Source organism: Numenius arquata, chromosome 2, assembly GCF_964106895.1.
Source record: "Numenius arquata chromosome 2, bNumArq3.hap1.1, whole genome shotgun sequence".
Lineage (NCBI taxonomy): Eukaryota > Metazoa > Chordata > Aves > Charadriiformes > Scolopacidae > Numenius > Numenius arquata.
In genome coordinates, this window is record NC_133577.1 from 120,312,436 (window position 1) to 120,384,524 (window position 72,089).

At 38.6% G+C, this 72,089-nt stretch overlaps 1 protein-coding gene across 2 annotated transcripts; it reads left to right on the forward strand.

Moving 5' to 3' along the window:
* The first annotated feature begins 8,515 nt into the window (after positions 1-8,515).
* Positions 8,516-45,704, forward strand: GNAI1 (G protein subunit alpha i1). 2 transcript variants are annotated; one of them, XM_074168788.1, is made up of 9 exons: positions 8,516-8,752; positions 29,458-29,500; positions 29,578-29,719; positions 34,323-34,480; positions 36,268-36,396; positions 41,481-41,610; positions 42,505-42,658; positions 43,574-43,789; positions 43,891-45,704. In XM_074168788.1, the coding sequence occupies exons 1-8, from the start codon at positions 8,635-8,637 to the stop codon at positions 43,762-43,764; spliced, it is 1,065 nt and encodes a 354-aa protein (XP_074024889.1). In that variant the 5' UTR covers positions 8,516-8,634; the 3' UTR covers positions 43,765-43,789; positions 43,891-45,704. The 2 variants fall into 2 exon arrangements, with proteins under 2 accessions (XP_074024889.1, XP_074024890.1); XM_074168789.1 differs by having other exon boundaries at positions 8,635-8,752; positions 43,574-45,704.
* Positions 45,705-72,089: the final 26,385 nt, after the last annotated feature.

Genomic DNA, 72,089 nt, shown 5'->3' on the forward strand with positions numbered 1-72,089 from the left:
GCCAAAGCTCAACATGATGGAATAAACTACGTAGAATAGTTTGCCAGATTATTCAATCAGGTGATTTTGTGACAGACGAGGAAGAATTATTTTTGCATACCGGAGAGGAGAAGAAATTATTTTGTTAAGCAAGATTTTTGTTTATTGATTCTTTCACCACTTTCTTCAACACTGTGTAATCCGAAGTTACAACCAAGTCTTATGGATACTGATGACAGCGTTCTTCTTTCCTTACAGTGGATCTGGGACTTGGTATTTATAATGTTGACAGTATTTCCCTAATGTATATTATTTCTATTGCTAACCATAATATTTTTAAAACAAAATATTACTGAAAATATTTTGTTGGTATTTTACAGATAGATTTTATGCCCATTTCAACAGTGCAATTTTATAAAAAATTGTTTGTGTTACTTGATTTTATTCTGTTCACACAACTGATTCTGCAAACTTTATTAATGAAAAAATCGTCTGTCAGAATCCTCCTCTGGTCCATGTGATATTTTTTTGGGTGAGATTTAAACAGATCAACAGAATGCTCCAAGGCAAAACTTCTTAGGTTTCAAAGGGAAAAATGTAATTTATAACACCAGGCACCATTAGACTTAATGTATTATTCAGTTAAACACCATAATGGCATTCAATTCACGCTGAAAATTAAAAATTAATAACTTTGCAACCATTGGTTTTCTGTATTCTGCACAGAAACTGAGAAAAGTGAACTAGTCTATTTTAAAAAAGTAGCATCTCATTATTACCACAAGCTTTAAGGACACTGAACATGCAAACAAACAATAGAATGAATAACATTACCCAGGCAACATGGACTAATTTGATTTTTACATAAAGTGAAGCAAATGCCAAGGCAAACAAAGGAGCACTGAAATATAACCAACTACGGGCTGGGTTTACTTGTCCTGTTAGGAAGATGAAGGAAGAAGCATTAGAAACTGCTATTTCCCCTAATGAGGCTAATATCTGTTTTGCTCTGAGTAATTATTCATTGCATATAAATCAACAAAATACAACCCGTCTTGCCACCGCATTAGAGAATATCCTGCATATTTATCCGCATCTCTGTAATTACAGGAAGCGTTCTGCTTTTTTTAGGCAATTTAAGGAGAAACTTAAATGAGAAAATTACTCAGTCCACAGAAACACAAAATTTTGAATGGAAATGGAAATGAACTCAGATGTTACGATTTCAAGGCCTAAACTATGACTATATCTTTCCTCCCAAATCATTTAGGATCCAGTTTTAGACAAAAAAGTTATAATTACTTTTTTCATTTACCCAGTGAAAACAATGGTTTTGCAACACAGTTAAGTGTCAGCATAATCTGTCTGACTACTTAAGGATTCTGGAAGATGCTGAGCACCCTGGCTGTAGGTCAGGAATGCACTTAAACACATGTATAACGAAGCACTCCAGCAGTTCCAAAAAAGAAGTTCTGGCTGTGCTGAGGTACAGTAACGGTAAAATAAGAGTAACAGTAACATTTCCATTGACTTCAGTGTACCCAGGATTTGAACCATGAACTTTGTTGTTTCTAATAAACTGCTTTAAACTAAGGTTTGTTGCTTTATTTAGATCAACCGGTGTAGCCAAGTTAAAAAAAGACAATCTTTAGGGCACACAAGCCCTTCTTCAGAAGTGGTAGAATTCAAAGCAAAGTAGAAGCCAGAAGTAAAAGGAAGTATAGACGTAAGTATAACTCTGGATTGAATCTGGGACCTTGTATGACTGAGAATGAACAGGAACATTTTGGAGATTCAGCACACATGTAGACATAAAACCACAGCAAAGGCCTTCCTTCAGACCTGCTTCATGTTGCTGCTCAGTAATAACCACTGAAAGGAGGTAGGCAATTTTACAACTTTGTTTCTTCTCCATTTGCTGTAATCAAGGGAATCCCATACACTCATACTAAGAGAATCCCAAGGTCTAGTATTAGGCTTTATGGTTTTTATGTATTTAGGGCTGGAGCATCTCTCCTTTGAAGAGAGGCTGAGAGAGTTGCAGTTGTTCAGCTTGGAGAAGAGAAGGCTCGGGGGAGATCTTATAGCCCTTTCCAGTAACTAAATGGTGCCTACAGGAGAGATGGGGAGGGACTCTTTATCAGGGAGTGGAGCAATAGGACAAGGTGTAATGGTTTTAAACTGAAAGAGGGGAGATTTAGATTAGATATTAGGGAGAAATTCTTTACTGTGAGGGTGGTGAGACACTGGAACAGGTTGCCCAGAGAAGCTGTGGCTGCCCCATCCCTGGAGGTGTTCAAGATCAGGCTGGATGGGGATTTGAATAACCTGGTCTGGTGGGAAGTGTCCCTGCCCATGGCAGGGGAGTTGGAACTCGATGATCTTTAAGGTCTCTTCCAACTCTAACCATTCTATGATTCTATGTCATCATGCCTGGGGAAGAGAAGGACAAACCCACTTTGATATATATACTTCAAAGTTATTTTACTTGATATTTATTGACCAGGACTCACAGTTATTCAGCACTTTAAAATGGAAAGACTACTGCCATAAGTCACACATTAATGTTTGCAAAAATAAAAAGGATCACTTATTAAAAAAATATTTTTCATTTACATGTAAATATCGTGTACCTTCCATTTGCAAGAAAACAAGTAATATTGATTGGATAACATGGTCATAATCTACTCCATTCAATCAATAGACTTTACCTAAAATTTATTTTAAATTTACAATTATTGAAAGAGTCTCTGAATCTCCAAAAGTAATCAGTTGATATGCTTTGTCACCAAAATGGTTGCCGGAGTTGTGGCATAACTAGGAATGAAAACCTTGTATTAATACATCATAGAATCTATTTATCACAATAAGTAATGCTCGTATGTAATTTTCAAATGCAGTAAAAGAAAACAGACTATTCAAGCTACCTACTCCTAAGAGCTGCCCTTCAGAACACGTGAAGACACTAGATATGACAGTAAAAAAGTTTTTATATTTTCTTATAGCTACGCTGTGCTTATGTGAGAGAAAAATGGAACATTCCTGCAGTAATTTTACTGAATGTCTTGTTTAGTATGACATCTTAGTTGCTTCACTCACTATACTTTTACAGATCTCAAATAAAGATGTTTATCTTAAACTAATATAAAGAGACACCAACTTATGATGACCCAGCGTTAAGTAAGAATAAACATTTTACTGATGGATATTTTTGCATAAACACTGATGTCTACTTCCTACAATTCAAAATTGAAACAGTCACTACAAAAAAGATTTACTAAGGTTTTATACAAGTAGAATGATAGCCACTCTATATTTTTTGCTGATGTGACAATTTCACATGAATATACATATTCATGTATATAACTTTTACTCATATATAATAACATGCACAAACACAACGCTTAGTGGTTCACAGTGCTGTTTCACACTTACTGTGAAAGAATTTCAATTTATCTATACCTACAAAGGAACAAAGAATAATATAACTGCCCAGACCACACCACAAAGAGGCATGTATTTCATAGTATTACATGTTTACCTGACTTTTTGTGGGTAATTTTACACATAATTCATTTCTGCTGAGCACAGTAAAGGCTTTATGTTCTGAAGCTTTACAGGATTTTGTGCTGGCTGCTTGGCACTATGGAAACAAATTTGTGTGTATCTGTGTCTCTGTCCCTCTCTTACAAACTAATATAATCTTTATTAATAACATGCTCAATTTTTCAATGAGTTCTTCTTTTGTTTATTTATATTATGAAGTCCATATCATGATTACTTCATTTGCAGCTCAGGGTTAGAATGGACAGTAGATTATACAGTTTCTTTTGCCATAACTATTCAGAATTAAGTTCTAACAAGATAATCTTTCAAAAACATGCAGACTGCACAAAAAGAAATTTGCTTTGCTGAACATTTGTTCCTGGATCTATCATATTCTAGTAAGGGACTTATCTACAGTATTTTGAACATTGAAATCATCGACTTACAGACTTGCACAACTTGTTGGAAACCTGATCTTTTGGAAAGGTTAACACAGCATGAATTAAATGTCAAATTTCCCTCTGCCCCATTGCTGAGCCTTCTCCTAGCAAAATACATGCAGTCCACCTTCAAGGACCTCTGGATCACACTGCATGCATACACAAAGCTGATTCTCCTTCCACACTAGTGTAATTAGCACTGCTTTCATTAAAATTAACAGAATCCTCATTGTATATTTCAGGGCAGCAGTGAGTACCGAGTACATGGCATTCACTGACTTACATGGCCTATGTCTCCTCTCCCTCCCAACAGCACCATTCTCACACAATATACACCTTGGAATTTCCTTGGAATCTTCCAAGACACTGACAATAATTACTTGCATCCATACCAACATGCATTGTTGGTGTTAGTATGCTGCTGAGTTACAGCTTTATCAATTCAATATTGTTCAGCTACAGCATCAAGAAACTTTAAAACTGAACTTGTTTTGTGGATCCAAGAAAAAAATCATTTTAAATTAAACATACAGAATCTCTTAGTCAAAAAGGCCCTTCACAGAGGTATTGCATGTGACACCTGAGGTCTGCTTTGCCATTGCTGACGGTGCTAAACAAGGACATTATCATAGCTAAATAACACCAAAAAGTATCCACTATTAATTAATCACACTAATGTGAGAGGAGAATCAGCTTTGTGTATCTACACAGTGTAATCCAGATGTCCTCGAAGGCGGACTGCACCTATTTTGCCAAAAGATTCAGCAACGGGGCAGAAGGGCATTTGACATTTAATTCATACTGTAGATTTGTGCTTGCTTTGATGTCTGTTTTACTGTTTTCTCATCTGATTAAATTTCAAATAGTGTAATACAGCTTTTTACCATTGGTAATGATTTAGATACGGTGCCACATGGGACCACAGCATCACATGGGAGGCCCCAGTTAATCAGGAAAAAAATGCGCGTTACTAGAACTGTAAAAAAGTCAAGAAGCTGGCTAAAGGCAAAACTGCAATATACACACTTTAAAAGTGAAGCAGTAGTACGGGACAGGATACCGTGCACTGAATCTTGGGAACATTTTGTTTTCTTAACACAAAAAGAAATTAAATAAATTAGATAAAATGTTATTTAGTTAAGGCATTGAGTTATAATTATGCACACAGTTACATGCTTTATTCAGAAAGTATTTTATTTTGGTCCATTCACATTTCCAAAGATAGAAATTCAAATTCTTGCCCATTTTCCTCTATTTCTTTCACAACAATTGTATTCAATTTCTCATATATGATTTTGTGTACTGTGTCTCCTTAAAGATGAGAGCAAATAAGGTGGCTGAATCACATAATTTAAATTAAAATCTGAAAAACAGAAAAATAGAAGGCAGAAGGCTGATCATCGTCCCCTCAAAACACTGTATATTCAATACCAAATACAAGAAGTTCTATCTATTAAGCCCATGCAGTAGCAGCTAAAGATAATCTCACAGAAAAATAAGGCCAAGAGCAGGTGATGGGGACACAAAAGGAGGTCACACCAAACAACAGCTTTTTGTTGCTAAAGCAAGCAAAACAATAAAATCTCTTCAAATAATCCTCTCTGAGGAACAAGGCTGCAAAACACACAGCTTCTGAGCGATCTCCCAGCTTGTCAGATGAAGGGTAAGGCTGTACAATTCTAACTACAGGAATCAAATACACTATAACCATACTGCTGTGAAGCAACTTTGATCAGTAAGTTAGAGCAAAAGTATATCTGACATTTTGGAATAAAACTGATCATGGTGTACCGGCTAAATACAGACTATATTTAACTATTTAACTATAGTTTCTTTTATCATGCAGTAGAATATTTTAGATTGTAAGAAAATACTTTAAGACATCATGTCCAGATCTATACTAGTCCCAGATATAGATTCAGGCCTCCACTGCCCTACAACGTAGCATCACATAAGACATTATCTGTTGTAAAGCACTCCACCGGCAAACTTTGCTCTGAATACTGGGAGTTTCCTGGCCACAAGTGAGTTAGCACAATTATTCTCCAGCCTTTTGCGGCACTGTAAAAAGGGTATATTATTCCATGATCCTGAGAGCTTCCACTGATGTGAAGTAACTCTATAGAATATAATAATTTATCACCTGGGCCATTATTCCAGTAGAACTAAACAACTGACATTGGTGAACACGGCTGAAAAGATCTTTCATTATTTCAAAGGAGACTGCATAAGGAAATAATATCAGTGAATCATATGTAACCTGCAAGGAGTATTTCTTCTACTCCTGTAAAATTAAAAATCAGTAAGAATTGGCTGCAAATTTCAACACAAGTAACATGCATGTCAGAGAAAAGATATGCAAGCAGATCTTCAGGAGAAGCCATTTTTGTTAATGTTATCCATGTACAAAACAGTACACCTTATCCTCAAGATTGTAATAGGAAAAAGGTAGTAGAAAAGTCCCTAATTATGAAATAAAGTGTTTTTAAGATAAATAGGACTAAAAGGATAATCTGTTTATATTTAAAATTAGCTAAATGTGTAAAAAGGCAGACACTATGCAGTTCTGTTTTCCTGCTACAGGGTGACAAAACCAGAAAGGAACATGGGCCTATTTCACCCTTTATATCTATGGGGGTAGTGACATTGTTAAAAGGACAAGAAAGGAAGAAACAGAACCGCAGTAGACATTCTTAGTCAAAAGTATAAAAATGGGTGTGCCAGGCACATGATTAAACGAAACAAGATCCATGCAAAGTTGGAATGTCCTACTTGTAGTATCTCCATCCTTATAACATCTCCCTCTCTCATTATCACATATTTCCATCAACCATACTCCTTTCTTATCCCTTAATCTGCCCACTTTCACTTGCCAATATCCAAACCACGTGTTACAATTTTCCATCAAGTATTACAGGAAAAACCTTTTAATTTACCAAGTAATAGCTGAATCTGACTTAAAAGTCTCTGTACTCTAATGCTAAAACACCTCCCGTACTGTAAAATTTTGAGCTTGTTCTGGGGGCAGAAATTCTTGAGATCCTTTAGAAACAAAAAATCCTAAGGACATCACTGGGGAAGATGAACCGTAGTTTAACAGATTTGCCTTGTAGACTCTGGTGTCTCATGAGATGTTTTGACTGAAACTTCTGAGATTCACAGTTTTATCTCATGTGCAGGCTCTTCTATCTAAGAAATTCTGCGAAATCGTCTGTGTTTCAAACTGGCTGTGTTCACAAGTTGGGGGGGGGGCAGGGGTGTTACAAAGTCACAGAGCTCAGCTGATCCAGCTGATCCTCCAGCTTTGAGGCTGGACCAGATGATCTCCTGAGATTCCTTCCAACCCGAATTCTTCCGTGATCCTATTATAAGGCAATAGGATCTTTCTTTTGCAATCCAAACGGCTCAACACATGCGTGGTGGGTAAAGAGCTGGAGACATCGCGTATAGTTTTCTTTGGGGTTTTGTATTAAAGAACAAAACAACCCATGGACAGGATGTGGATATGCAGTTAGTCCTACACTTGGGCTCTGAGAAAGCCAGCCGGGCACACACAGAAAAAGTTGGCTGAGCAGTTTTGAGCCGTGGGCTGGGATGGCTTGGGTTGGCTTCCTTCCCGCGAGGGAGAAAAGCTGCTGAGGGATGAACCTCCAGAGCAGAAAGCCGCGCCGCTGACCCAGGCCGCCATCCCGGCCTCCCACTCCTGAGGGGACGACAGCGCTGCGGCCCACAAGCCCCCAGCGCCGGCGGGGACCGAACCCCGAGGCTCTCTGACCGCATTTCGGCAGCGAAGGGTCGGGAAGCGAGCACAAGGCAGGCGGGGACGGCGACGGAAGGCGAGGCTGTGGCTGAAGGGGACTCCCCTGCCGGCTCCCGCTCCCCGTCGCCCCTCAGCCCGCCTCCGCCTGCGGGCGTTGGTACAGCCGTGCCCAGCGCCCCCCGCCCCACCGAGGAATGGAACGGCCCGCACAGGACCGTTTAAATTCGAGCCCGCAACGGTTTTCCCCGGGCGCCATGGCGTCCCGCGGACGCAAAGCGAGTTGGCGGCCGCCGCTCGCCTCCTCCCGCGCCCGTTTTTAAACCTCATTCACGTTTAACGGTTTTAACTCTTTTAACGTTTTGGTTCCGCTGCGTGTCCGTTCCACCGCCCCCCACCATTAACGGCTCGGTGATGCCGGGCGCACGCGCAGTCGCCCCGCCTTTCTTCGCTAACACCCCCCCACCCCCCTCCCGCCGCCGTGTGGGCGGTGCGCGCGCCTCCGGAGGGGCGGGGGCGGTGTCGCGGGAGCGCGCGGGCGGCGGCAGCGGCAGCAGCCCCGAGGCCGGCGGCGGCCCCCAGACCGCGCCCCCCCCCCCTCCCTCCATCCCGCCCTCCCTCAGTAGCTCGCCGCCTTCTCCCAGGGACGGCGTCTGGCGACCCTCTGTCCGCCCCCTCCCTCCCTCCCCGTTCTCTTCCTCGCCGCTTGCTTGCGTGTGAGGTAAACCCGGCGTGTGGCGCCTACGCCGCCGTTGCGTTTCAGGTGAGGGAGGGGGGGAAGGAGACGGAGAGCGGGGAGGCACTCGCTCCCCCCTCCCTCCTCAGCGCTTCCTCGGCGGCCCCAGGCGCGAAACCCCGCCGCTCCCTCGCTTCTCTTCTCCCGGCGAAGGCAAACGGCCCCCCCCTGCCAAGATGGGCTGCACGCTGAGCGCCGAGGACAAGGCGGCGGTGGAGAGGAGCAAGATGATCGACAGGAACCTGCGGGAGGATGGCGAGAAGGCGGCCAGGGAGGTGAAGCTGCTCCTCTTAGGTAAGGGCTGCCGTGGGGTGAAGGTCCGCCTGAGGTAATCCCCCCCAGAGCCCTGAGGGGAAGCGCTGCCCAGAGGGAAGGTGCCCCCTCGCCCCCTGCCCTGAGGTAGAGCTCCCCCCGTGTAGGCGAGGGCGGGCAGGTGCCCGCCGAGCCATCTCGCAGCCGTGGCACCCGGGGTGGCTGAGGAGAGGGCCCCGCTTCTCGGGCTTGAAGGCGATCGGGGGGGTGGGATGCCGTCCTCGGATAAAGTGGCAGAGGGACCGCTGCCCCGGCGTAGCGGGGTATGTGCTCCTGGCCCCTCAGTTTTCGGGGTGAGGGGAGGCGCAGCAGCCTGTGAAGGCAGGTGGGCGGCCTCGGCTTCTTCTGCCTCGTCTCGGGGTTAGAGGCAGGGCCCTTCTGGGGAAACGGCACGGCGCAGTTTGTCCTGGGGCCCTGGCTTTGTGCGGGCCCGAACTTACACATGAAAGGACAATATCTCAAACTTTGTACGTGGATTCTGTGTACCTCTGCTCAGAGGAAGGAAATTTTAGGCTGGAGGATGTCTGCTCTTAACGTTTCTTGTAGACCCGAACGTGTCCGAAACTGTTGCTGTGAGATTAAAGTGCAGAAAGCATCAAAGGAAGAGAAGGCAGAGCACCATTTAACTTCTTGTGGCATTTTATTTTTGTGGAAGTTACTTACGTTGCTGAAAGCTTAGAACGGGAAGTACAACCTGGATGGGGGTTCTAAATGTATAACATAGTGACTCACATAATACGCTGTCATGTGTTCTTGAGTCTCGCTCACAAGTACTTGAAAGCTAGTTTTTTGTGTATTTTAAGTGACATGTTTGTGTGTAAATATAAGTGACATAAGTACAAGGAAAAAGGACGTGTAGACTTTAATTAGAAATACGTTTGTGCAGGACAAAAACTGCTGTACAACTTGTAGACAGCTGAATGCTGCAAGATTTGCGTTATATTAATGTTGTAGGGAGTTTTGCAGTATACTCTGTATCGCTGAACCAGACTAGATACTAATCCGGAGTTAAAAAGCCTTTGATTTGCAGTTTTCCTCCTGCTGCTCCTTCCCCTCCCACAGCTACAGTTTCAGGCAAACTTTAAACGACTGCCCAATACCTCCCTCCTCTCGACATTGATTTTGCTAGGTTTTAGTGAATAGAGCACCGTAGACAAGCAAACGTTGTAGAACTCCTAAATAACTTGTATCTGTTGTTAAATCTAAAATAGCTCCAGAAAAGTAGAGGACAATGAAGAACTTTCATGTGTAGATGAAGAGATGAAACAAACCTAGTGTGGGAAAAACAAATGTCCTAAAATAATGTTTATAGATTGAAAATTTCACTTGTGAGAGAAACAGTTCTTTTTGCTCTGTTTTCCAGAAAGTGTTAGGCTTTTGGTTGGTACTGTGCCTAGTCCTGTACACCTTTGGAATCCTCAGATTGTTTCATGGAAGGGTTATCCTGTATGTGATCAATAGCAATATTGCAGAAGATGTTATCATCTCTTTCCTTGGTGGCATGGATAATGCTTTGTATGTCTTCTGGCAAGGCATTTAAAATGATTTTTCAGTATTTTGTTGTTCTGTATGGAACTTCTAGTAGATGTAGTTTGGTAGTCGTCTTCATATCTTTCATCATGTTCTGTGGATATGGATAAAGTCCAGATCTATAAGAAGATGCTTTGAACTTGAGAATAAATTTTGTCAATATTTTCAGTTGTTTAATGCTCTTATGTATAAAGTCCTATGTTGTGAGCTTTTATTTTTAAATTTCATAAATTCTGTGTTTTAAATACAGAAAAGCTTTTGAGGAAAGCATGGGGTTTTTTTCTGGAATCTCATGGAACCTTAGGATGTGGAACAAATGCTCAAATACATGTGTTTTCTCATAGTGTTCTGAGCAGTAGCTCAGCTGGTTTGATATTTCCTCCTCCCCTATTAAAAAGAGGTTTGAAAACTAGCTGGCTAGCTTCTTTTAGTACCGGTGTTTGAATCATTATTTAAACAAAAATTAGGTAATTTTTGTGTTTACTGAACTCAGAACGAGTTTTTGTATATACATTCATGGATGCATTTGTGTATTTCACATCTTAGAATTAAAGTTTTTCTGTTACTTTTCTTTGCAACTGTGTCAGATGTCTTAAATGTTATGTGAATGCTTTTCTGATGGCAAAACTATTTAAAGTTACTTCCACTAGAGTCACTTTCTTCTCACCGCTCACTTTCCCAATTGCTTGTTCAGCCCATATGTCATAGTTTATCATCTACTCAGTTGTACTCCTACATCTATTTATGGGCTTGTTCTGTTAAAAAGATACTGAAATAAAAGGAAAAGTACAAATTGTGGTTTGCTGCCAGGAAAACGCCATGTATGAGAGGCATCTAAAATACCTTGCTTATGTAGAAAAGGAGCATGTAGCTGTATACTTTTGACCCAATAAGACAGATAAATTCCAGCATCTATAAAAACTATATTTTTCTGTGGTGAAGCTTGAGCTAGAAAGCTCAACTGAGGGAAGCTGTGTTTATAAAATCAGTCATCAGTTTATTTCTAGCCTTTAAATTTAATTTATGCCATTGTGTGCTTTTCTGAAGTTTTTTTTTTTTTAACAGGAAATTGCAGTGATTTAATTGAGGGATAGATGTGACATTGCTGTACTTGAACCATGACTTTGTGAACAATATCACTGATCCACGTTAGGCTTATATTTTGTTGTCCTGTCTCTAGGAAGAAGCAGACATATTTAAGCTGTGCAAAATACTGTTGGTCTGGGTAATCTGACTTCTTTCATCATGTCTGTAAATTGGTGCATTATTTTGTACAAACCTGACTGCAGGTCACGCATCAGGTCTTGGAATAAAAATATTGAATTCTGAATGTTATCCATGTATAACAATATTATAACCCTGTAATTCTATGCAATTCAGTGTGCTATCCCAACAGCAGGAGAACCTTTTCTGGAAAATTTATGAGTGCCAGGTTACTTCTGAAAATAAGATGGATTTGAGCATGTAGTTTGTAAGCCAAATGGAAAATGCATGTTTATGCATGTAATTTGGTGATTTTATTTTTTAAAATCATTAAATGAACGGACTTCTTTCATTTAAAATTATTTTCAATGTGTGACAGAAATATTTACATTTCATGGGAACTCAACAAAAAATATAAGTTCAGTCTAGTATATTGTCCAACACTAAAAATTTGACATAGGAAAGTACATTTCCTTAAGCACTTTAATATTTGTGTCAAGTTGACAGTTCCTAAACTTCTGTTTCCTAGTCATTTGAAGGAATATTTTGTTTTATTGTATTTTTTGTTGTTGTTTCTTGTGGATAAGGTCACATACTTAGTGGGAGTGAGATTTTTGAAAGCAGTGTATATTTTGGCTGGCCTCCAAGTAGAGAAAGCAGTAGACCCAAGTTGTTTTCCTCTTCCATGGTTCTTCATCTTAACTTTTAAGGTTCAACAAATAAAAATTGCAGTGATGTTTGCAGAATGAGTGTAATTCTACTCATGTTGGGAGCTAGTGATTCTGTGTGACTGATCTCTGTGCCCCATTAATATACATGTGATCCAGATCAGGTGTGGATTTGCAAGTACACTTTTGTTGAATTAGCTAAAGAACATAAGGCTGAATTTATGCCAACTGCAGGAGAACAGGCAGTACCTCATTTAGTGGAAAGCCTTCTGGTATGAGGTTAACTCATCAGGTTTTATGAATACATTCTAACTGGCAGCATGAGTTTATAGGATTAGCGCTTTGTCTTGTGGATTATCACATTCTTCACCTAATATAGCAAATTCAGTGTTCAGGTTCTTAGTATCTTGAATGAAAAAGGCAATAGGTATGTCGTAAACATTCTTTAGGAGTGAATCCTGGGATCCAGGAGGTCACAGACCATATATCTGATAACTGTAGCTATCTGTCTTCCTTCTGGATAATCACGTTTGTAGATTTAAGTTCAATGGATAGCTTTATACTCAGGACCAACAGACCCACTTTGCCATTCCTGAATAGAACCTTGTGATTCATACTGGGACATTGGCATGCTGCGTTCTTAAAGATACCCATTTTTTCACTTAAGACAGAGTGCTGTTCTTAATCTTTTTCGTTGCAGTTCTTCATGTTCCTTAAGGCAGTAACTAGAACAATTCTATTCAGTTGTTCTTCTAAATCTTTACATCTTGGGCGTTTTTTTCTGGCTGTTTTTCTTTTGTTGCAGACCTGCATCTTTCTGTCTGCTCAGTCAACTGACTCCCACTGTATACTCATCTTCTCAACATGATCCTCATAGTCCTTGGCAACACCTGCCTTCCTCCAGACCTGACTGCGCATTGGACTAAAAAAATACATATATGTTGTTTGTACCATTACTTCTCTTGCCTTTCTCCACAATTGCAGACAAAAAAGACTTTAGAAGTCTGAACTTATGGGAGCTCTCAAAAAAGCTTTATTCTCACAAACAAGTATTGCACATTTCAGAGATGTTGACCTCATCTTTGTAAGTTATGCCAGCCTAGTCTAAAACATTTCTGACAAAATATTTCCTGTTTCACCTTCAAAGACAACTGTCTGTAGTTATTTACAAAGTTCATCTCTTATTTAAAAGCTGATTTGTGATACCTAAAAGAAGTGTTCATTGTTTGGGTTTTTTGTGTGTGTTTTTTTTTTTTTTTAAATTGTTGGTCCTGTCTGTCTGCCCCATCTCAATCCCCCATCACACGATTTTCTGCCTGTCTGCTTAGATTTAGCAGGAGTTCTGAACTAGGAGCTCTCTTGCATTTCAGTATGGTACAGTTGGACTCTGGCAAACAATGTTATTTATGTGGACTTTCATATCTTCATTTAAGTCAATGAAATCTTCAAGCCTTTGTACTAAATATAACAGTAATTTTAAAGAACAAAGTCAAAATTACTAGATTCCCACAGAGTAATAATCCCCCTTGCTTTTGTGAAAGGAGGCTCATGGATGTACAGAAAACACAGCCATTCAGTTATGGTTGTGTCTGTGTAATTGCAGTTTGGGTTCTTTTATGCTTGTCTGTTTTCTGTTTCAATGTTGGTGTAATAATTTACAACATCATAATGTTGATCTTTAATGTGTGTATAAACTTCACTACAAAACAAATGATCTTAGTGATTTTGGGCAATCTTTTGCCTTATTATTTTAAATCTTAAATCTTGGAAGTTTCTTTATAAGATCACCATTTATGATTGTGTCATGATTTTAATTCTTTAACATTCTTAGGAAAAAAATTACTTCAGTACATGTTGTTTTTAGAAGGGGCTAAAGAGAAACTGTGTATTTTGTACTATGCCATGGTACATAGTAATGGCGTCTTTGCTTTTTGTCTCGTGACTAAAAAGTTTGACTATGAAAATTACTTATCTTTTGCATCAGGCATTAAGTTTTTTTTTTTTTAATTTTGTATTTTTAGAATTAGACAGCAAACATTTTAACCTTAAAAGACAATTTTCCTTCAAGTTGTCTTTTAAAAACAATGTGCTGCCCGCCCCTCCCCTCCCCCCCCCGAATTGGAGACCAAAAAGCTCTGGTAAGGTACTTATTGGTTAACTGTTCACTCCCAGAATCAGTGGTACCTCAAGACTACATGTAAGTTCTGTAATATACTGACTTAAGTAGTTTCTTCCTACTTTTTCTGGCAGCGCAGTTTATTGTATCATCATTGTGCTGATATGACAGTTTACTTCGGTCCTATAGATGATACTACTGAAATGATTCTGTATTTAAGCTAACCTCCTTTTGTGAAGTTATTTTTAACTCACTTCAGAACTAAAGTTTACAGTATAGCTCCTTGCATAGTTGTGTTGGCACAACTTGAACTCGGGCTTTGTGCTATAAAGAGTTAGGCTGTGCTGATTTATGTAATTGTATGGCCAAAGTGGATTATTCTTGTGCTGCCACATTCTACCCTTTAGTTGCTTTGGTCCTCTGAGAAGAAAGATTTGAGTACTTGGCACATCCTAATGTCTGGCTAAATATTCTGAAACCAAGTCATGGGTCTGGCTTCAGAGGGCATGAAACTCTGAAGTCAGTATTGCTGCTGAGCTTGATGGACGTCTGCAGTGTTTCCTGTAATATGCAAATCTGGCAAATGTCAGGGTAGAAAACTGGAAGTATAAAAGAGATATTTAACATGTTCTATTAAGTGTGAAGTTTTTCTGCCATGGAAATGTTGAAATAAAGATCTAAATTAACTTGATAATTAGCCATTAAATTTTTTTTCCAATATGTGTGTAGGAGAACCTGTATTGATGAAAACTTGCTATTCTGAGGTTGAGTCTTAGTCATTGTCTGGCTTCACTGAGGTCAGCTGTTCTATTTACTGTGCTTGTTTGCTCAGTGTCCTACTGTTACCTCGGGCTTTGTGTAAATTACTGCTTTGTTACTCTGTAAATGGAACTTAGTTGGCTTCACCTGAGAAATTCTGTATCCAAAAAGTATTTAAGTTGGTAAGGCGTACATATAGAGCAGTTGGAAAAATCAGTATTCTGAACTTGTGAGAGCAAGAAGTTTTGAGTGTACTATTCAGATAAATGCAGTTTTTGAAATGGCTCAACTTAGTGATGTTTCTGAGTGGAAGGATAATTAAGATACTGAAATTTATTAGATGATTAAGGCAAAGATGAACTCTTCTTGCTTAGATGCTTTTGTGTACTAGGAATATATGCTTTTACAATAAAAGATTTGAACTGTTGGTCTCTCTTTAATGCTTAAACTTATTTTATTCTCCTTGTCCATTGAGTAGGTGCAGACAAGACAAAAATAAATGTGGCTGTAAGAAGTGTTAGAGTTTGGGGATTTGGAAGGCGTTGCCCATTACCATGCCTTTGCACTTGGTGTTTGCAAAGCTATGGAGCCGGCTTCAAAATCTCTCGAATTGTCTATGGCTTGAATATGTAACAGGAGGGACAGTATCATGTACCTGTTTATGCTGTCCCAGCAAAATGACCTAAAAATCACCTAGTGCTACAGATACCCATGTGCATTATTCTTTGATTTGAAAGTATGTTATCTGTTTGGATCAAATTTTGACTTTGTTTCTTTTTGGTTTAAGTGATGGCTAACCCCTTCCTTGGAAGCCATATTTCTGTGTAATTTTTAAAAATTTCTGTTGATATTCTTTCAGGATCTCAGCTCATGGGGGTAATTAACATAGAGCATTTAAGAACCAGTTAACATATGATAGGCATAGAAATTGCTTTCCTTTCCTAGCTTTGTTAATTGAACAGTCATTGGAGCTCTGAGTAACACAATTTCTTGTCTGTTTAGGTATCAATTTAATAAATCAAGTAGCTTTGTAGACGTATATCTGTATGTTTATAAGGGCGCTATGTGTTTATATTTAGAGATGCATGTGAACTGCAATACTATATATACCTATAGAAATTGATACTGAAATTAGAAAATACTTTTTGTAAAGCTACTTATTTAAAGGGATCAACACCATTTGAGTATACAATGCTTCAATTTATGAAATAAACTGTACCTCATTGCTTTTTCATATATGCTTTTTAGAAATGTAATATTGCATTGGAAATGCGTAATGTACTTAGCAAAGGTACCTGGTTAAATCTTTAGTGAAATATAACAGTATCTAGGCAACTGGAATGGACAGGAAGTCTTCACAATCATTGCTCTAAACAGATTGCTTTTAAAGAAGAAATCAATGTACTGTAATGAAAATTCTTGTTAAAGCTGTGAAGCAGGCTTATAATTCTTAATACCTTGTAGAATTTAATATGGTCTGTTTCTTGAAATGGGAATACTATTAGAGTTACATGGTTACCTGTATCCCACCTTCCCTTTGCAAAGCTGATAATTGCTTGCATACAGCTGTATGTTGTTTTTTACATGGATGAAGCTGTTGTAGCTGTTTGGCTCATAATACCTGTTGTTATCCATCACGATCATGAGGACATTCTGAATCTCTGGGTTTTTTTAGTAGTTTCCAGCAAAACTCAAGAGGTTCTTGCCTACTTCCTAAATCTGCATGAGAATGCTGGAAATAAGCAGTGCATGTTGTCTGATACTGTAGTGACATAAGCAGGTGCGCCATTCTAGAAGCTCTGTGTGGCTAAAAAGGAGAGTGCTCTCCCAGCATCTGGCTGAATGGTTTTGCCCTCTCCCTGGCACTTTTAAATGCTTAATTCAGTTTTTTGATGGTTTAATAGTCAGATTGGCTGTTCTGTTTGGACTTACTTTGCTGCTAGAGTGGTCATTTTAACTGGTATCTCATAATGGTCTGGTGAGGACCTGAACAAATCATGGTGACGAGCAGAGATACATGCCTTATGCAAATGGAGTACTGGAAATGCATAGCAGTGGGTGGAAGAGAACACTCGTGCAGAATAGGATTCTTCCTGCATTTCTGTGTCACAGTTTGTTGTGGAATCGGCTCAGGAATAATGTGAAATTGTGTTCACCTGCGAGGTCCAGTTGGTAGACACGTTAATCTATTCAAAACCCACTTATTTTAAAACCTCATTGCAGGAATAGGAGATAATGCCAGTCTTTCTCAAGGGCACTTTGATTAGGACACTTAATTGGAAAATCAAGGCAGGAGTTTGTTTTCATTCCAAGTCCAAGGAGTCTCAGACCTATGTTTCGTTATTTTTCTGAGTGGTGTTCTAACTTACAGGTCATAGGCTTGACTAGGAAGAATCTTCTTCTACCTAGTACTTTGTGAAGAATACAAGATGGTAGTGGGCAAGAAGCATAACTGCCAGCTTAGTGTCCAAACAATAGAGAGGAGAGTGGAGACAGTCTCCAGTTAAAACAGTAAATTTGTACCAAATTTATAAACAGAATACAGTGTGTGGTACTGGAATGTAATTTTAGAACTTGGCTATGACTGGAGAGGAATGTCTTGCCATAGCAAAATTTGGAGTAAACATGACAATTGTCTTGAGTATTTATAGATTTTATTTCATTAAATGTTGTTTTGAATGCTCATTGATTTCTGAATCTGCCAGTAATGTACTGCACAAGGATAGACTGAAAATAAACTGCGAAGTCTCATTTAAGTGTTGTCTGTATTCTTCATGCATTAAATACTTCTTGAAGTGTTTTGGAACTGGATTTCTCAGCTGCATGCAGGTTCAGTTACTGATCCTTAATAAATCCAGTAAACTCTTAGCAAAACCATTATATGCTTTCTAAAGCTCTTAAAGACATTGACAGGGATTCCTCTAATATGCTTTAGTGCCTCGGTGTTTGCTAGCAAAGGCTGTCATTTAATTCCTAGATGAGAGACCACTTAGGTTATTTTCTCTGTCTCCTGTTCTGGAATATAAGTCCTTTTGGAGTTAGATTAGATCGGGCTTTGACAACATGTTTAAGGCCTAACTAGCTGCTATTTCTATAGGTATCTATCTTACTCTTGCTTCTGGGCTTGCTAGGTGCAACTGCTGGTTTGAATGGGTTGAAATTTTCATATACTTCAAAGCTTTCTCTGTTTAATTTTAGACCAGTTAAATACAAAGTCTATTTAAACAACAAGAACAAAAAAGTCAGATTTTTGTTTTAGTACTGTTAACCACAAAAAATACTCTAGTTGTAGGTAGCTTTGTGTGGAAAAATGCATGTGTGTGTGACACGAATATGGTTGAGTATACACATGAATTTTCTTTCCTGATTCAAATACAAATAAGAGTTCTGAAAATGTTTGCTTTTGAAAAAGGTCAGTCTGGATAGATAGATCCTTTTCATTTAACATCTCAATCTGTATCACTTCATAAGTCCTTACAGTTTTTTGGTGGAGGTGGAGACCTTTTATAGTGAACTCTCAATGTGCTTATTCTCCTTATTTTTGTGCATCTTACTTCTCAAGCTACAAGATAAAAAAACACTCAAGTTAGGCATGGATGAAGACTGAGAGTTTATGTGAACTGAAGTTTATTGCACTACTTTTACAATAACAGGCTAACTTTTAGTATAACTATGTTTGCCCTGGTACAAACTTTGACAGTACCCATTTATCTCATTTGCAAATAATGCCTTGGTGTTACCTGTCAAGTAGAGCTTTGAATAAAATCAGTTGAGATATATACATGAGAGATCTTTTTCCTGGTTTGATATGAATGCATCCACCTTGCTTTCTGGTTTTCCCAACTCTTTTGTACAGTTACATAGTAATATGAGGTAGCAGGGAAAGTTGCATCTGTCACAATTGTAGATAATACAACAGCAGTGCTGGTCTGAATTGCAAGTGGAGCCTGAGATGAAAATACGATGTGAATTCTGAGTTCTTTTGTTGTATCTCTCCACCAGAATAACCTGCATAAAGTCTGCCTCCGTCGCAGTGGGTAATTTTTTGTAAAGCGTCTTTGATGGTGATTAATGATAGTCTGCTTAGTAGTAGATGTTCTCCCTGTATCTCGGTCACTGAACCTACCATCTTTGCATGCCATATTTATAGCTCAGTGAACAGTAAAAGGCCATGAAGGCCAACCACACTGTCAAGAAAAATGTCAGGGCACTGTGGGTTTCTAGAGGCTTATTAGATATATATTTGGAGGTCTGGATGAGGCAGGCTGTATTCTGTTGGCAGAAATTGACAGTAACTGTCTTGGTAAACTTAAGATCCAAGGTGGTGGTTGTTTTTGTTGGAGCACTCAGCATTTATCTCGTGCAGTGTGGTCATCTACCATATCTACTCAAACTCCTGTTAAGGTCTTTAATCATGTTTTTTCATACTTTGATTTCAAATTATGTAGTGATTGTTTCTGAACATATTACTATGTGTGGAAGAAGATAACCACTTCAAATTTTTTTTACGTAACAAATTTAAATCTTATTTTAATTTTGAAGAGAAGATCAGTTATTTGCTATTAGTGACGTTCCATTAGAAACATGAAGTTTCTGGACTTTGAGTTTTGAGGAGATTCACAAATCTTTTATAGGATAGTAGTGTGAAGGCTGGCCTTTGATACTTTTAAGTAATCAACTGATAATCTTATCAAATTACTGTCAACACTGACATTTTAGATAAACCTGGAGCCACAGATGTTTTACCCACTGTTGGTGTGGCATGTAGTTGCCAGGCAGCAAGCATGATTACTATGTGTTTTTCATCTCTAAGTGTGCATCCATTCCCTTATTGAATTTCTGGCATAAGAAAGAAGTTTATTTCCAAACCTTTGAGTTTCAGTTTGTCACGGTCCTGCTGGGTTTGGCACCTCATACAAAGGAAGCTACGGCTATGTCTTAATCGAAGAAACTGATTCAGATTTTAAAGTACAATGGCACTGTCCCTCTGTAAGACAACGATGCTGGTTTTTTAAAAAATCTCTTGTATGTTCTCAACAGATACGTCTCTTTAAAGTAGATTCAATTCCAAGGTACCATATTTACTTTTGAATGTTTCAGAGACTCTGTTTCTGAAATCTGACACTTGGGATTATACTGGTGCTCTCCCCTATAGTGGGACAATGAATCCACAATATGGTTATAGTATAAGTGATGCACATAATGATAAACGGATTCCTACTATATATCAGTAGCTCTACAGCCAGTAATTTTAAACAGTTGAAAGCTGTAAATATAAGAATGGTTTTGAAGAGCTAGATATAATTTGTATTCAAAAGCTGCATGCATTCAAGTGTGTTGTACATAAAATTGCACATAACAATTTCTGCTAAGGTGTCTGCTTACCACATGCATCAAATTCTATGCAAAATGAAGATTTCATAGAACCTTTGTCATAAAAAGATATTAAGCACTGATAGAAAATTTGAAATAGCTGGAACATCAATTCATACTTCTAAAGATAAAGATGTGAATAGAAGTTACCTTAAGGTTTGCAAAATGGAGAATGTGCTTGTTTCACCATAAACTTATTTTTTTTTTTAGAATTCATTGTGTTCCAGAGTTATATTGCATGTAAACCCAAACTTTCTTTGTTCAGTACTAAACTAATTAATAGTGTCTTTTTCACTTGCTTATGTGTTTACTATAGTAATAGTCTTGGTATTTAAGAAACTTAAAGCAATTTATTGGAGGTCTAGACCTGAATAAACACACACAATGCTAATGTGAGTTAGTATGCAATTGCTTCTTCAGGTAACATTTTATAATAACAACTGTTTTCTTAAATTATGTTTTATTGATTTCAAACATCTCCTAAGAGCAATGCTGAAGACCTAGGAAAGAAGTAACTAGTTGTAATTAATTCTTGATTTGTTAGGGAATTTACAAAAGTGACAGTGGCTTATAGGTTTTAATGGTGCTTCTTGTGTAGAACTAAGCCAGCGTGCAACTACTGAAACCTTGAGAATTATCTCAGATCTTTTATCTGAGTCAGTGTCATAATTTTAGAATCTGTCACTCCTGTGGTTTCAACCGGTGATGTAATTTGGGTTTCACACTCTATTACTACATGGCTCAGTTACTGAAATATTTTCTGCCAGATATTATTCACACAACTTCTTTCTTATCTCATTCAAGGTTTCCTGGCATGTTCAAATTCCAGTAGCTATGGAAATTCCAAGACGAATGCCACTTTATAAGTAATGAGTGCTGTCAACCTTTGGTTGACTAAATGAAAACAGTTGGGAAGGGAAAAAGGAACATAAACTGTCAGTGGCAGCAGCTGCCTCAGAATTAGAAGAGTACAAGATGGTGGATAAGAAGCATAGTTGCTAGGTGACTTCAGAAAGGGGGAGTGGGGGCACAAGACAAAAGTAAATTTTGCAGCTGTAGTGGTGTGGGTGCGGGTGTCAGCATGTTTCATTTAGTGGTCAACCTGTCTAGTGAATGTGTAGCAACAACTTTCCACTGTTTGTGGGTTTCTTGTACTAGCATTGATGTATTTTGAATATAGTAACAGTGATTAGCATCTTGAATTCTTATTTAAGTCTCATGTCTGGTAATGTGTCATGAGGTGATAAATTTAAGAGATTATATTTCTGAGCTGTCTGCTTGCCATGTGCTTTTCTAAGAGTTTACTGGCCCCATACAGACACAGTAATAATCGCTGGGCATTTAGCTTGTGCTATGACCAGTGGCACCTGAGGAACAGGCACCGTTCATCTTGTGCCTTCTCTTGTGAAATACTAGTATCTGACAGACTGGGTAGGAGGGTTGTGGGGAGAGGACTTCACAGTAGGTGAATGTGAATCCCAACAATCTACGAGTCAATGTGTTTTTATTTTAAATTTCATGGTGCAAGTCTCACGTTTTACAGTCTGAAAAGCTGACAAGCATCCACTGGAAGTTTTATATTAATTACTCTTGTCCATACTTGAACTCTTTTCTGGCAACATGCAAGACTGTTCTACTTGTTTGTGAGTTCTCTTCCTTTTTCTGATTTAGTTGGTGGTTCAAAGACAGCCCTGGTCTACTCTTCAGTTTTTATCTTACACTTCTCTTCATCTAGTTTTTTTTTTCTCCCAAAATTTAGTCTACAACTTTTTCTGTGTTAGTATTGCAAGGAGTATATTTGTGCTGTCAGGAATGACTGCATTTGTCAGTTGGTTTCCTCCAAGGAGGGATACTATGAACTTGAAGTTTGCGTTGCTTTTTATTTTCTTCAGATTAGTTTCTTCAGCAAGCAATTAGAAAATGCTTCAGCACTTAAAAACAGTTTCTGTGCTTGGGTGCACAAAACATTTGTTCCAGAAATTTGTAGTTCTGGAATGCTTGCTATGCAGCAGTGTGTGGGATAATAAATCATGAGACACTGAGTAGTTTACAGTAACATTTTTGCTGACCTGTTATTTTTAATTAATTTGTAAAATACTTGTTTAAATTCTTTGAACAGAAACCAGCTCATTTGGAAAGTAAAAGAATATTGAAACTATCTAAAGTGATGTTTGCTACAATTTCATAGTAGTGAGTCATAGAACCATAGAATCATTGAGTCTGTGTTTTTAATATTTTTTAATAAGTTCTTGTGTAACTGGCCAAATAGCAGCTCGGGGAATCAAATACTGCTTTATATGTTTTTTAAATCTATTTGAGTTTTGTTAGCCCTACTCAGTTCCTTCAGAGCACTATACATGAGGTAGAGCTGTTAAATTTTTTTTTTTTAATTAGGTTTTTTGTTTGGGTGTTTTGTTTTTTTGGTTTTTTTTTTTCCTTTTTAAGATGCTTGAACATGAAAGTTCTTTCATTTTTCTATTTCCAAAGTTGAAAGTTGGCTTTGAAAGAAAAATTATAATACAAATTTAGTCCCTCTTATTTAGCCGAGCTTCAGACTAACTGTGTGATGGATGGTGCAGTGGGGTTAGACATAGGCCTTGGTTTGGGTGCGAGTTATGAATTCACTGAGTGTTATCATAACTTATGCTCCAGGATCCAGGTAAATGACTGGTTTGGATAGCTGTGGAGGTATTGACAGGAGAAAGTAGACCCTGGTTACTAAACTTTGAGGCAGAAGACCCTTCAGATTATGGTAGAATCTATGTGGGAAAACGTGCTGTTTCCTGTGTTAAATTGTGCTGATTAAATTGGATATGCTTTGCCTTCACACTTTGTCAGTCTACATAATGAAGCATTCTGGCAAGCAGATGTAATAAGACTATTAGACCTAGTTGAACTTACCTTCCTACTGAACCACGTGAATGAATGTTTTAAGATTAAGATTCTGTGCTTTAAATAATTGGATTTTCATAGGATGTGTTGCCCCCCCTTTTTTTTTTTTTTTGAGGAGCACACAAAGAACACAAAATGTGCAAGAGAGGTGAAAATACTTGCATTATTAAAACTTTATTTTGTCAAAGTGACCTAACAGCATAGACTTTCATTTAAAACTAAGTAAACAAAAAGTCCTCACCAATCTTTCAAATTTGGAACTGATACACAGCTGTTTTTGTAGTCTGAGCAGAACTGTCATGTCTTTTTATTAATATTTTATGTTATACATAAATAGTAACTGAGCCAATAAAACTCTGTTCAAATTATTGGCAGTAGTGAAGCTGAAAACAAGTATCACGCTCAAGTAGTAGGCAATAAATAGCATCCTTGACTAGACGATTGAGGAATATGCAATCAAGTCTGTCTAAATTTGGGTAGGGTTTGGTTCTAACAGTACAACGATCTCTGACATTTTATATGCAGCTGTCACATGAAATATTTAATACTGCTTGCTCCTGTCTAAAACTTTCTAAAACAGAGTTCTCATTTTGCTGTATGGACAACTTACACTGAAATAGAGGAGGAAATTTTACAAATGCATCCATCAGAAAACCTGTCTGAGCTCTACTTCAGGAGTGCAAAAATAATGAATCTCCTTTCAGTATTGGACAGTGAGTAAGGTGTCATTTTCTTACATACTTCACAAAGATTATTAGGCAAGCTTCAGGCACTTTAGCATGCAGTTAAAAAGAAAAAAAAAAAAAAAACAAACAACAAATCAAACACAACTGTTTCTATTTTCCATTTAATAAAATAGGGGACTACATCTTCCAGGAATTCTCTGTTGATATTAGGTACTCTGTAATAAATGACTTTTTTAAAAAAATAGGTATTATGAGTGTCAGTGGTTATGTTACTGAGAGGACTTTTGTGAGAATTCTAGGTACTTGGTACATGTGAATTCTAACACCATAGAGAAACCTGCATATCTGACTCAGGAAAAACTGAGTAGAAACTGTATTACAAAATAACTAAATTTTGATACTGTGACTAGCCCTGACACTGACTTGCTCGTTAGTCAAATGTGGTGATTTTTTTTAACAGAGCACTTCACAAGATAATGCAAATTAAATGCTGTAGCAGTATTTCTTATTAAGTCCAAAATTGCTGTTGAATGCAGGGATATATACTTTTGTCACCTATTTGTGCATAAATGCATAATTCGGTATTTACAGATTGTTAATTTGGTTTATAAATGCTTCAGGTGTCACAGTAATAAATGACTTATGTACTGGTGTCTCTGTTTTCTGTTTATATTAATATACTAGTATTGAATTTCCATGGCAGCCCACAGTCTGAGAACTAGTGCTGCTCTAGAAAGAAATTTGCAGTTTTGTAAAAAGTTTTTTGCTTGGACATGAGCTAAAGATGGCATTAAGCAGCCTTAGGTTGATGTTGACAGGTCTGCTCTATTCCTTAACTACTGAATTCTGCAGCACGCTAGCTCCTGTTGGTGCTAACACTCGTTCTACTATGTGTTGGAGGAGGGTAAGTCTAGCCATATCAGTAGCAGTGCTGGGGAGGAGCTGGCACAACTTCTGGCAACCAGTCTTAAACTGCCTTGAGCCTATCATGAGGCTATGTATTAGGTTTAATGGAGGCGTAGCCCAAAGGCATCACTATCTAGTAGTCAAAGTATTAAAATATTCTGTTATACTGACATCAAATAATATTTTAAGTTTTTGAAGAAACCTCTAGAGGTCAACTAGCTCAACCCTTGGCTCAAAGCCAGGCTAACATGAAAATAGATAAGGTTGCTCAGAGCCTTGTCCAGTTGAATCTTGAAGACCTCCAAAGCTGAGTTTCTACTCTTCAAAGAACAATCTACTCTTTATTATTTTTTATATATTTATTTTTATATAATTTATTCTACTCTTTATGTGCAGTTGGTTCCAATTGGTGCTTAAGTTGGTACTCAGCTTTTTGCATGGGGTTCCTTGCCCCCTTTTATCTCTGTAAAACTGCCTGTGATGCAGCTTCTTGATTGCCTCGCATCTTTTTGTTGTGTACCTCTGAGAAGTTTGCTTTTGTCTTCAGCGCTCGTAAGTGGATTTTATGGAGAGGACAGCAATTGGACACACACCCCACCTCACCACCTTCCCCCGGTAGTCTTTCTAGGATTAAAAAGCCCAGTTTTGTGTAGCTTTTCCTTGTCTGCCATGATCACCAGCCCTTTAATCAACTACATGTCCTTCTACTATTTTTCCTCTAGTTTATCACTATCTCATTTACTGGGTGCTGAGGAGGGGAACAGTACACTGTACTCATACAACATCATGAACGCTGGCTGCTGGGGAATAACAGCTTCTTTTGACTTGACTGCAGTTTTGCCAGTGCAACAGTGGTAGCTGTTGGCTCTGGTCAACACAAACACCTATACAGCTGCTTGATCACTGTCCTCTCCCTCGGGATAAGGAGAGAATAGAAAAAAGGTTAGAAGACTCATGGATAAAGATAATGACGTTTTAATAGGGAAAGCAAAAGCTTGCACACATAAGCAAAGCAAAAATAATTAATTCCCTACTTCCCATTGGGAGGCAGATGTTCGGCCACTTTCTGGAAAGCAGGGTCTCAGCATGCATGATGGTTGTTTGGGAAGGCAAGCACATAACCACAGATGTCCACCCTTCCTCCTTCTTTCCCTGACCTTTTACTGCTGAGCATCATGTGTTATGGAATATCACTTTAGTCAACTTGGATTAGTTGTTGTGGCTATGTCCCTTCTCAACCTCTTGTCCACCCCCAACCTACTCATTCGGGGTGGGGACAGAGTGGAAAAGAGAAAAAGTCTTGATGCTGTGCATGCACTTTCCAGCAATAGCAAAACTACCAGTGTGTTATCAACACTGGTTTAGCCACAAATCCAAAGCACAGCACCGTACGGGATGCTGTGGAGAGAGTTAACTCCATCCCAGCCAGACCCAGTGCAGCAGCCTGGTATGTGGTTGACCTTCATTGCCATAGGGGCCCATTACTGACTCTTAGAATCATAGAATGGTTAGAGTTGGAAGGGACCATAAAGATCATCGAGTTCCAGCCCCCCTGCCATGGGCAGGGACACCTCCCACTAGACCAGGTTGCTCAAAGCCCCATCCAACCTAGCCTTAAACACTTCCAGGGATGGGGCATCCACAACTTCCCTGGGCAACCTGTTCCAGTGCTTCACTACCCTCACAGCAAAGAATTTCCTCCTAATACCTAGTCTAAATCTCCCCTCTTCCAATTTAAAACCATTACCCCTTGTCCGGTCACTACATCTCCTGACAAAGAGTCCCTCTCCGGCTCTCCTGTAGGCTCCCTTCAGATATTGGAAGGCTGCTATGAGGTCTCCCCAGAGTCTTCTCTTCTCCAGACTGAACAACCCCAGCTCTCTCAGCCTGTCTTCATAGGGGAGGTGCTCCATCCCTCTGATCATCTTCGTGGCCCTCCACTGGACCCGTTCCAACAGTTCCATGTCCTTCCTGTGTTGAGGACTCCAAAGCTGGACACAGTATTCCAGGTGGAGTCTCACGAGCACAGAGTAGAGGGGTAGAATCACCTCCCATGACCTGTTGGCCACGCTTCTCTTGATGCAGCCCAGGATGCAGTTGGCTTTCTGGGCTGCCAGTGCGCACTGCCGGCTCATGTTGAGCTTTTCATCCACCAACACCCCCAAGTCCTTCTCCTCAGGGCTGCTCTCCAGCCATTCTCCACCCAACCTGTATTTGTGCCTGGGATTGCCACTTCCGAGGTGCAGGACCCTGCACTTGGCTTAGTTGAACTTCATGCAATTTGCATGGGCCCATCTCTCAAGCCTGTCCAGGTCCCTCTGGATGGCATCCCTTCCCTCCAGCGTGTCGACCGTGCCACCGAGCTTGTGTCGTTGGCAAACTTGCTGAGGGTGCACTCTATCCCACGGTCCATGTCTCTGACAAAGATGTTGAACAGCACTGGTCCCAGTACCGACCCCTGAGGAGCTACACTCGTCACTGGCCGCCAATTGGACATTGAACTATTGATCACAACCCTTTGAGTGTGGCCATTCAGCCTGTTCCTTATCCACCGAGTGGTCCATCCATCGAACCCATGACTTTCCAATTTTGAGACCAGGATGTTGTGCGGGACAGTGTGAAATGCTTTGCATAAGTCCAGGTAGATGACGTCTGTTGCTCTGCCCTTGTCCACCAAGCCTGTGGCGGTATTGTAAAAGGCCACCAAATTTGTCAGGCACGATTTGCCCTTGGTGAAGCCATGCTGGCTGTCTCCAATCACCTCCTTATTTTCCATGTGCCTTAGCAGAGATTCCAAGAGGATCTGCTCCATGAATCATCCATGATTCATGCTCTTCAGGTTGTTGATCCTCACAGTTGTGTTCTGCAAGGCCTATCCTATCCTGTTAGTCACAAGTCTGTATTATTGCATGGGTTATTTTGTGCCACTTGCAGGACTTCACATTTATCTCTATTCGCTGTCGTGAGATTGCGGTCAGGTCAACCCTTTAGCTTGTTGAGGACACTCTGAATAGCACCTCTGTTCTCCAATGTTGTGACCACTTCCTGGCCTCCCAGACTGATGTCGCCTGCAAACTTGATGTGGATGTGTTCCATCTTGGCTTTCAGGTCATTGCTGAAGATGTTGAACTGTATTAACCTCGTGTCATCTCCTGAAGATTGCCTCTTCTGTCTGGTTTCCAGTTAGATTTTAAACTGTGACCACAAACCTTTAAGTCTGGCTGTGTAGGCAGTTTTTCAAACACCTTACCCAGTTTGGTACAAGGGTGCTATGGGAGGTGGCATCAGAAGCCTTATTAGAGTCAAAGTAAATGACATCAGTTGGTGTCCTTCATTCCCCAAACCAGCTGTTTCCTCACGAAAAGTTGCCAGATTAGGCACAGTTTGCACTTTGTAAATCCATGATGGCAAATTGTATTCACCTTCTTTTCGTTCGTGTGCCTGGAAATGAATTCCAGGAGTATTTTTTGTAGAGTTAGTGACAGGATCAGGGTGAAGCTGACTGATAATGCCTCAGATTCCCCTTTTTGCCCCTTTTTTGGAGATTAATACAGCCTTTATCGGTAGCTTCCCATGGTCACAGTGACCTCTAAAGAAGAGAGTTTTCTTTGGTTGTATTGGAATTGGGCAGCTGGTGATCTGTTTGTATGAGAAACACCTGTAGACTGTGTGAAGATTATACTTGCTTCTGCAAAATCATGTTGAGGAAGAGGAAATATGAGAATTCAGGGCAAGTCAGAGACAAAGCATGAGTGCCCTGTCTATAGGGGTTAGATCACAGCTTCAAGAGTTCCGTACATTTTTCAGAGAAAGAAGCAGACTAAAGAAAGTGGAGATAAAGTAAACTAAGGTTGTTGAGACAGAAAAAACGGCATTTTTTTCCCCTGTCTGCTGACAGACATACTAATTGTTTTTTGTAAACTTTGTATTTTAGCATAGCGTGCTTGCTTTTTTTTTTTTTTTTTTTTGAAAAAAAAAAAATTGTTAAGCATTGAGAATGCTGTCAGCATGTCTGGCAAACCTCATGCAATCTGTTCTGACAAAAAGTAGTCTGACTGCATTGGTTTATTCTTGCAAGGTCCAAAAGATGGTTACAAGGACTAGAACCCTGAAGAGTTTGAAGAGGTTCATTTTACAACACTGAAGACCATTAATACAGTGTGAAGAACTTACAAATGATGTTTTTGGTTAGATGTTGTTTAAAAAGGCCGTTAGAGGAATGGAGCTTCAGACCCCTTTGAAGTTGAGCAACTGATTATCTGTTTGTATTAGAAACACCAGCACACTGTGTAAAGGACTGTAAAGATGATGCTTGCTTCTGTAAAAAGAAAAGCAAAGATTTCTTAGAGCTGAATGATTTGTTCTTAAAATGTCTTGATTTTGAAACTTTCAGCTCAAGACACATTTTGGTATTAAAAATTAATTTGTAACAAATGTACTTGTAACTCTTGAAGGTTTTAATATTGGTTAAGTATTTGAAGCACAGAAACTAAATTTTTTTTCAAAGATCAATAAAAGTCTACTTTAATGAATTTTCACACATTTATTTTTCAGGAGCTGGTGAATCAGGGAAAAGCACTATTGTCAAACAAATGAAGTAAGTATGGTAAAATACTATGATAGAGAAATATATTTTTTATTTGAATAGAGAATTTACTTTTTTTCCTTCCGTAGGATTATCCACGAAGCTGGTTATTCAGAAGAAGAATGTAAACAGTACAAAGCTGTTGTCTACAGTAACACCATTCAGTCCATTATTGCTATCATTAGAGCAATGGGGAGGTTGAAGATAGACTTTGGTGATCCAACCAGGGCTGTGAGTATTGAAGTATACACACAGATATACATCTGAAATATTCATTCATTTTCAATTTTTGTCCATTACTATTTCCTGAAAAAAAATCTCTTGATATCCCAAAGTCGTCTTTGTCGGGTACAAAGTTTGACTGAAAACTAAATGCCATTGGTCCTTACATGGCAAGGTGACCTACAGAGCAATCAAGAGTGAGTTGATTCATGACAGCTATTTGGTTTAGACACAATTCTCCAAATTCCATCTAAATTTGGGGAACTAAACATCTGAGTCTTAGGAAGTTTTTGAAACACATTAAACTGTGCAGTCATGTCTCTATTTGTAGAGGCTTGTGGGCCGTTATGTTCTGTAAGTCATTTAAGCTAGACATCTTCATGTTCCGTAAAAAACATAGCTTAAATAGGTAGGCATCTAGCTACTGCCTGCACTTCTCAATTAGATCATAGGTACAGCGGTGCCTAAAACATTTCTGGCCCCTGACCTTGATCCTATTTCATACTGATTTCCAATGTGGAGGACTTTATTGTACTCAAAGCAGAGACACGGGCATAGCCCTGCTGCTGGTATCCCATTTTTTCATGATACCATACAGATTAAGGATTTTTCCCAAGAAATAGGAGACATGTCCTGCATACAAACCCTCTGATGGGTCTATTTGCCATTCCACCTATTGAAGCTACTCTACAGAATTGATTCTTTTGGCTTATTGTTTCTCCAGTCCTAACCCTATACTCTTACCTGTGGTGACCCTAATTAAGTCCACGTCTGGTCAGGAGGTTAGAGGCTCTGAATCTCTAAAATGGTTAGCTTAAGTGTTTTTGCTTGACCTCTGGTTACAGGAATCTGCTCTGTGCTGCAGTGTTGAAATTACTAAGTTGTTAGTCTGAATAGCATTGCAACTTAGTCTGGGATGTGTGCCTTTGTTTCTTTCCGTAGAAACCAATGTCAGAGTATGGAATGCTGAATAGTATGGTTTTTGAAGCAGGACCTAGCCACATTATCACTGTCTTGCAGGGAAGATGGAGGAAGGATTTTCTTTTTTGCTATTCATGTATTGAAATAAGTATGTAAGGTAGTCGGAGGGATATTTTGTCATAATTAAGTTCTTTCCATTATGTTAAGGTTGAATTACAGTTTGGAAGGAGAGGAGGGTCTTGAAAAATAAGAAATGGTATGTAAAGTCTTCATTCATGACAAAGTCCTGTGTTCAAGATCTTATTGATTGCTGCAAAAGCAATTTATAAATATTAGAGAATATACCTTCAGTGTCCTTGTGAAGTGCATTATGTATGGTTGTCATAAGGAAGGTAAGCATTCATAAGTTTACATAAAGTGGGTCATAAAGTTGTATCTGAAATCTATATCTGATTGGCAGTCATGAATTATTAGTTAATTTTCATTTTGCTCTTTGATAGACATTATTTTATGTACATATGGTAATTCTACCTGAAACCTCTTCAAATGTAAACATAATAAAAGCTTCATTTTCATTGGTTATTCCTCTCTACATTTGTTCTCATGTTTGCGGTTGTCTTCCTTTAAGACCAAGGTTTTCCAGGGCAGCAACAGTATCTTATCGCATGTTAGTTCAGTATTTGTGCAATGGAGTCCTCTCTGGAGTCTGGCAGTTAATGTTGGAAAGAGGCAGATGGTAGACTCATGTTACTAAATACATAGTAAGAGAAAACGGAGGAGGAGTAAATTTAGGTGTTAGCAGATAAAATGACTAACAAGATTTTGAGGGCTATTTTATGTATGATATCAGTGTGAAGTCATCTGAGTTTGTCGACTTCAGAGAGCTGTATAAATGATGAGGCAAATTTTTGTCAGGGATAATCTCAAAACAGCTGTCCATCCCTTTGCACTAATGCAGGTTTTTGTGGTCCAAGCTCTTTTTTCAGAGCAACACTGCTATGGAACGTCAGTACTAGATTTTTTCCAATCGTAAAGTCAGAAATGAAAAAAGGAATTCAGACTTTGTTATGCATCAGAGTCATGTTTAAAAAAAAATAATATGGTTACTCCTCAATTATTACAGTATAGCCTTTTAAATTTTATTCTGTTTTGTTGTAATTTTTTCATTTTTTGGAAAAAAAAAGCTCAAAATTGTAATTCCTGAGGAAAACTGTTACATTCAGACTTTTCCTTAAATTTCTGGGGGGAATTTTTCAGGGTTTTACTCTAAATAGAGTAAGTTTCTTTGGAAAAATCATATACTCTTATTTCTGTCATAAGACTAATGGTAAAGCAGCGAGTTGAACTTTATCTTTTTTAAAGCTATTGAATCAAGGGAGCACAGATTACACCAGCAGCTTCAGTAATGGTCAGTCTCAAGACTGGTGTATCTTCCTTTGTCCTACAGGACATTTCAGTACTAATGCAGAAAGTATGTTTTGAGAGACATGTAGTGAATGTGCTTTAAAAGACCATGGAACACTTTTTGAATATAAGATTTGCTCTAATTAGCTAGAGAGATGCTTAAATTAGTTTTTTTTATGTTATCTCATTTGTGAAATCTGGTATAAAAATAGTGACACCTAGAGAGGAAGCTGCCCCATTCCAGTATAATTAAAGGAAAGTATCTAACATTAGTTAATAATGAAAATAGGATTTGAACATCGCATACTACCTCACTTGTGGTATCTGTAGTACTTGCCATCCTTAGAAAAGGCAGTATGGGGGTAACAGAGATCCCTTTTTTATTTTGATGTTTGGGCTTTTAAAAAAGCTGAAATGGATTCTCTTGTTCTACCTCCCCTTTCCCATTCCCTCTGTCTTAGAGCTGTTTATTTTGTATGTTTGAAAGTCAGACCACGTTAGGTATAAAATGACTAATCATTCATGACAAAATTGACTGTCAGTTTCTAAGCTGTTTCCGTCATGTGTCTTAATATATTGGCTTTTCTTCAAGATCTGCTTTTATGAGTTGTAGGTCCTTGGCATTTGCATCTACAAACACTATTCAGCGTCAGAATTGTCATTCGGGTTTCTTTAATGCAGGCATGTTGCTCAAACTACAACCAGTGAGATCTAACTATCTAACTCTTTGATCTTTACTACTCTGTTTTTTTATGTAATTATTGGTGCAATAGATTGAATTTTCATTAGTTGTCCACAATTTGTCCTATGCATGTACAGTAATTGGTATTCCGTTAATTTGTTTGACAAATGTTCATTTTTAGATTTGTAGCTATTTTAGCTTTCAAAAGACTTTTTGGACTATATATCAGTTACCTGCCATTCATATGTATAACTGCATATTTACATACAGTTATAAGTAAATCTCTTCAAGTTTGCTTTGAGTTGACTGAACTGTAAGCTCTTTGTTTTCAGGCTGTGAATATCAGTATTACTCAATCCATCTGCAAACAATTTCCCTGTTAGCTGTCATAATCTTTGATTATTTAAGTCTACAGCAGACAATATCTTTGGAACAATCAGTACTTTCTGTGCTTATCCTGAAAATGTGGGGTTTTTTCACAGCTTATTGTTTGAATAGTAAAGGTGACAACTGGATTTTTCTACAGATTAGTATCTATATTTACACTTACTGTTCTGTGAGAATAACCTTATATGTTGATTGTTTTAGTCCTTTCTTGAAATACTTTCAGTTCACAGCTGATGTGCCTAAATCTCTGTTTTCTCGTCCTTCCTTTCTAGTATCATCTGTTTTCTTTCTTGTAATTATTGGGCAAACAGTACATGCTCTGGGTAGTAGTTACAAGCCACAAGTATGCTGATTTTTCTGGCTGACATACCTTGGCATTAGATCACATACGACTAATAACCAAGGTCAAGCAGCTACCACAGGAGAGTACTAATGTGGATCTCTTTCCTCTACACAGCTGCTATCCTCTTTTTCCAATGCCTTACAGGTCTAACATTTTTAAGTTTCTTTCCTCAATCAATGGATAAAGGTAGCCAGCTGGTCAAATTCTGCTACAGGACACTGGTGGATTGGCATCCTGTACTCCATTAGCCTCACTCTCAAAGGCAGTCATTATACATAGTCTTAAAATCCAGCATTTGCCATCTTAAAAATTTTGAAATTTGCATTACCAAAAAAACTTAGTCTCTGTAGAAAAGTTAAGGTAATGGATATTTGTAACTGTTTTATCTGAAGGGCTTTAAGAAGTAATCATTTGTCACTTTCAAAGAAAGTTGGTTTTTGAAGCGTAAGTGAATAATATGTTCTCTTCAGTCAGTCAAAATACATCCGCATTTCTGAAGGTTCTAGTATGCATTGTAACCTTTCTATTCGGTTTGTGATGTTTGATAAACAAATAAGGTTAACTTGAGACTTGTGCACAAAATGTGTTACTGGTTTGGTTTGTAGAAGCTTAATTCAAGTTATAAACGGATCAGAAGAAGCTTTATCAGCTAATGAGAAATTTGGTTAACTAGTCTTTCTGTTGAAAAATATGGGAATTTATACCCTATGCAGAACACTAAATCCAATTGTTTTCCTTCACATTTTTTGGTTTGGTTACATTCACATTTACCAGGTTAAGAAAGTAGCTCATTTGCTGAATATAGTTTTTAGATGATAATACTTAGGTTATATTTCTCAGTATTTGTCTCTCCACTTTCTGTTTACATCCTAAAGGATGATGCTCGGCAACTCTTTGTGTTAGCTGGAGCAGCAGAGGAAGGATTTATGACTGCAGAGCTTGCTGGAGTTATCAAGAGACTGTGGAAAGACAGTGGAGTTCAAGCTTGTTTCAACAGATCCAGAGAATACCAGCTTAATGACTCTGCTGCCTAGTAAGTACTATGTGACAAACAAGACCCTCTTTGTGTTGTAAGTAGTAGCTAAAGGAATAGAAATCTCATCTTTTTCAGCAACCCTGCTCCCATGTAGATGGAAAATATAGAAGTATCCAGACAAAGATACTGTCCTCTATCTTGGGTCAAAATGCTGCAACGAACCTTCGGGGTTGTAGAGGTTGAGGTGTGGTATAATTATGAATTTGAGTCATGTGCTGAGCTGTTGTTTCTTCCTCTTGAGGAAGACAAAAATTGCTTAAAAATGCTTTAATATGTTACGTAGCATTTTTATTACAAAAATATAACTCAATACCTGTTAGTATCTGGACATGTCCAGGAAACTTGAAACGTGATGTAAATCTGTGTTAACCAAGGATACTACTTTCATGTTCACAATAGAGTTTCTTCTGTTATTCAACAACGCTGCATTTTCTTTGTTAATTAATGGTCTCTGTTATAAATGGGTTGAGCAAAGGTAACAGTCAGGATGTGTCTTCCATGCTGGGGTGCTTATTAAAAAAATAAAATAGTAAGGAATCAAGGGTGTAAGAAATAAGATATGATGGCAGCAAGTAATGGTAAGGCAGCAAGGAAGAGTCCCTTGCGGGAGAGGTAAGATGGTAAAGAATGACACAGCAGTGATACTGGCCTTGTAGGGCAATTTTTTAAAGCTGAATTGATTTGTAGTGTTTGAAGTTGTTTTTCACTTTCCTTAACATAAGGTGCTTCTGTTCTTTAGAATAACTGTACATAAATAAACAACATGCAGGTAAGATTACTGAGAAGACTACAGCTGAAGTAGCGTAATTATAGGCATGTGAATGAATGGAAACATGGTCAGATTGTATTGAAATAATGCTGACACTTCAGCATGATTGATACTTGTTTGCTGAAGTTCTTTGAAGGGTACAGAATGTAGATGGCAATAAGCTGAGCTCACGATAACAGATCTCTTGACTTAGAAATAGCACTTGCATAAACTTTTCTTCAATATGGAGCACTTCATTTGGAGGATCACTGACTTACTTTCCTCTACTAACCTCCTCTGTTCTATTTTGTTGTTTTAGATAGATTTGCCTCCACTTTCATAGGAAAACCATTCTTCTAGCTGTACAATTGTATCCTTAAAATTGCTAACTTCTGGTTAGACTGAAAGAAGAACATAATGCCTTCCCTATTTACTGTGGGAAAAGCACAAATAAGATTTATAAGGTCTTTAGAAACATTGGGCTTTTTGACCTATGTCACAAGAATTTTGGCAATGAAAGTACATGATTGTAAAAAAAAAAAAAAGTGTGCAATTAGAAATTCTCAATAGAAAGTTAATTTTTTTGTTTTAAGAATTTTGTTAAACACATTAATTCTCACCACAACAACCTAGAAAAACCAAGTTCTGGGTTGTATCCAGGGTAAGTTGGAGCTTTGGTTATAGTTCAAAGTAACTTATAGTTTAGTAATTTACAAAGATGAAGGAGTTCTAGTTAGTGCAAATAACATCGGTGTGCATGGAACCATGTTTGCATTTTGGGATCTCAAAAGAAGAATTCTTTGTAGTGGAATCAATTGCATAACTTTTCTTTCTTCTAGGATGAAGTATCTTTTTGTCTCTACAGCTTATTTCAAAAAACCTTGTAAAATTGAGGGAAATAAATGTGTCTTAGAGAAAGCTATTCTATGGAAGTCAAGCATGGTATAATGAATGGACCTAGGACTTCTGTAATTATTTGTAGTTACTGTGTTACTGTTTTATGATAACTGAAAGCAGTATTTATTTTTACCTTCAGCTACTTGAATGACTTGGACAGGATAGCACAAACCAGCTACATTCCAACCCAGCAGGATGTTCTCAGGACTAGAGTGAAAACCACAGGAATAGTGGAAACTCACTTTACTTTCAAAGATCTTCATTTTAAGTATGTAAATCATGCTGCATGTTCATCTGTCTGTTCCGGTTTCTGTAAGGTTCTAGAGGATAGACTTTCAATGATAAAATGTAACAAATTTGTCTAACCACAACTTTGATACCCCCCTCTCATTTTTTTTGGAAAAAAAATTCCTCATGCTCTGCTTAATTTTCTGAAGGGTTGTGGGAGTTGTTGGAACTCCTGTCATAACTCAGAATAAATATGCAGATATTAAGTAATAAATGCTTTGGTTTTATTGAAAGCTTTTTGTAAAAATATTTTATATGTAAATTAAATCTCATTTTCTGCCACGTTAAATAGCTGTTTTTCTATTAAGATCCTTCCCTTTAAATTCAGTTGGAGAACAGGAGGCTTGTAACTGTTTGCTGGTGTTGTTTGAAAGAGTAAATTCATTTTCCTGAAGAACTGAATTCAAATATATATTGTACTTTAAGGTAGTACTTTTAGTGATGAAAGAATGTGACTTATGCTTCCTGTAATGTGAGATTTACAAAATAATCTTAAAATGTTCAGAACATTCATCATTAATGTCTTTGGAGTTAAAGCGTAGGATAGTATCAATGTAATAATCTACCTATGACTGACCTGGAAGAATGAAAAGAAAACTCATTAAAACTAATGTTGCACCTGCATTTTGATTCTGTAGAGGTTGTTGTCGGCATGTCTTTACAATATATTTGTTTAGTATCTTAATGAAAAATATTTTTTTCTGTGTAAATGCATAGCAAGTACTGTAATATGGATGCTTCAGGGCCATCAGTACTGTGGAAATACATTTTTTTTTTTACCTTGTTTTATGGTTTAAGTATACAAAATACTGGTAAATCTTGCAATCTCCTGCAAACCTAAGGAGAGTAGTTGTTAGCCAAGCCTCAAGAGAGGTCTTCAGTGTGCTGAGGAGCTATCCATTTTCTCACTTTCTAATGTTTCTTGTTGAGTTCCCTATTATAGATGGGTTTAAATTCTTCTACATTCTCAATGAATTTGTAGGCAGGTAGCTACATCCAGTCTCTTCTGATTATTAGGACTGTTATAAGGACCATATGATTACACTTCTATAAGATGTGTAACTTTAAGACAGGCCTTTGGAAGTATTTAGCTGTAACGTCTGTTTAAACACCTGTACCACAGGTGTTTGAATTTTAGGTACCTTAGAAAATAGGCTTAATGAGTTACTGGAAGGACTTGAAGAAGTATACTCTTATATAACATTGAAAAGAACTTTTAAGATGAACTAAAAGCATAAAAGGCTTGATTATACCAAGGTGAGGGTACATAAACATGACTAGCTGTGCAATATTGTGTACTTCAATTATTTTTTTCATTATCTTTTCTTTCCTGTTTTGCTGTTTGTGTTCAGGCTCTTTGAGGTTGAGCCTCATTTCAGCCTTCTCTATAAAGCGCTTAGCATAGCTTTGATTATTGATTCAATCTAAAATGCAAATAGCAAGTCATCTTCATCCTGTTTCTATAGACTATTTTAGAAGTTGAATCTGATTGCTTACTACTTTTGTCTTCAAAGAACACCTTATTTTGTAGAAATGTTCTGATAATTTAAGAAATTCTTATGGAAATTTAGTCTTAGTACAAAATTATAAAACATTAGCATTAGAATTGACAGAAGTATGAAATATCTTCCTATGGGTGCAGCCATCACTAATTATTTGAGAACTAAGTAGGTGGCGGACTTATGTTTATATAAGGTGATATCCAGTGATTTCCCCTCAATCTCTGAAGGTAAGGAACACTTCTAAGGAGCCCTTTTTTCACCTTAAAATTCTAACAAGAGTAATCTTTAAAATGTTTTTAAGATGGCATTATTCCATTGTAGAACATTAAATGGGGAATGAGCATTGTCACTTGCACGACAGTATACCCAAGTAGACCTCATTAGAGGTTATGATGTTTCTGACAGTTTTTGATCAGAAAGCCATGGGTCTTTGTTTTTCTTCTCATTTGTTTCCTTCTTTACTTATTTTTGCTGTTTTTTTTGAAATAAAAATCTAGCAACTCAGAACACTTGAAGATTTCTAAAAGTAACAACTGTAATTGAATCCTTTCTAATGCAATTTACCTAGTCATGTAGTATGCTAATATCAATTTGGCAGGTTTTTTTTTATCTTCCTGCCCCCCCTGCAATCTTGCAGCCCGGGGAAAACAGGAAAGGGGGAAAATAAAAAATACAGGTCAGTTTTAATAACTGAGTAGTATGTGAGACTTTCCAGGTATGTATCTATCCTGGTTTGATCTAAAACAGAACCGTTTTTCTTTTCAGTAATTTTACTTTTCAGTTAAGCCTCTTCTAGCGCTCTGAAATTAACAGCATATTTTTCAGACAGTGTCCGCTTCTAGCAGATAAGGTCTAATGTTTGTAGTGAATGCCAAGGAATGGAATGCAGAGAGGCTCCTTGTACTTATTGCTGTAACAACCAAGAACACTAACTTTGTTGTGTGCCCTGTTTGGAGGGTTGGAAGTGGAAGGGGTCACATCTGCGGTGAGGAGCAGACAGGACAGGGATATTCCTGGGGATATAATACCCGAAACTGACCAATGAGGTATTCCATCGCATGGGCATCATGCTTAGTATAAATAGAAGCTGAGAGACCAAAGGGTTCAGTCCCTTTATTCAATGGCTGGAGTCTGAAGAGGGCTCGTTCTGTTTGTCTGCCTTTAATCCCGATCTGTGGGTTCCTGAATCCAGTTCCGCTCCAGTCTATTGCTGAGTCCAGTCTAGGACTTTCCCAGTGCCTGCCAGAGATGTGATAATCGTCCTGGGACCTCAACACTGGTTTTGTGTGTATATATATATATATATATCATTATTATCTTATTAAGATTATTATTTTTCTCTTATTATTATTATTATTATTAATATTTCATTAGTTTCTTTTCAACTCATAAGTCTCTCTCTTACTTTCTCTCCTCTCCTCTGAAGGAAGATGCTTTCCCTACTCTTTACATATTTTGCCTGTTCTTTGAAAGAATACTTTTTACAACAGTTCTTTATCAACATGGGAAGTTGTGCCTCGTTTTCTTATACCTCTCAGTTACCATCTTAGGAGTAATATTTTTGCAGTGAGCAGTGCAAATAAGATATTATTATGCAGTGCGGTAAGATATTATTGAACTAGGCGAGACCCATGCAGATTGATATTACAGTATTGCCATCAGTACAAAGCATTTGATTTCTCATGTTCCTTAGAAGCTGATGTCCACAAAAAATAAAAGGAGCAATTTTCTTGTTCAATTTCTTAGTTAATTTTTCTGTCTTGTATTGTCTTCTGTCCTATAAAGAATGAGATTCACTGTTGTTATCCTACATGCCCTACTGTCTACAAGAAACCATCAACGTGGTAGCCTTGTTACTAATAAAATTGTGAATGATTTTAGGCCATGCTGGAATATCTTTACAAGAATCTTAACTATGCATCTTAACAACTGCTGTTCTGGTCTGGATTTCTCTTGTTCATGTGACATTTTTACCCAAATAAGGCTTTCATGATAGAGCTGGCCATTCTGCTACTTACAGCAAAAAAGATGGAGATGTAGGAACTGGTCTGTCTTCTTTTCTTTCTCTTCCTTCTCCTATTTGAACATTTTCATACCTACTGAATTCTAAGCTCTTTTCTTGTGACAATGTAGGAAAAATTAAAATTACTTGTGAAAACCCCTGAAGACAAAAATCAGGCCTCTTTTAAAAGGAATAATTGCATTTCCTTGTCAGTAGGAGGAAAAATTATTTTTGCATGATGGAGTGCTGACTGACATTGCGAGGGAAGGAATATGTGACATATTTGCATTGTTTTGAAGCTGTAAGTCATCGCGAGAATTTGAGGCAACAGAATTTTTCTGTGATAAGAAAGGGATAGGTGGAAAAAGTCTGTATTCTCTCTCTTTGAGAAGGTCCTATAATGTATATATCACTGAATTTCAGGATATCGCTGTTTGTCTCCTTTTCATCTTTTTTTTGGTGTTGGTTGTCCATCTCCACACCCACCCATCCCACCCCCCCCAGCCTGATTCACATTTCATTATATCAGGATGCTATTTATCTAGCTTGCAAAATATTTGAAGTTCCTAATGATATCTAATGAAAGTTCTGTCTTTCAGAGTGGCTGTAGCCCATAATAGCTAGTAAATGGCCATTTAAAGCATTTAGATAGCAGAGAAAAGCAAATCCATTCATATCATGCTAATTTCCTGATCCTCTGTTGTTGAGTTCTGGAATGTGGTCTTTTCCTCTTGCTCTATTTCTGCTAAGCTAAGAATTCTAAAGAAACAAAATTCACCTTTATAGCTCAGTTTTCCCACTTAACTGCATTTCAAAAAAAAATGCATTTATTAGAGGGAAAATGATTATTTTTATTAGGTAATGCTTATTTTTCCTTTAAGGGAATTTTGAAAAGAATTTTGTCTCTTAAATACCCCATTTAAACATGGACAGTTCAAAAATAGATAAAGTTGGACTTTGTTTTAGGAGAGAGAGAAGCTAAACTCACCAGGACTTAGTGATTCCAGATTAAATTTGAGAAAGTGAAAATTGATTTTATATATTTATATTCAGAATACTAAACCAACAATCTTCAAGTCGGTGTTACTTGTATCCAGCTTCTTTGGTATTGCGTTATTTCCAAGTATTAAAACAGACATCACTGCTCTTAAAGAATCTTACATTGTTGATCAGTACTTTATTCATTTGGGCTAAAGCTTGACTAACGGTTTCATCTAGTTTACAAGTAGTAAAGCTAGCTGTGTGTTTTTATTTTTTATAGATTGCAATTAACTTTGTTAATGAAATGTAGTACAAATTATTTGTAAATAATCAGTTTTGTTTTGCTTTCATCTCTCACTTTCTCATGTTTTGTAAAATGTGTAAGATGACTTTTAAGGCTTTATTAAACCTGTATTTTTTTATATTAAGACATCAAATAGTAATAAATGTTGCAGATTCTTGAGTTTTAAAATTTTGTGACCAGACTTACACAGCTGATACTTTCAGCTTTTATTGGTTAATATTCAGAAAGCTAGAAATTCCAAAGTTCATTCCCTGCTTTGCACTTCTGTTTTGCAGAATGTTTGATGTTGGAGGCCAAAGATCAGAGCGGAAGAAGTGGATTCATTGTTTTGAGGGTGTTACAGCAATTATTTTTTGTGTGGCTTTAAGTGATTATGACTTGGTCTTGGCTGAAGATGAGGAAATGGCAAGTACCTTAATGTTGGAGATGGGAATAGTTGTTGGGTAGAAACTAAATAAGTTTGAAAGGAAAGCTATAAATACATTTTTTGGAGTATTGCTGCTTTACAAGGTATATGGGTTTTCTGTAAAAGGTCCGAGAGAAATGGTGAGAGAATTTCCTTATTCTCAGAAGGAATACTATGAGACAAGTATTCGCTTCAGCTACACTTTTCCATGTTTCAAAGGACACATAAATTACTGAGGATAGTTTGTCAGGAATACACATTTTAGCCTCTTTATGGATGCTAGAATTATATAATGAGAAATTGCTTGACTTGCCTGTTTGTACTTTACAGCCTGTTTTGTTTCCCTTTCCTTCCTCATTTGTCAGGTTTTGTTTCTTTCTAAATGTGAAGTATTTGTGAAAATGTGGGAAAAAAAAACAACCCAGAAATTTTTCTCTTTCTTCTCCCTTCCAATCCCCTCCGCTCCTTTCTCCTTTTTCAAAGAGATTCTTATGCTGGAATCTCAGCTAGGTGCAGAATTTCACCTAGAAATTCAGTTTCCAGAAGATATAATCAATATAAGACAAATTCAGGTAACTCAGCAACTCTTGTAGGATATCTGTACTGCAAAATGTCAAAACACACCAACAATTTCTTAAATGCTAAACAGCTTAAGCCTGGAAATGAGAGAGAAAAAAAAAAGTAGTTGCTTATACCCTACTTGTGAAAGCATTCTTTGTAGTGCTCTTGGCCTCTCTGTGTTTTATTTCCCTGTGGTAAAATGTGATTCTGTATGCTAGAAACTTAGTTTTGTAACTTATGAGGTAACTAATTTGTAACTAATCAAAAATATGTATCGATTTTATTACTGCAGTCTGATAAAATACGAGTTTGGGTTTTTTTTCCAATTACAGAATCGGATGCATGAAAGCATGAAATTATTTGACAGTATCTGCAACAATAAATGGTTCACAGACACTTCTATTATTCTCTTCCTGAACAAGAAAGATCTTTTTGAAGAAAAAATCAAAAGGAGTCCTCTCACTATTTGCTACCCTGAATATGCAGGTATTGGAGGGGGGTGCAAGTGTCAAGTAATTTTAGGTTAAATTACCTCATTTTTGATGCACAAATCAGGAGGAGTTTAATAACTAAGTATCTAAAGTATTTAAATAAAGTTTAAGATGGGGGTGGTGGTTTTATGGATCACAAATAAAATAGTGCTAAGTCAGGTTTGTCTTTTTAACCAGGGAAGTAATGCTGATCCACTGATAGCATTTAAATGTTACTGCTGTAGCTCTTTTCAGCCTAATTTATTGACTCTGTTCTTCTGACGTCCTCCTACTTTTGTATTTAGATGTAATTTTTTCACTAGCAGGAATCCCTGAGGATACATGGGAGTTTATTTGAACAGGGAGTGTACATACATGTTAGAAGTAGGTGGCTTATTCACGAAATACATAGAAAAAGAAGATGAATCAATTTAATATAAGTCTTAGCCTTTTTATGTATCGTTGTCATTGTAACATCAGGCTATTCTGTGTTATAAAATAGCACGTTATATATAAAATATATATAAAATAGCACGTTGGAGGTAAAAGCTTAGGAGAAATGGCCAAAGTTGTTTGGGAAAAACCCAAACCTTGTAAAACATAACAATTGAAAGTTAATGATTTGAAGGAAACAAAATATCCTAATCTAGGGAATGGTGATGGGTCATTAATGACTTTTGTATGCCACTGAAGTAAATGGAAAGACTCTTCCTGCAGTTCGAATTTGAGTCTTCAGTTTTTATTCTTAAAAATGCATCTAAAAAGTTTCCTTCAGGATTTATTTATGGTACCTTAAAGCAGTGGCTGTGGAATTACTCCTCTTCAGGTTTAGGTTAACTATTTCCAAAGAACGACTTCTTTCAAAGATACAGTATGCACCTTACTCTTTCTCATTTTGAAACCCCTTTACCAAGCAATTTTCTCCTTCTAGGTTCAAACACTTACGAAGAAGCAGCTGCTTACATTCAGTGTCAGTTTGAAGATCTGAACAAGAGAAAAGACACGAAGGAAATCTACACTCACTTCACATGTGCCACAGACACAAAAAATGTGCAGTTTGTTTTTGATGCTGTAACTGATGTCATTATTAAAAATAACCTTAAAGACTGTGGCCTCTTCTGAGAACCAGACAAACAGTTGCTAAATGGTAAATTACATGCCTGAAAACAGGACTTAGGCATTTGGAGTATGCCAGTGCTGTGTAAAACCTACATGGATATACTTAATTCTCTTTTATTTTATTTCTAGGTTTGGAGAATGACTTCGCACAATTCTTATCTGATTCTTTTCAAGGTGAAAGAAATACAAAATACATTGTGCTGAATGATAGATCAGTACTGTACTTGCCTGTTTTAACAGCTTTATTTATGTTTGTCTTGTAAATTTAAGTAATTAGTTAACACTGAGATGTCAGTTGATTGTATGTAAACTTATAATTGTAGTAATGTATTTGTATAAACGTTGAACGGAATATTTTAGTAACTTGATGTCCTCTAAAATTTCCATGTTTTATGAAGATACTCTTAGAGGAGACAGACACTTTTTGCCTTTGGATTATTTAAACATCTTGTAAAATTAAATTTTCTTTTAATCTTAAGGGTGCATGCTGCCTATTTACTTTTGTTGGTAATACTGTATATGGTGTTAGCTTTTTTGATATTTAAACAGCCTCGTACACCTGCTCAGACTTCAAGAAACATAACCAATAAAACTTGTTTTTTGCCTTAAGTTTTGAAAAAATCTTTTTATAAATTTAAGATAAATGCAAAGATTATTTTTTAAATTTAAATGAAATCCACAGTTTATGAAATCTGGGCTTGCAGTCTTTGCAGTGCAAATGTGGCAACACTGAGAAATTGAGTTTTAAGGTTCAACTATCATTGAAGTTGATGGACATGCAAAAAGGAAGTTGTTAAAAGCATTCACATCAATAAAAATAAAGTTTGAAACTGTGGTCTTTACTCCGTGGAGTGAATGGCAAAATTATCTTTGGGGGTTTTTTATAGACCATGAAAAAAGGCCAAACTTCAGAGTAATTTTTTTTCTGCTTACTTAAGAAGTAAAATCATGTTCTCCTTAAGCTTTTTGCTATTTTCTGGTAATAAAACTAGTTTGATAATTTAATAACCGTAGAAGTATCAGGTTCTCCCACAAGACATGGCACAATGGCTTCACAGATTAAAGCAATTTCCTGTTGCATATAAAAAGAATCTTCAGTATTTTGGATAGGGTGTTTTAGTGACTTGCAAATGCTGATTCTTTAATTTCCTCTTTAGTTATAATTAAAGTCTCACGGTTTCTTTAAATAAGAAGTTAAAGAATATGATTTTCTTCTGGTTATGCTTTCATTATGTGTTTTGCTATCTTATCCATTGCCTTATCAGTAGTGCCAAAACTGATTTTTTTATACAGATTTTAAAATTAATAAGCTTCTATTTGTAAATAAGTTCATGGATGGTTGTCTTAAATGTATGTCATCTAGAAAATATGAACGTACCAAACTTGGAAATATGATTTTTCTATAATTGTTAAAATATTTCCGGCAGCTACAGTACACCGTAGGTTCTTTGAGAAGTAAATCAGTCTTTGCACCTGTTGCTATGTTTCTGTTATCTTAGCATTTATGTTCTTAGAAATGTTCAACCAAAATATTTAAGTCACTGTTATTTAATTTTTGATTGTGTATGTGTTTCATTTAGGCCTCATATAGCTTGAGTAAAAATTGTCTGCACTTCTCATTCTTTAATGCTTCGTTAGGTACAGAATTGCTAAATGCGTTTCAAATGAAAGATTAGAAAGGAAATAACTTATTACTGGAGGTTGTTAAATATATTCATACATTATGAGCTATTTCAGCAGTTATGGTAAGCAATCTGTATATCTTAGGCTGCTCTTAATTGTGCTTTACAGTTCTGGATACGTAACTGATTTTGAATCTCATTGAACTACTTTGTGGAAATTGTATTTACACCTACGTTCAAGTTGGTTTTTGTACTTAATGTAAAACAAAAATTGGGATTAAGCAAATTACATAAATAAATCTAAATTTTGTGCCTTGCCTGAAAGAAATGTTTTTCATTAAATGTGCTGATGGAAGTCTTTTTGCATCCATCCTGTGAAGATAACTAGGTAGTAAAAATAGGAAGATAAAAAGTCAAGGGTAAATTCAAAAACTTTATGCAAGAAAGAATAAAATGAAAATGAGCATGCCTTTACTGTTGTTCCTAGCGCCTTCAATTGGACAATTTTTGGAGTTTCATAACTGGTGTTTTCTCAAGTATTTGCATCTTGAGACAGAACAAAACTGTGAAATACTTTTGCTTCCTAGTCCAGGCAGGCGAGCGTGTCTTTTCTGATTTGTTGAGTGGGCAGCAGGTATGTTTCCCTGTAGATGCTCTGTGCTGGTTGATCAATCTTTGTCCTGAGATGAAAGCTGTCAGCCTCGGCTACTGCTCTAGGAAAAGCTACAGGAGGATTTATGTGCCATAGTGGGAGCCACACAGTTTTCAGTGCAGTTGTAATAAGGCTCCACTCCACCTCTGTTGTGTCAGGAGGCTGCTCTCAGTCAGAGCACTACAAAACATGGAGGAAATCCTGCAGGTCTGTCGCTGTCTGAGGACAGTCTTGTCCCTGAGCAGCCTGAGCCTCTATTCTCGTCCAGTTCTCCATTCCTCTCATTTCTTCATGCAAAGTATCCAGGCAAACTGCTTTTTCTAGCCTTACTCAAGGAAGCTCCCTCTACTAGCTTAGATATTCTTTCAGATTACTTCAAATATTATAAATTTAGTATATGTAGGGAGTTATACCTTATGGAGGATGTTCCAGCCCCCGTTGTCTTGTGATTGTATTGTCTGTGGTTGAAGTCTTTCAGTAAAACACAGCCATTGTTAAACATGTAGTTATTTTTAAGGGGCTTAACTGTGAGGAAGTGTGGTTTGGAAAATTTGGTATTTGGCTTCATGATGCTACCTATTGAATTTGGAGTAAGCTTGAGTTCCATGTAGTAATTTCTTAGTAACTAAAACAGGGTCTAGGATCATAGCATGGGAACAGCATAGCCTTTGCTGGATTACAGCTTCTGTTTCCATGTACACAATTAGAAGCTTCCTGAATTAAATTCTACATAAAACCTTTCTGTCCTGCCATGGGCAGGGACACCTGCCACTAGACCAGGTTATTCGAATCCCCATCCAGCCTGGCCCTGAACACTTCCAGGGGTGGGGCACCCACAGCTGCTCAGGGCAACCTGTTCCAGTGTCTCACCACCCTCAGAGTAAAGAATTTCTTCCTAATACCTAATCTAAATCTCCCCTCTTTCAGTTTAGAACCATTACCCCTCATCCTATTGCTCCACTCCCTGATAAAGAGTCCCTCCCCATCTTTCCTGCAGGCCCTCTTTAGGTATTGGAAGACTGCTATAAGGTCTCCCTGGAGACCTTCTCTTCTCCAGGCTGAACAACCCCAACTCTCTTAGCCTGTCTTCATAGGAGAAGTGCTCCAGCCCTCTGATCATTTTTGTGGCCCTCCTCTGGACCTGCTCCAACAAGTCCTTGTCTTTCTCATGCTGAGGGCTCCAGAACTGGACGCAGTACTCCAGGTGGGGTCTCACCAGAGCGGAGTAGAGGCGCAGAATCACTTCCCTCACCCTGCTGGCCGCACTTCTGATGCCACCCAGGATGCTGCAGGATGTTGGCTTTCTGGGCTGCAAGTGCACATTGCCAGGTCCTGTTGAGCTTCTCATCCACCAACACCCCCAAGTCCTTCTCCTCAGGGCTGCTTTCAATCCATTCTCCACCCAACCTGTATTTGTTCCTGGGATTCCATGTCCCAGATGCAGGACCTCGCACTTGGCTTGGTTAAACGTCACAAAGTTTGCATGGGCCCACCTCTCAAGCCTGTCCAGGTCCCTCTGGATGGCATCCCTTCCCTCCAGCATATCGACCATGCCACACGGCTTTGTGTCATCAGCAAACTTGCTGAGGGTGCACTCTATCCCACTGTCCATGTCTCCAACAAAGATGTTGAACAGCACTGATCCCAGCACAGACCCCTGAGGAACTACACTTAGACATGCAGCCATTGACCACAAACTTAAAATACTTTGTCTTAACTTTCATTGAGAGCTTTGCTGTTAAAACAAACCTAATTTTTCAATAAGAATAGTATTAACTTTCACTTGGTGTAAATTGCCCAAACCTTTTTTTAATAAGTTATTGGTGGATTTATTACAATAAATAAAAATCAGAAGTTATCAACTGCTGATAACTGAATATAAAATGGAACAACAATGAGAAAAAGCATATCCAAATTATATTCAGAGATTTTATTGTAGCAAACATTCGAATGTGTGTTCAAGATGTGATTTTTGTCCTTTGTGTTATGTCTTAGGATACCTGTAAGTCAACAAGGTAGTTCATTACGTCCAGTTTGTAATGAGGATCTTCCTAGTATTTTTAATCTTTAACAAAAATACAGGTTTAATCCTTCATACTTCTAGAAATGTTATTGCAAAGAAAGCAATTTGTTAGATACTGCATGTGGAGGTTTGAGTACATTTGATCAAATTCTTACGTTGTTGCTTATAGATTTTGCCAGTATCTTTTATAGCCAAGTTACGTTGGTTTGGCTTAAATGTTTGCCTTGTTTTTCTACTTAGAACTTAATTCTTTATAAAATTCTTAAGTCTTTTGCCTTCTGACTCTATTTAGGGGGTGGAGGAAAGTCATAAACTATATCATCTACTGAGACAAAAAGAACATTTTCAATATGTTTGTAGTCAGTCCGGCATATGAGACTCATGTTCTGGGAAAGCTTTAAAGAAAATACTCTGTGATGATCTTCACAGCTGCATCAAACATTTGAAGAAAGTAACTTTGGGGGAGTAATGTTGCGTGAAGTTGTGGGGTTTTTTGTATGTTCCTGTATGTTTTTGTTGTCTGGAGCTCTCATTGTGAGGCAATGCAGTGCTGTATGTGCAATTGCTCAGCTGCTTACCCCTTCCCCAGGTGAGGCTGTGCCATGTCTGCATATTAGAGGCCTAGGCAGCCTGGTCTTAGAAATATTGAGGAAAAGGGTTGTGAGCTACTCAGCAAAAAGGAATAGGCAAGAGGCGCCTTGATTTTCCTGGAGAGGAAAGAGGGAGCACCCCCCAGAGCGCCTGAATAGAGATGGAAGGGAGGGAGGCAGCTGCTCTTCTGGTGTCTATTAAGTTTGTGTTTGAATGCTCTCGGGGTTTAATAGAATTTTACACAAAGAGATGATGTATTTGGGTGCTGCTGGGAGAAAGCTGTTGGTATATTGTACACTTCACCTTGGAACATCTTGTCCTGTCCAGATTCTCAGCCCTTGAAGATCTATCTTCCTCTGGTTAAAAGCCATGCCAGAAAGAATAAAATGCTAATATAGCTGCAGAGTAATAGTTTGCTAGTCTTGAGTGAAGCTTTTTTTCAAAACCAGAATTTTTAGTGTTGTAGAGTCTCAAAGATGATCTAAAAGATAAATCCTGGGGCTCTTAAATGAGTTTTATAGTGTATAAAATACTAAAATGCAGAGATAGGGGCAAGCTATTTCATTTCATCTCATTTTTTTCCCCAGTAAATGTGAAAGGAAGATTAATGGAGCACTCAGTGTGAGCCTTCCCGAGCCCAGTGCTGAAATACACCACTTCCGTAGGCTGTAAGAGACGCAGAATGAAGCATTTGTATCTTCCATGAAATTGCAGCAAAAAGCTGGTAGTGCTTCCCGATAGCTCTAATGTTTTAATCCAGAACATTGACAGTTGGCATCCTTGATGAAGAGGAAAGAAATATTAAAACAGTATTGATGACGTAGGACCTTAAACTAAAGGACCACAAGTGTTAACATCCTTCAAGGCCAAACTGATGACTGCTGTAGAAGGGCTGTTTACATAAAATGACTTTCAGTGAAAGCTTTAAAAAGAGTTAGCTGTTTCATCACTTTCAAAATGACTTCAGAAAGCCCTGAGCAGTTCTGTTAGAAATGGGATAATTTGCCTCACTTTAATGTTCAGCGTCTCGAGTTAAAACAGTTTGTGAAGTGATTGCCTATCAGCTGGCATGTGGTAATGAGTTAGCCTTAGACAAATGAAATGTAGTTCAGTTTATATAAAACACAGTGAAACTTGTATGTATGAGAAGTAGGGAAGACGCGACCGCTAAAGAAATAATTTGCAAAATTAAAATTGTGCGGATTAGGTAACCAAGGCTTGCATTCTTCCAATAACACTTAGGCACACGGTCACGTTATGCCAGCGTTTCAGAAACTCATTTATGAAGCGGATCTGTGCCAGGTTTTAGGAGACAGCACTTCTCATTGTCGCACTATAGACAGAACTGAGGGGGTGATGGCACTAGTAATATTTTCTGCAATCGAGTTGCAAGGTTATTCAGCTGGCAACTGGAACGCTAAGGATCAAACTCTGATTTTTTTAACTACGTTGGGCCTGCTCGAATCTGAGAAAAGTGCCCTCACAAATGGGCTAGTAAATATCCTAAAATGGTTATTTTTACCTTGTCCTGTTAAATTTATTTCACTTTACATAATACTGACTTCTCATTTCTACAAGGGCTAGAATCTGGATCTATCAGTTACCAATCCTAATAATTCATTCTTTTGCAAACATATGTGTATACCATGTATGAAGTAAAAGAAGTTCAATAGAAGATCTCAGAGTCAGACCTTTACTCAGATCCTTGCTCTGAACCCAAGCAGATGCTGAGCTCCTTCGCCTGTATCCTGAAGGACTACCCTGGCCAGCTGGATGATGTTGTGCAAGGCTACAGCCATAGCCCTCCTCTTCACCTTCAAATGGTAACAAAATCATCCTTTTAGACCTTTTTTCCAGATACCATCTTATTTATAATAGTTTACAATGTCTAATTAAGCTTGAAATTATTTATCAATTATTTTTTGAACTATCAGCAAACAGGAAAAGCTTTCAGAGCTCCCCTGAGAGTGATCTAGTCGTCCTTTAGCTGTTTCTTTGCTGAGCGGGATGGATTCAGCCTGATGAAACTTTCTGTACAATGCATGGTTTTTTGGTCCTTCATTCATTCTTGCAATCCTTTCCTGCATCAGTTTCCATTTCTCCTTGGGTATCTTGAATTGCAAAGCTATTTATAAGTGAAAAGGGTTTAAAAGTGGAAAGTTTTTTTTACATTTTCCTTCTTGTGGGATGGATGGGGAAAGAATACAAAATGAGTTTTTTTACCAAAAATACCAGTTGGAATCATCTCAACAAGCTTCAAAATTTTCCGTTCTCAAAGCTTAAATATTACTTGAGAGGTTTGTAGATTATGAAACAATTTAATACACGTTTTGTTTGTTTTTTTTTTTTTAAAAAAAAAAAAGCAGATTGAAAGATAGAAAAATACAATATCATAGGCTGAAATACCAAAACCACTTAAGCCTCTATGCTCTTTCTGGTCAGCCTAGAATAATTAATGGATGACTTCCATGAAGTCATGATGTTATTAGACAGAGGAAAGATAAGACAAATATCAGAATATTGTGTTCATTCCTGAAGAATTCAGGTAGAATATTGAGGAAAGGCCATGAATGAAACAGGCCTGCAGGAGTTTAACTGGACAGCAGAACACTTTAAATTTCTGAATGAAGCTTCCTTGCAGGGTATTTGTCCTTTGCCTGAATTGATTTTGACCAAAGGCTACTGCTAAAGCATTTCTTTGCCTTGTTGCCAACCGGAATTCTGCTCTAAAGCCATTAGCCTTCGACTACTGGATTGCGAAAGATTCCGAGGAAGTCAGATCTCTTCTTTGCTTTAACTGTCTTTACTGCTGAGGGGACTTTTATGTTCTTAGGCGGGCAATGGCCCAGGAGGTGTAAGCTGGACTTTTAAGGCAGATCTTTCTTCACAGCTGTATTCTAAAAGGCAAAATAGCGGAGTCAACATGTCTATATGGGCTTCTGTGCTTTAAGCACAGCAAATTGATGTTTATAGCTTTTCATTATTCGAAAATAAGGTACTTCGTTAGCCATTGTATCAGCACAGCTCTTCACTTGTATTCTAAGTAGGTGTCTGATGGTGCTGTGCTTCATTCTGCCTCTCTGCGCTGAATTCTGTGAAAGAGAGATGACATGAGAAGTACAGTGAGAAGCTACCATCATTTACCTTCCTGTATCTATTAATCTTTAAAATCCAATTTATTTTTTTTTACTGCAGTCAAACAACACGGAGGGCATGCTGCAGAGCACAATAATCATGGAATAGCATAATCAAAATATGTTTTGAGTCACAAGGATGAATTTCCTTCTAATGCCAAAGGCTGTAGACAATGGAGGAGTAGGAGCCAAATGACAGACTCAATACTTCTGTGGGATATTTGAATGGTTTTGCTCCATGGATCTTTGCTGTAGATCTCAGCTGGCTGCTGCTCGTGGGAGGCTCTTCAGCTGGAGAGGCAGGTGGTTAGTTTTGTGGCCTTGGTAGTTTGTAATGCTTTGAAAAAATTTCATACTGTCTTTGTTGCAAAGTGTTCCATCATAGCTCTGCCTCTCTTCCAGTGACATGACCTTATGCAATATATGGAAAATGCCTCAAATAACCATCCTCCTACAGCTCTATTCTTGTTGCCCTATTATGGGTTTAAATATTTCATGTGGTTTTTTTTTTTTTCCTTCTGTGTTCTTTTTGTTCTTCTCTGCTGTTGCTCTCTTTTCTATGTCCTGTAGCACAACTGCTGTGCTAAAGATACCGAGGAAAAAAACCACAGGTACTTACTGTCTTGGTGATACGGTGATTATTGTGGACCACAATGATTAAATGTTTCCTCCACAGTTAGAAATGTCATGCATGCTTTTTTTTTTCTGTTCTAGGACTCCACTTGAAGGTTTGAGTGGGTTTTTTTTCAAATTACTTTTTAGTGTAGGCTGCCTGAAAGAGAAGAGATTTAGATTAGATATAAGGAAGAAATTCTTTACAGTGAGGGTGGTGAGGCACTGGAACAGGTTGCCCAGGGAAGTTGTGGATGCCCCATCCCTGGAAGTGTTCAAGGCCAGGCTGGATGGGGCTTTAAGCAACCTGCTCTAGTGAGAGGTGTCCCTGCCCATGGCAGGGGGGTTGGAACTAGATGATCTTTAAGGTCCTTTCCAACTCTAGCCATTCTATGATTCTATGATTCTATGAAATCTCTCTGTAGCCTAACTTGGGCCATTAGCTCATGAGACAGACTTTGGTAAAAGCTCAGGGATTTAATGAATTTGTGAGCTAGTCTGCCTTTCTACTTACACGTTTTTTCTAGTTATTTACCTACAGCTACAAAAAATGCACTTGCCAAGTAATGCATTGTTTTAGGGGGCTCTTTATTAGCAGAGGGAGGTAACAGGAAAGGCGGTGAGTGGATCTCGGGGAAGAGAAAGCAGCTGGGGATGCCAGTGGCTGTGGGATTTGTTATAGCTGAAAAATAAGACTTTAACGTCTCTGTTGTGAATGCTATTTTTAATGTTCTGGAGAGGAAGCAGATGGAAAGAGGCTATCGGATCTGCACAACATGGAAAGATAAAGAATAAGTCCTTTTAAAGCAATATATAATCCTTATGGGTAGATCTCTCTTCTGTAACAATCTCCATATGATGATCATATGGACATACACGCAGCCTCCAGCTCTCTTCTGTGCAACTCCGGGACTCCATGCTGTATGTATGATCAAAGGAGGTTTTGGCATGTGTTTCTGAGCACTCGCTGTGTTGTGTCTTCAAGTGCTTTGTGCATGTCTATCCACTATATCACGTGTGGCTTTGTTGGGGTTGGTACTTCTAGAAGTGCAGTTCTGGGTCACTGTTACCCTGCTGATGGAAAAAGAGAGCTCCTGGCTGACTGCTCTCCTCATGGTGGTAGCCACAGCCAGTCAGTCTGGTCCAAGGCAGTGGAGTGCTAAGTATGAAACCATACTGAATCAGGGATGAAGCGGTGATGGTCCAAGAGGATTTAGAGGACTGTCAAAACCGGATTTTCTATATCTTTCCCATTTGAAGTGAACAAACTCATGCTGAATTGGAAATTACCTCATTTCCTACACAAATTACCTGCAGTAACCAAGAATGCAAAATCCTTTTGGCTTTGTTTCCGTAGATGATCATTTGAGATGAACTCTCTGGAATAGCGTTTCACGGAGAAAAGACATGGGTAAGATTCAATTCCCCACAGTTAATCAGAACACATAAGAAGTCATTCCAGAGTGAATCGCAGTGGAAGGAGCCTGCAGCATGTGGAGATGACATCATGATTTACAGGTTGGATAGGATTTTACTGCAGTAAATAAGCTTGAGAGATTAGCCTGGTTTTGAGAGGGTTATGAATCCTCTTTAGAAAAAAGCCACAAACATCAGAACACTTACTACACTTCATCCCTCAAAAACCAGCATTGGAGGTAGGGAATTTCTCTCAAGACAATGGCAAAAGTTACTGGTACTAGAAGACAACAGTAAATGTCCCTGACAGAGCTGCTCATTGCTTTGCTGCTGATGTAGACTGGAGTTCAACATTGTCTGTCCCACACAACTGAATTCTGCCTCCACTAAGGTTAGAGGATGACACAATGCTGATTTACCTGTGGGGACCACAAAGCCCCAAGCAGGCTAGTAAATCAGGTGAACAATCACTTTCTAGCACGGCAGTACTTTTAATGGATGTTGTCTGATGCATAACAGTTTAGTAGCAGTGCTTTTTAGCAAGACATTTGGTACCCAGTGGGCATTTAATATGGTCTCCGTTTAGTCCAATGCGATTAAGTCCAAATGCTGTCATAAACAATAGCACCATATAACAAGCAACAAGACTTCCTGTATTAATAGTTTTAATGAATCTAAACAGTTCTACTATATACTTTAAAATCCCACATTTATTTTGAATTCAGATGGTTTTTATTTATTATGTATGAGTATATAAACAATTCCTTGTACAGTACAGGTGAGGATGGTTCTTGTACCAGTAAAACAGACCCTTTGCACAGGATAATATGCTGTCTTGTGTTTAAGATATTTTCTGTAAGAACAAACTTGGAAGTTCTTTCCCACTAATGGAAATGACATGTGGTATTACTCTTTTACTGAAAACAAAGGCCAAAACTGACTTCAGTAGAATCTCTCAAAGACCATTTCCTGGCATACCTAATTCCTTATCATAAATTTCTTGTTCAAAGTCTGCAGCAGAAGAAGTGAATATGAGATAATCGCATTCAGCCTTACTCTTTAGGATGTCTCCAAAACGGCAGTATTATCCCTTGGCCATTTCTGGTCCTCCGGGCTGCAGTGATGTAATACAGACAATTTATTTAGTACTTAATTATTCTTATGGCCTGGAAAGGTACTGAGCCTTTCTTTAAAGGCATATGTTAGAAAATTAGTCTAAACTTTCCAAAGAGGCAGGGTAAAACACTACTTTAGAAATTAGGTATATAACATTTTTCTTGGAAAATGTGTTTATATTTATGTTTATATCCCTTTAGAAAGCATATTTAACTGAACTTTATTTTATAGTGTTTTCTCTGCCATAAAAAATAGGTGGCTTCAGAGTGGGATTAACTTCTCAGAACTATATTCCGTAGCTTCCCTTCACATTTTGTGTGCTTCTCAAATACAGTTGTAAGATCGTAAATGTTATGTACTAACGCTGTTTAGAATATGACCTGCCAGCAATCCTATCAAGGTAAAACTGAACCAGTTTTCAAGGTTTCGTAAAAACTGGTGCTAAAACCACTTTGTAGCTGAAATTGAAATTGCCAGACCTGTTCCAGCCTGACATGCTTTTTATGTCCATGTGCTGGTTTTGGCTGGGATGGAGTTAATTTCCTTCATAGTAGCTAGTATGGGGCGGTGTTTTGGATTTGAGCTGGAAACAGTGTTGGTAACACAGGGACATTTTAGTTATTGCTGAGCAGGGCTTACGCAGCATCCAGGCCTTTTCTGCCCCTCACACCGCCCCGCCAGCAACTGCAGCACAAACTGTTGCTTCTTCTGGAATGTGTCTCCGGTGTTCCCCCTGCTCGTGGGTCACTTTTCTCACACTCACCTTGGCTATATCTGGTAGCAAACAGTCTAGACCAAGAGAAGCAGATTTGTTGAAGTAAAGTGCCTGTTGCTGAGGATGCAATGTCCAAGCTCTGTGCGTTTCGGGGGATTTTACTCTGAACTAGCTCTTTTGGACCAAGTGCCCTTTAGCAGCTGGAACGTGATAGGTGCACTCCTGGTTCAGATGTTGTAGGACTTGTCCACAGTGGGAACCAGTGAGGATGACTGGGAAATTTGCTTTGAAAGCACATTCCTGATCAAAACTAAATCTAATGTAGGCACACGTTACGCTATTCACTCAATGTAAGAGCCTATGCCCAGATGCTCAGCCACTGTGTATCGCCGGTATAGAAGCAGGCACCAACCTGTCTACAATTACCATGCTCGGTGCCCTTTTTTCAGACTGAAGGAGCATACAGTCTCCTGGGAACTCCTTTCTCTGGAAGAGAGCCTTGCCGTTGCCCTCTGGATCTTGGAAATCCTTCACTTGCACTGGTCAGTGAGGAATCAATTCGAAGAAAGGCGACCATCTGCTGGTGGCCTGGGCTTTTGATGTACTTTCTACTTTCAGCGTAGTTTGGTCCATAGCAGTTGGATACCTGAGGTGAATCAGTACTGGTGGTGTCATCGGGGATCCCCCAACTGAAAAGGAGTCCTGTACATTCCTGTACAGTACTGTATGCAGCTTTTGTAATATAATTATGACTGTGTTGGAACAGGCTGCCCAGGGAGGTTGTGGAGTCCCCTTCTTTGGAGATTTTCAAGACCCGCCTGGATGCAGTCCTGAGTAGCATTCTCTAAGCAATCCTGCTTCAGCAGGGGAGTTGGACTAGATGATCTATACGGTCCCTTCCAACTCTAAAAAAATTCAGTGAAATTCAGTGAAATTCAGTGTTAACTAATAATTATCATTCTATGATTTTACAGGCTCTGTGAAGCATTATGGAAGATCAGTGGCAGCAACAGCTTACATCACAAATTGGCTTTTATAACTGAGCTATTTTCCACTGAAGATGCAATTCTTCTCCTTAAAGAAAACCTTATCCTCCAGGGTACCAGATCCGGTACGAAGATCTGAAGATCCACGCTCTTCGTTACGACTCAGCTCTACCAGGAAATCAAAAGGCTCATGCCTTCACTTGCTTTGAGAGGGTCCTGACTCCCCAGTGTTGACATGCAGTGCATTTTCTGTCGTCTTACTACGGAGAAGGATGCTGTAGGACAGCCTTTCTGCCTGCACTGCAAAGTGCTTGAAATCACTGTGTAGGGCAGGGAGAGCTGTGGGCTGTGGCGTAGGGCAGGGAGAGCTGTGGGCTGTGGCGTATGCCAGTGAATTGTTCATCTGGGCAGGGGTCAGCAGGCTCAGCCTTGTCCTCTCCAAACATCCCTCTCTCCCTTCTAGCACAACTTGACGTCAGCCTCATCTGTATTGCTTCTGTCTCCCTGCCTAAAGCATGGATCTTTCCTCCATAGCAAAAGCACACTATATGCACAAAATATCCTATAGTGTATAAGGGTACTTATAAGGACACTTGTATGATACAAAGCATAAGCACTATGTTGCTTTTTATTCAGACCATTTAATCCTCATAGAGCTCAACCCTATTCTACAGGGCTAGGAAAATTTTTGTGAAAAACTCTCAGGTGTGCATGCTGGAAGGCTGCTCTTTAGCCACCACCAAACCTCTACAGGCTGCTGGGCATTCCTCCTTACTACTCCCAGCCTCTTATCTATGGAGATTAAAAGTGTTCCTCCATGATATCTCTCCTGTCTAGCAGCCTGGATTTCTGTATCAGCCCTTCTATGTGGGCTGCCTTCTTGGCAAAAAGCTTGCTGTTTGGGAGAGGAGTAGGAGCAGAAAAAGCTCCCAACAAAACATTGAAGCAAACAATTTTTTAAGATTTATTTTTACAATTTTGGGAAGGATCCAGCCAGCCTGTGTGTGTGGATGAGACTGGTAAGAGATTGCCAACTATCTCGATAGCAGCCTACTTGGCTTCGGCCAGGGCAGCTGCTTCCTGGAGACCTGCAACTCCTCTGGGACCAGAGAAGTGTCCTGCTGTGGGGTCTTCTGGTGTTGGAGGCTCAGATTAGAAAACGTGACCAAGGAACCGCTCTTTTCTCGGTGTCCATGACCTTCCTTCAAATGCAGCCCATGAAACAAACTGTTTTTCTATTGTTCTTTCTTCTGTTTGCAACGTTTTGACCACCAACCTGCTGCTGGATGTCCCACGCTGAATTGTATGTACCAGCCTGGGAACAGGTGAGGCTAAATTGTCAGATGTTTTCATGGTGAGGAACTGGTTCAGTCTGAAGACACACACTGTTCCCTATATCTGTGCTTAGCTTGCTGGGACCTCAAATCCAGAGCTTTCAGTAAGAATCTTCAATTTTGGTATGATCTCAGATCATACCGAAAAAAAGACTTCTTGGAGAAGGGCCTTTACTGACATGTCTCACTGACTGCTGCTGAACATCCTTCATCATGAAGAGGGAGTGTATGGTGGTGCCCTCTGTTCAGTCTGGACCATCTCTCTGTTTTGGTAGTAACCTAGAGATGAGAACCTGGAATGAATTTTCCTGTAACTGGGGGAAACAGCAGCTGAGATGGGAAATACCCCATAATTCCTGATGGGAATTTTATGGCAGATAAATGTGGCAGAACAGATGCTGTTGGCACAGGAAGGAAAGGAAAAGGGCAGATTTGCTTCTGGAGGTTTCTGAATTCAAATCTTCAGAAGCTGGTCTGTATCTCTACCACAGGACTCAGTTGTATGGTCTGAATTTTGTAATGCTTTCGTAACTGTAGATGTGAATCATTCTGTTTAGAAAACTGTGACCTCGATTTTTTTTTACCTTAAAAAAAAAAAAGGTAATAAAAAGAGATCGTAAGATGATTATATAGTTCTTTCCAGTCTTTGGTGCTTGATTGTGTTATGTAAATCCACCATTGTAGTCTAATTAACTTTGTTCTTCAGTAACAAAAAAAACAGTTGGATCAATGAGATTTAGCAATTGTACTGTTTGCTTATAGATCTGCTCACTGGTAGAAACGTTCAAGGATGTTGCTAAAAATAAGCCTCCTTTTCCTGCAAGACTGTGAATACAGACTATAAAGTGCATCTTTAAGGGAGGTACGTGAAGTACCAGGAAATCAGCTCAGTCTTATTTTAGTTTACTAGTGCTTGGTAATGATGTCACCTTTCTAAAACAAGAGTTAGGTCCCAAGAAGTAGTAATTTTCTTTGTTCTACAATCCTACGCTTGAATGTGATGATCTCTGGTTAGCAATCTGGCTGAGCTAAGATGTAATTAATAGGAAGGCAGGGTTGTTCTGGGGCACCTATTGTATATATATTCATACACACTTTTCCCTTAAGAGGCAAAGCCAGTGACAAAACTTAAGTATTTAATGTCGAATTCGTTATGCCAGTACAGCTAAAAAACATGGGTTTGCTGGTCCTTATTCCCTTCATTTCTCCAGTTAATGAAATCACCTCATAATGGGAGTGATTCAAGTTAGCATTTAATTTGGGTTTCCAGAGTTCTTAATTGTTGCTTAAAAATAGCAAAACCAAACTAAATCCAAACAACAACAACAACAACAAGAAAAATTACTCTATTGTCCCAATAAAAGAAGTGCAGGGTCTGTTCAATTTCAAGTACTCTCCAGTTTTCTAGAAAACAATGATAATAATTTTAGCAGATGAAAACTTTTTCTTTTGAAGAGCTTTGACTCAAGCTAAAGGTGTTTGTTTCGAGTGAAACTTGTAAACCATCAGCCTATTTAAAGTGGTTACTTTAACAGCCAATGATATTATTATGTTAGGAGAAAGATTTGAAATTATAACCTATATTCCAAATTTCAGTGAGTTTTCTTACTTTTAATGATTTGGTTTTTTGGGGTTCCCCCCCCTTTTTTATTAGCAGGGAGGAGTGGTTAGGTCTGTTTAAATGTGTTAATGGCTGCATGCGACTCCTAACAGAAGTCTAATCACAGAAGTGATTAAATTTCAGTGCTGAAGAATCACATTTTTTCTTACTTACTTTTTTCAAGTGATAGAAATTGTTGTTAGTTTTTGAAGGGTTTGATAGTCGTGTACTTTGGCAACAAGAGGAGGGATTGTCCTCATTGCATTAACGATTTTCAGCCACCTTTCACATTGTGCTTTTTAACATTTTGTGAAGTTTTTAACCTTAGTGAAAACATTTCATCAAAATTCGTATGACTGGCATCCTTAAATTCTTTATAAATAAATGTATGTTACAATTCTTATGTTACAGGACTTATTCACACTGCAGTGTTAGAGAATTTATTAATGTGAACATATTACTATTCATTCAAAGTGCTTTATTAAAATAAGTCAATAAAGTTATTTCCTTCCTGTGAGTGGGAAACTGAAGGAGAAGAGAGTGAAAAGAGTCGCTGGGCAACACATCAGCCTAATGTTAAGATCAGAAAGATCGTCCTGTGTTCAGAATTCTGTTTCAATGTTTCCCATTCCACCCACGTAGGTGGTATATGTACCTACCACATAGGGTGAATCCAGCATCCATTGGCAAAAAAAAAATAGGTTCAAATATTAAGGACTGTCTCTCTCCTACTCAAAAGACAAAAGTCCTGTAGAATATGGCAAGTTTGCAGAGCAAAAAAGCCAAAACCTGAAGTTCCCGTATGTGTGTGACTCCCTCTCTAAGGAGAGCCCATATCTGTATTTCATATCTTGGATACTTGGGCAGTTCATGAAGTTATCTGTGTCCTGTGATGTTGAATAGGTCTCATTATATGTAAAATTATTTCCCTTCTGGCTTGAAAAGAAGCAGACAGTGAAGTTCTGACTTTGTTCTGCCTAACACCAGGACTAAGAGTTTCTGGATGTCTGATGCCAGCTGTATTCATTTTGTTTAGTAAGCTACATGGGCTCTGAGTGTCAAAAGCAAATGAACCTTTACTCTTTTACAAACTGCCAGAATGAAAAAGATGAAGAATTTCCCAGGGTTTCAGTGTTCAAGTCTTAAACAATGGAATAATGAATATCTAGCGAAAGCCACTTTATGCTGATAGATCTGAGTTGTACTTACTGGTAACACAGGCTGCTTTCAGTTACTGAGGCTGAGTCAACTTTTGGTATTTGTGATCTAATAATCCCAAAGCAAAGAATATTCCAGGTGTGCTGGAAACTTTCTATACTCTTTGCAGCCTAGTATTTCATCTACAATCAAAAGTGATGTGAATACATGTGCTCTTCACTGCCAGGCACCCTTACTACTTTCAGGTGAGTTTGCTTATAATTCTATCTATCTTCAAAATGTTATATTGCTGTTTTCAGATGAGTCCAAGGGGGGGGGATATCGCATGACTAAAGCATGTGACTAGATAGCCATCACAGCCCAAGTCCAGCAAGAAGAGTTCCCAACAGCATCTTTCCGTTGCTTGAACTATGCAACCTGGTGGTCTTCTGACTGTTTCTTTCCCAAAGACAATTCTGTCTTGAAAGCAATATGAAACCACTTATCTCTTGGGAGAAGAATAACATTATTTTTTTTTTTGTATCTCAAGAGTAATAAAAACCCCTAAAAAACCTTTTAAGATGTTGCAAGACTTTCAGTAAAGGGGGATTCTATCTAAACAACCTCAAAATTGCATTGCTAATTATGACTGTGATCAGTGAGGGGTTTTATTTTTTTAAAGATGAGTATATCAAAACGCAGGCAGAATTTTGAGAACTTTTCATCTTATACTTCCTGAAAAAAATAGCGGTATCTATTAAAGATCATCTAATAGATGATATCTATAAATAGAGAGGGAAAGACAACCCGTAGACAGCTGTTGTACCTACCGATGCTTTTTGATGTGGCTGCGCTAGTGCCCAGACAGTTCCATTAGCGGCTTAGGCAAAGTGCTAAGAGCTATAAAGAAAAAAGCTGAATAACATACAGATTTTGCATGTACAACTTAGGCTTGTTGTATATATATCTGGCTGTCTCTTTGGGCTGCCATGTGTAGCAGTGAGGGAGGTAAGGATAAAATGGGGAAATGGCCTTCCAAGACCTCTTTGATGTGTGTCTGGCATTGAAAGTAAAACAAATAATGTTCAAAACATTAAATTATTCATAATGAACAAGTTCAATGGCTTTCAATCTAAAAACCCAGACACAGAGGGATACCTTTGTTCTCCAATAAACAACTTTTGAGGCCTGATGTTAAGCCTACTAATGTCATTCCGGAGACTTGAATTGACTTTTCTACGCTTTGGATGTAACACTTTATAAACAGAGTAATTCAGAGGTGATGAATCCCTTTTCTTTTAGGAAAATAAATACAGAAGTCACTTATGAAACATTCATATATGTGACCAGGGACTTAAATATTCCTCATGATTTGATTTCCTTCAGGAAGCAGAGAGAAATAGACACTGAACAGACAAAGCCATTAAAAGAATCATTCCCCTGGTGTTTAAGCTCAATCATCAACAGATTTGGAAATGTGATATAAGTGACCTTTGAAAAACATGAACTACTATCAGAATATGCAATTTTTAAGACATATCTCAGTGTTATAGGAAAGATGGAAATTACGTCAGTAGCCAAGAGACACATTTTCCATTTAAAGCTTACCATTTTAGGAAGGCAAATTGTCTATTTCCAGTGGAGACAGATTTTTATGTCTGCACTGACTGGTATATTCTTGCTGTTTTATTTCATTCTGTCCATACAAAGCAAGTGTAATCTTTTTTTGTTTCAGCAGAGTTTATGGCTGCTTTTCATCTTTGGGGTAGTATAAAGCAGGTAGGGTATGTTAATGAATCTGGACCTATACTTGAACAAAGTAAAAGTAAATACTCTAGACAAATATTTACCATGCCTGGCAATGAGCAGTAAGAGACATAAAACAACTTCTTAAGTTAACATCTTATTCTTTGTGTGACTGATTACTTGTTTTTTTTCAAACCTAGATTTGCGGCTGCTTATGTTTGTGGGTGGGGGGGAAGCAAAGATCAAATGCTCTTTGAAGCATTCTAGATCAGATGTTCCCTAAAATTGGCATACTTTCCAATTTCGACATCTCAGGCTTTTGTGAATGCCTTCTTTCTACTTTCTCCAGTCAATATTCTGTTTCACAGCAACAACAAAGCTGTGGCAGAAGCAAAGTGATACAACTGCACCAATGAATGCAACAAAGGAAATTGCGCTTTTTTTTTTCCTTATCTGCTATAATTCTTCACGACAGACTTTCTTTCTGCTTTGAGTACCCACACACCTGTAGAACAACATCTATTTTAAAAATTCTTCGGAGCAACAGTGTGGAATATGGAGCTGCTCGCTTTGCTGGAGGTTGGAGAAATGGCACTGAAGATGAGCAGGAGAGCTACGAGCAGCAAAGGTTGTCCTGTAGATCTAACTGTACTGTTCCCCTCGACACTCCTGGGACAACACTGGCTCTTGTGATAAGCCAAACCATCTCCGTAACGTGGGTGATGACACTGAGGGAGTATTTTCTGCCCTTGTCCTCTGTTTTGTGGAAGGGAGGGCCTGGTGGACCAGGGTGCGGAGTCCAACCCTCTCTGACTTTCTGGGCTTTTTATTATATAGAGAGTCTCCAACAAACAGAGCTGCTGCAAGGGGAGAAGAGGCTGCCTTTGGCCCTGCTGGGTGGCCCTACTTGGGCATGTCAGAGCTTTGCCAAGCTGAAGGAGGATGTTGCCTGGAGTGTGATGGGCTGCTTTGAAAGCCCCCCAGGGCCATGGGTCTGCACTTCCCCCTCCTTTTGGGCTCCTCCGTTTAACATAATGGAGAGTCTTTTCTCCTGCCACTCTGTCAGCAGTTCTCACAGATGATTGTCCACAGACAATCCCGTTATTGTTACAGTTTATTATGAATTACAGAAGCCTAGCGTGGCTGCTCTAGCTGAATAACAGCATGGGCAGCAGCAGTAGAGTTACCACAAACAAACATTGAGAAGTCTTTTGGCGCCACGCATTTGCTTGGCATTATAATATAGTTATGGGCTGCATGTAGAAAGTTTGGAGTGGGAAGTTTGGAGTTTCCCACCTAGGAAGGCTGAAAGGAAAAAGTCATCCTGTGATGCTAACACACAAGTGGCAGGTAGTGAAGGCTAGTGAGTTGTTATATTTTTCTTTGGTTTTAACCAATTTGATCTCAGAAACACTATTTAAATGTGGTCGCAATGCAGACAGCTTGCTTCTCGGTAAGACACATACAACTGTGCAGAATTACTGATGTATATTGTAGCAAGGGATTAAAATTACAAATTTAACTTTATGCTCATCATTGTGGGTGTTTTAAATACATGGAGAGACAAGTTGTTCAGCCAGGTAATTTGGTCTGGTTCATTAAAGTAATTGCATATTTACTGGGTCCCATAAGCTGAAAATTTGGCTGAAAATCGATTATCACACTGAGTCTTGCAGTACAATATTGTCTATGTGTTGTCATTTAAAATAACATGCAGTGAAAGAAAAGCAATGGAGAGGGTATTGTCACTGAGTCATGAATAAATGGTTGAAAATAATACAATCTAGAGTGGGCTTAATGGCTCTTGATGTCTTTCCTGCCAGAAATCTTTCTTGGCACACGATTTTCTTGGTTTTGCAGTATCTATCAGAGCTGTCTCTGGAGCAGTTTAAACATAGCACACTGAAGTGTGTTTTACAAGATCATTTGTGGTATTGCCTTACTGCCTTGGTTGGGGAGGAGGAACACTAGACCTTTTCCTGGCTTTATGAAATGATGCTGCAAAATACCTGTGACTGTTGATAGCTAAAATCTACTTCTGGATTTCAGTCTTCGCTTCAGGTGAAAAACGCAGCCTGCCCAAAAGGCATGGAGCATGTTAAAGCATATAGAGAGACTATGATTTAGTGGATTAGTCAGAAACTGAAGTACCATGTACTTTTGCAAAATAACAATGATTCAAGAAGCTGGCTGAGACAGAATAGAAACTGGCCTTTCACACATCCACGTGTAGTCAGTGGAGCAGCTCAGCTAACACGAGTTCCCGCTGTCAGCTGAGCTATGGGATTAACCATGTGTGCTCCCAGTCAAGGGTAATGCAAAGTCAACTTTCAAGGTGTTTTCAGTTAATAAACTTTGATTTACAGTGGCATCGGAGTAGCACAGAATCATCTTACCTGGCTCTGCAGACAAGCAGGGACACAGTAACGTCCCGTTATTACAGTGTTTGCTCTGGTAGCACGTGTTGCAAGTCCCTTAAAAACCTACCTGAAATTTCTCACTTTTATCTGAAAATTTATAAATAAAAGATATGAAACGGGTGTATGAGCATCCACTCAGGGATCTCTATGTATTAGGAAAGCATATATTAAAATATCTTCAATGTTTTTCCTCCTTCTTCTCCAAATTTCTAAATGTTAATCTACAAAAAATTTCAGTTAGCTTTAAATGTCTTTGGGGAGTCCTCTCTCTCCCTGGGTTTTTATGATTCAGCATGCAATTTTATACAAAAGTGTTCTTAAAACATTTTGAAAGCTTCCCTGTGAATTATTTCTGGCCTTCTGGTATTTTATGAAGCATCATATTTTGCAATTGAAATATTTTTAGCATGATTTTAGCACGTCTGATTTTCCAAAATCATAGAGAGCCTCTCTTGAAACAGATGGAAAAGGCGATAAACAGCTGAAGGGGAGGCTGGAAATAAAATGGACAAGTTACAAGTGATATTCTGTGTTGGACCCCCTTCTATTAACTTCATCTCGTTTGCACTCAGACTATTTCTGTGCAGAAAACTTGAAGCCTTTTTATTTTTTCCCCTTTTTTGGGGGAGAGGATGGGGACTGAGGAGGGGAGGGAACATCCTTTGGGACTTACATTTTAGGAATTCATCTTTGGCAGTGGAAGGCAGAAAGAAAAATCTCTTCTGACTTGGTTATTTCATAATTTGGCACTATTGTAAGTTTCTTCCAACTGCCTCTAAAATATTAATTACTTTTGCTGTAGTCTTGGCAGCGTGATTCTGTGTATGACTATCTTTGGTTTTTCCCCTACTTACAGCCACTTTCAGATGTTTAATGACAGTAATTTGCTGAAATAGACTCACTGAGTTTTTCCAGGAGACAAAAATAACATTCATGAGGTTTTTTCTGTGCCCCCAAAACACAAACCCACAGGTGAATCTGAGTCCTCAAAGCCTCTTTCCCCAACCAACCATGAGCTCTTGCTTGTACACCAGGTTGTCGTCATACTTTTTTTTTTTTTTTTTTTTTCCCCAAAAGGAAGGATTTCTGCCTGCTGTATGTCTTTGCTTCCTCAACACCTGTGTTGCGAGGACATGACATGCATGTCACAGCCCTGCCCAGGCTCTGGCACTTGAACATGCCGCAGTTTAATCCGTGGCAGAGTCCCAGAGCAAAGCCCTGGGCTGGGGTACCAGGCTCTGCCCATCCAGCCCGCAAGGCTGGAAAAGGGAGTTTGTGCTTCAGTCTTCCCAAAAGATGCATTAAGATTAAAATTCCAGCCCCGTCATTTCTTTCTCATGGTGTTTTTCTTCCCACTGAAGCAAACGAAAACAGGATCGGTCCCGATGGCAATAATTATTTCCCAATGATGGAAATGGGCACAGTGGGATAGCACTCTTGCAACAAAGATTGTAATGCATGAAGAAGCCAGAATTGTTGGTTGCTGAGGGCCTGCTTTAGTCCTTAGAGCCCGCCAAGGGCCGGGACTATCCGTCATGCTCTGTCACTGCAGACAGCTGGTGCACAGCAGGCGCCAACTTTGTTGCTGTAGGCTTTTGTGTTGCTTTAAGGTTTTTATAATTAAATATGAAGCAGCAGTTAAGTATAATACAAACTCGACAGGATGTTTTCTCAGTAAATCAGCGCAGTTCCATCGGATTAATTTATAATAGTTAGCCCACTGGTGTGCTGAGATCCTTAATACTCGTGCTGACCAATATTGTTTCACTGTTCTTTTACACTAGTGTGTGTGTAATCTCTTTATTCTTGCTTTGTGCTGAGGCTATAGAACTTCTTCAAGATTATGGTGCATCTTGTTGTATGTTTTCAAAGTACTATAGGCCCTGTTCTTCATGGTGTTTCTTGGTGTTATGATAATCCTAATCCTACTACTACTACTACTACTAATAATAATAATAAAAGTTCCAGGGTCAATTTTAGAGGAGAGGAATGATGTAGTGATTGAAGCCTGGTGTTTGTCAGGCTTCCAGGAGGGGGTTTGGGCTCTGCCAGGGAGCTGTGAACTAGGGGGTCGCCTGCTGCAATCTCAGTCCTTCAGACGGGGCTGTAACCTGATTTGCTCCATACAGAGATAAACATTTAGCAACATTTGCCCTAGATGTTCCTATCAGTTTGAGTAGGTTTGGCTGAAATTTGCCTGAAAAGTAACTTCTGTTTGTTCTCTGGTTTCATTTCAGTGAAGGTATGTAAATATATATCCAAGTTATGAAACAAAATGGTCTGATATTTTTTACAGGAGGTGGGTCAATGATTCCTGCCAGCATAATCACAGAAGTTAGTGTCATAAATATATTTTAACCAAATGTAGGATAAAATGTGTCCTAAGGATCTTCAGATTTAGTTTACTTTGACTTTTTTTTTTTTTTTTAATTTATTTTTGAGGGGGAAGGATTGTAGGGAGAAGCATTTGGTCTGTTCAATATTTCTTGCTTAGTTGTGCTGGTTTTACAATTTATTATCAGAAAGTGTAAGACTGTTACCTACCTTTATACTTAGGCCTTAGCCGATCACCTATGCTATGGTGTTTTCTGTGGCAAAGCACACAGAGGTTTGAGCAATATGGTGAGTATTTCTCTCCAAGGCTCCCCCTCTCTCCTTAGCATCTCTTACCCCATATTGAGTTAGCCAACCACTGTCAGAAAAGACCTAAATTATGTTCAAGAATTTGTCTCCCTAGGCCAAATTCATATCTACTATAAGCCCAATGAGAGCAGGAATTAATTGAAATGCAGTGTTTTCTATATTCCCCTAACTGGGGTCACATAGTTGCACAGAGCCTGTCTCATATGCTTTTAACTTTGTTCACAAGACAGGCACACGATGGAGCCAATATTTCCATTGGGTAAAACAGTGACGATGCTGGATAGTTTTTATTAGTAGCTGTGCCCATGACTGTGGTCAGTGTCCTAGCTTTCCAATTGCTGAACGCTCCGATCACGCACCAGCCACCTTTCTTCTTGCTGGCACCAGAGCACCCTTCTGCTCTGACCACCAGAGCTGTGCTCCTGCCATCTGCTTGGGCTGTAAGGAAGATAAACCAGGGCAGGATTATTCTGTCAATGTATTAGAGTGGGTACCTTATGATTGACATCAGCGTGTTTCAGTGTAAACTCTGAATATGCTGTGTTTATGCTGGAGTAGTTTAGAAGGCTGAACAGGTGGGAATAAAGGTTTAGATCCATAAGTCTGTCCAACCAGGACATGGTGAAGATAGATACTACAGAAAAGTATAAAACCAGTCTCTCACCCCATGAAAGGATTTTGACTTTTGAACTAGATTTTAATGGATCAAGGACTCCTCTCTTTGTCTTATTTTCTTCTGTATCTGCAGCTTCTTATGAAGATAAACAGGGACATGGAAACTCTTAAATGCTTTTAATGTATTTTTGTTGGATGAGAACTACCAGCTACTGCACAAAGTGAATCTGATATCCCTCCGACACCATCCAGCGCATCCTCCCTCAGTAACAGGGCAATAAAAGTAAGTAGCTGCTACCTTGACCCTCCACCCCAGTTTCTGCTGGGGGCAGAAGATTTAGCACTTTATTTTCACTATTTCTTGTTTCATAAGTCTTTAGTTTCTTTCTAATAAACCTGAGGTACTGGATGCTTTCACTTCATATTGAAATGCGTGGAGGAACGGACATTTGAATCACAGCCTGCTTTCAATTTGAAAGGAATTGTAATGAGACTATAAAAAGGACTGCGGCGTATGTAATCCACATGAGGCATTTTGCTAGAAGTGAGACATTGTTACTAAAGCCTGCTTATGTCATTTTGATTTTTCTGAATACATTATGAGAAGGATAACATTCTCATGACATGGTGTCTGGTGGCCTTTATATTACTTTACCAAGCAATTACTTTATGGCTGCTATTCAGGCCCTCAGATTATATAGTTTCCCATATTATTCTCAATGTGATTCAGATTATTTGTTCACTGAAAACATTATACTAACACTATTGAAATGTAAATGAAGCAGCCTGCCTTAGCTCCTGATTAAGCAAGGTGGCTGTGGATGTAGCTGTGACTGGTTTTGACATGTTGAACCTTTCGATTTTTATAAGACTTTGGTCAGCTGCTTCGTACAGATTTTTTGTTTTTTTCTTGTATGACTAGTTGCCTTTAAACAATTATTGTGTAAATTTAAAGCATATACTTGTTTTTCACTATGGAAAAAAAAAAGACAGCCATGGTTAAGCTTAGGTCAGACACAAATTAGAAACTAATCCTGATAGCATTTAAAAGAAAGAGTTGTTGAAGAGATGTTTGAATACTTATAAAAAGAGGAGACAGATTTTACATTACAGCAGTCTCCCTGCAAGCTGCAGATGTGTTTTTCCTTCAGAAGGCGTTCTGTAATTGTAAAGGTGTACAATTTCAGAGGATGTCACAGTTGTCATGGCGATTGCATTAATATTGCATGGGCATAAAGCGTGTAATAACATCATGTCAGTCCTTCCTCCCTCAGGCTACTAAAAGTTGCTAATTTTTTTCCTTTAAAACTGTGTTAATTTTCCCCTATAAACATTCCTATTACAACTATCAGCTAAAGTATCTTTTAAATTGTTCGCTCTTAATTTGCATAGAGAAGCAGCAGAAACTTCTCTCTCTGCAGAAGGAAGGAACCTTTATAAACTTAAATGCATGATTTGGTTGCATTGCTCAACAAATGCTGGGAGGAAGGAGGAATAGTGGGTATGGTAAAAGCTGCAACTTAAAATTAGGACATGGTTATTCTCCCTTTTATCTGCTACATTTATGTCTTTTCCCCCTCATATTTTTCTCGTTTTTCTGCTTCAGGTTGAAACTTGCCCCCTTTTGAGTCAGTGAAAGTTTGGCTACTGGTAATTGGGACTTTACCTCCATGTTGTCTTTAAGGATGTATGAAAACAGCCACAGGATAGCAACCATAACAAGAACCAGGGAACCACAGAAATTCCCAGTGGCTCAGCCTGTGTTGCTATTTCCCGTGTTTCACTAGCTCTGCCAGAGGTGAGGAAATTTGAAGCTTGTGGGATAGGAAAGGTCGCGGAGGGACTTTCCTCCCCCTTCCTTTTAAGTTGACTTCAGTGGTCTTTACTAAAACTCATAAGGATGCAAGAGGTGCTATCATTTCTGCTGCTTGCATATATTGGGTCTCATTGAAAGTGGAAAACTCTTGTGTTAATTCAAACAGCTAATCCCAAAAGCACGCGTCTCTGGTGCGTACACCTGCCCTGCCTGTGTGGGACTGAATCCCATCTCACAACGTTTTGATAAAACCCATTTTGAGACGGCAGCTGCTGCAGCGTTCAGCTCCCCGCTTGTCAAGCACTGTTTGTCTGAGTCAATAACCTTCTGCTCCTTTGCCTGCACTAACTGTCTTTGATTTGGATGCTCCTTTTAGGACTTCAAAGCCCTAAATAAAGCCTATCTGTCCAAGCATATGGTTGTTAAGTGGTTCGGGCAGATTAGATTCTCTCCTGTTTCCATATGGTTACTACTCTGGCACTTCCAGTGGCTGTGGCTATGTCAGTAGAGCAAATGGGAGACGCAGTCTTTTAAGATCCATTTACACTTTATATAGGGGCAGTGTGTTTGTTCCCCTTCATGAAAAAAGTCCATTGACCAAATTTCATGTGCGTGCCATGGCTGAGCTGATACACCCAACATCTACAGAAGTCTGATAGATGTGTCTCTTCAATACTCATAAACATAAGGCCATTTTTCAGCAAGCTGTATCCACCTAGAATGTGTTGTGTAAACTTGTTTTTGTTTTTTCCCTACACCCTGGTTGCTTTTCCCACAACTTTAACCCCGCTGGTAGGGAAATGAGTGTGCCTGGCTCACCATGGCCTTTTCAAAATCTTCACCCATGATCTTGCCTCCTCCTTCCTCTGCACAAGCTGGAGTTTGCTGTCCTTCAGGCTCTGCTTGTCCTCAGCTCACTGAGAAGTTAGCAACTGTCTGCTGGTGGTAGTTTTATAGTGCATTACATTTGTACATTTCAGTACAGGCAGATCTTGCCTGGAGTTTGGCAAAGGCAACTATCTGCTGGATGGAGTCATAAATACTTCAGTTAGAGCTACAGGTGTAATGCCTTAGATAATGAATAACGGGAGATTGTAACCAATTAACTTCTGAGAGCCTTATAATTAACACTCTTAGGGGGATGTCATTTTTCTTCAAACTGTTTGGAGCACTAAATCCAAAGCAGAGCACTAGAGACCTAGGAGGGCCCATCAGTGAAGCTGCCACATGCATTAAGCTGGGAGCAGAAAGCCTTCGCACAGCAAGCGTCGTAGTATTTAGGAACATGCACTAGCTGTGATCCAGATTACCTACGCGGGATTAAAATTCAACTTTGCAGCCTTCTTCTTCAGCACCTGAAATATTTCAGCTACTTTTATATTCTGTTCTCTTTCTACTTAAAGTAAATTAAGTCTATTTTTCAGTGCTAGTTTATGATTCGCAGTTAATGGGAAGGTGGAGCAGGGCCAATAATGCATTTGATTGAGAAGATCTGTTCGGCTGCGGTTTTTGTGAGGAAATGAAAACCACGAACTGCAATAAATTTGCTTATTAAAGAAGCATTAAAGATTCTGTTGTAAAATAAGATTCTTCATGATATTTTTCCCTGAGTCGGTTGTCTTGTATCTCTAGAATTAAGTAAGAGATTCATGAAGTTTAGTCAAGGGTTTTTAATTGGCTATACTGTAATACAAAAGGAACACATGGTCTACAAACACAGGTCAACTTCACTGATTTCAGTGGCATTACCACAGACATGCAAAGATCTCTTATTCTCTGCAAGGGCCATGGGTTTTTTAATATCTTTCTAGAACCAGAAAAATTAAAACCCCTTTAACTGAGTCTTTTAGGGAATTTCTGGCATTATTAGAAGTGGAAAACATCAGAAATCAGAGAAGATCTAGGTGTCCCTAGAAAAGACACCATTCTGCTATGCAGAATTATGCCTTTCTGGCATCTTTCATAGGGAATGACCCCCACAAAATGAACTAAGAAGAGGCATTGCTGTCACTCTGACAGGGACCAGCAGAGCTTTCATGAAGTACATCCAAAATATATTGAGACCTTCAATGCAAATGCTGCTCCCGAGCACATTTCCTGGAAGGCCTAAGGGCAACCACAGCCATCTACTTCATTATTAATTCCTCTCA

Excerpts from the sequence above, each read along its gene's own strand:
- GNAI1 (XM_074168788.1), top strand. The coding sequence starts at position 8,635 with ATGGGCTGCACGCTGAGCGCCGAGGACAAGGCGGCGGTGGAGAGGAGC. Across the intron at positions 29,720-34,322 it reads TTGGTGATCCAACCAGGGCT|GATGATGCTCGGCAACTCTT; the intron begins GTGAGTATTGAA and ends TACATCCTAAAG. Across the intron at positions 41,611-42,504 it reads TGGCTGAAGATGAGGAAATG|AATCGGATGCATGAAAGCAT; the intron begins GCAAGTACCTTA and ends TTCCAATTACAG.